Source organism: Aquarana catesbeiana, linkage group LG03, assembly GCF_042186555.1.
Source record: "Aquarana catesbeiana isolate 2022-GZ linkage group LG03, ASM4218655v1, whole genome shotgun sequence".
Lineage (NCBI taxonomy): Eukaryota > Metazoa > Chordata > Amphibia > Anura > Ranidae > Aquarana > Aquarana catesbeiana.
Window position 1 is genome coordinate 324,278,351 of NC_133326.1, and position 72,089 is coordinate 324,350,439.

The following is a 72,089-nucleotide window of genomic DNA, read 5'->3' on the forward strand; positions in this document are numbered from 1 at the left end:
CCTTTATCAGTGGGACACTTTTTAATCACATTTTGTTTACTCATTTGGACTCCATTTTATTTATGTTGAGAGACTCACGCTTCATTTATTTTATTGATGTTGTCATCATTTATTAATACACCCCCCTTTATTTGTGGGTTTTTACACAGTTTATGCGCTACATTCCTTTTCACAGTATTCTATGGTTTTTGTCATTCCGTATGTAGCTGCTTTATTTCCTTTTAGTATTCACCGTCCAGCTCAGTGTTTACTCACCTTAACCACTAAAAAAGAAAAGCCCACTGGATAACCTAGGAGCCAGCTAAAATAAACACGAGCAGTAAATCAAAGTAAATATTATTTAGGTTTAAATAAAAAATGTATTTTTAACATGTTTCTTAAACATTGTCTGGCATATCAATGGCCCCCCTACTCGCAAAGTACTCTAGATACTTTTCACGAACTTCACGGGCTTTGGTGAATTCATCCATAAATATGACCACAAAAGAGGTAAGTATAGTGTATATGGGTTAGGCAAAGTCAGCAAATAGAGGATTGGTATCGGTTGACTTGACTTAAGGACACAAATAACATTTGTACACATTTTAGGGTGTGTTTAGGTTAAAGCAGTACTATGGTGCTGACAAAATACATTGTTAAGTGACTAGGCTAGGTGTGTATGGGCCCAGGATAGCATGCTGGGGAGGTTAGTGAAGTCAAATATGCATGAAGGACAACAAAGGAACTTTAAAAGCTTCCAGCATGCATGAGGATAAAGGGGACATTCACAGCATATTACAATCATGGTAATTAGGGAATTATGAAAGAAATACAATACATTAGCAAACATTAAATACATTAAAAGAGCGATGTTAAAGGAGAAATCTTACCCTAATATAGTCCTTCTGCAAGACTTAAATGATGGCAGAACAGGTCTCTGGAATAATGATCCCCAGAGCCTGGGGGGAGATGCCTGTCGATAAATTTGATGTCCTGCAGACTTCTCCCTGTCGCCAAGTACTACAAGGTGGCAACGAGCCTCTGTTCGGGCGTGATGGCTTGCCGCATTCAGGTGTCCTGCCTGCTAATATAAGGGGACAGCAAAGCCAACAGACGGTGAAAAACGGGGTCCGTCATCCGGAGATAATTCCTGAAATCATCAGGATTATTCTCACGGATCTCCCGCAACAAAGGCATGTGAGAGAATTGGTCACGCTGGAGCAACCAATTCTTCGTCCATGAACTCCTCCCCACCCTGTTCATGGAGTGGGCTTGGGTCAAAGTAAGAACCCCAACACCAAGCCCCTGCATAGCACAAACTCTACGACAAGTATGTAACCGCAACATGGCTTCAAAATGGTCTGCTGGTCAGAACGAACTAACAGAAAGCACTGAAAAACAGAAAGGCCTGAGAAAAGCGAGCTGAAAATCAGAAACGAGCATACAAGAACGCACTGTGAATCAAATACGTACTATAATAATAATAGTACGCACTGACAAACAAATGTGAACTGACTACACGCACTGAAGAACAGATACGAACCCACAAGCACAAACTGAAGAGCAGTAACGATCTGAAAAGCACGAGTCTGAAAGGCACGAGTCTGAAAAGCGTGAATCGTCTCTCACCAAACTTCTACTAACACGAGATTAGCAGAAGGAGCCCAGAGGGTGGCGCACTTGGTATTGAACTTCCCTTTTCTAGTGCCGTTGCACGTGTTGTACTTCACTGCTTTCTTGATGTTCGCAATTTCTGACCAACTTTGTGTGACCGTGTGTATGTGAGACAAGTTTGAGCCAACATCCGTCAGAAAAAAAACATGGATTTTGTTATCGGAATGTGCGATTATGTGTACAGGGCATAAGTCTATTAACTTGCTGCACATTTTCACTAGCAATTTGTACACCTGAAGTGCACTTGAAGCACAAGTTCTAGTTGACACTTTTCCAATTAGTAGCAAATTTGCGTGGTAAGTCCCTAGCAAGAGCAAAGTTGCAGTGGTGAGTCTATAGCAAGAGCTCTGCAAGTCACAGTGACCCCTGTGGTGGGATGACTATTATACAACATAACTGAACCAGAACTTGCAGCAGAATTGCAGAATGTTTGCAAAGAAAGTTGGTCTGGAGTCATGCAATGTGGACTTGCTGCAATTGTGCAACAAACTTGTGAAGCCTGGCAAGTCTAGCAATAGCTTAGCAGGTCATTTTCAAACTTGCAGCTCAATCGCCATCTGAGTTACTTTCTTTCTAAGCACTACATATCCAATGGTACCTTGCTGTCCGTAAACAATAATTCCTGTACTCACTCCGCCTCCAGAAACTCCTCCTCTCAGCACCTCTCTAGTTCAGGAGGCAGGCTCTGCGAAATGTGCGACACAGCAGTGCCTACTCAGAGGGCATATTGACTATGGTGTCACAGAATTCAAGGAAGTAAATGTGTGGGGATCTTGACAAATAAATGTACAAACTTCAAAATGGTTTAGATTAAAGGGGTTGTAAACCCCTTTTTTTAAAAAACAAAAACAAACATATCATACTTGCCTCCACTGTGCAGTTTGTTTTGCACAGAGTGGCCCAGGTCCTCCGCTTCTGGGGTCCCTGGTGGCTCCTCTCCACATTGAGTGTCCACGTTGGAGAAGAGCTCTCCTTGATGGACACCTGTGCGGGCGCGATCCCGAGTCCCGCATCGGTATCCATTCACACAAAATGCAGGACTCGGCCCTACCCCCCCCCCCGGCGTCGCGTCATTGGATTTGATTGACAGGAGTGGGAGCCAATGGCTGCGCTGCAATCAATCTATCCAATCAGGACACGAGACACCAGGTAGAGCTGGTGTGCACGTTCCCAGCCGAAGAAAGATTAGGTTCAGGTTTACAACCCCTTTAATAGGAGTAGGATAAAAATAATTGAAATACAATGTGTAAATAAATATATGATCTTACACTTTGACCATGGATGCGTTTTAAGTTGTTCCTTTTATTAACTAACAACATTTCCAAACAAGCATACATGATAAAGTGATTACTTACCTTTCCCACATCCCGCACTGCCAGAATGCTGCTCTTTTACTAGAAATCATCCTCTAATGTTCTCTTGGGGAGGTGGTACTTTTGAGAGTGTCCATCTCCTTGGTCCCCAGCAGCATGCAACCTTTACATCACTACTGAATTCGGTCTGACAGGCAACAGGAAAGGTAACTCTTTTTCATGTATGTCTGCTTAGGGATGCTTTTCGTTAATGACACGGTCACTTAACTAATGGTAAAGGCTTTATTTAGCAAACTGCATTATTACATATACATGCACAAAATGCCATATCAAGAAATAACAACACATGATAAATTATTGCTTCATTCATTAACTGCTTGCCGATCAGCCACCGTCATTATACTGTGGTAGATTGGCACGGCTGCACAAACCGCCATAGGTGTATGTTTTAAGAGCTATAGGGGGTCCGCTACTTCCCTGACCCACGATCGCTCCTGAGAGAGCCAGAACGGGGATCATTCAATGTGAACAGACAGATCCCCGTTCTGTCAGGGAAGTAGAGAGTGATCTGCTGTTCCTAGTGATCAGGAACAGCGATCTCTCTCTACTCCCTGTTAGTACACTCCCCCCACAGTTAAAAACACCTCCCTAGGGAACACTTAACCTCTTGTGTTAACCCCTTTCCTGCCAATGACATTTATACAGTAATCCGTGGCTATTTATGGCATTGATCACTGTATAAATGTCAATGGTCCCAAAAAAAGTGTCCAAAGTGTCTGATCTCTCCGCCACAATGCCGCAGTCCCACTAAAAATCGCCGATCACCTCCATTACTAGTAAAAAAAAATTAATAATAAAAATGGCATAACTCTATCCCCTATTTTATAGACACTATAACTTTAGTTCAAACCAATCAATATATGCTTATTGCAATTTTTTTTTACCAAAAATTTGTAGAATACATATTGGCCTAAACTAATAAGGAAATTTGTTTTGTTTTTTATAGTTTTTTGGATATTTATTGGAGCAAAACGTAAACAATATATATATTTTTTTTTTTCAAAATTGTCGTTTTTTTTGTTTATAGCGCAAAAAAACGCAGAAGTGATCAAATACAACCAAATGAAAGCTCTATTTGTGGGGAAAAAAGCACATCAATTTTGTGTACAACATCACATGACCAAGCAATTATCAGTTATAGCGACGCACTGCTGTATTGCAAAAAATGGCCTGGTCAGGAAGGGGGTAAATCCTTCCGGGTCTGAAGTGGTTAAAGAACATTTTTAGGTATTATTAACACCTATAAATGTTTCCTGTGTGATTTTAACACCTTATTCACAAAACATTTTTATTAAAAGCAGTTGTTAAAATCTATTTAGCTTTTTACTTGTTAGAAGCACTTACAAAACTACTGTCACATGATCTGGCATTATTCTTATCATGATACAGGACTTTTTATTTTTTCAAACAGTTAAGCTATATTCAAAAACTACGCTTTATGTGCGGTACTATGGGCATTGGTTACAGGGAGATAATTTAAAATGACACCCAATGGACTCGTTTACATTAGTCTTGCCTTCTGAAAAGTGATCTGTAGTGGATCACTTTTACGAAGGCATTTGACAGGAGACTGGGAGGTGTTACATCATCCCCTTACTGCCTATTTTAACCCTCAACGCCCATACAACTTTACCTGAATGGGTTTGCGTTTGGTGAGCAGAAGTAACGGCCAAACAGGGTGGGGGTATAATTCTTTCCGAGCTGCTAAGCAGAGCATCCCAGTAAAACCAAGTATACAACCTGTCCAGCTGCTTTTTTTTTTGCAAGTTAAGGGGCAGTGGAGAGTGACTCAACTGCAAGTGTAAGCATAGCACCTGCAGCACAGTGCAACAAAATGCACATATCATTTATATGTTTTTGTAGTGATGTGATAATTTCTTTGCCCATTTACCAAGTGTATGCTCTTGTTATGCAGTGTTTTTTGCCCTTTTCCAATATGGCTGCTGTGCTCTCTTTCACCAAGGATGAGATTATCAAGAAGAGCAGAGGTTTTGTGGGTAAGTGGGTGGAGAGAGGGACATGTGGGAGAAGGAGAAGAGTGAATTTCCGCTAAGAGAGAACAGATCGTGTAAGTCCTGCAGCTTCGCCTCACTGAGACATACATAGAGACTGTTAATGATTTCATGTTCCTGTTTGGAAAATACCTTATGTTGGATGGTTCACTGAATGTTATTTCTTCAATACATGGACTATCAAATACAATGCTGTGTGGATTACGGTCTATGTGAAGATATATTTCTCAATTGGGATTTCACTTGCTATTCACAAGCCCCAATTAAGTGGAGGCACTGCGCTTGTTATGCCGCGTACACACGACCGGACTTTACGGCATACTTTGCCCGGCGGACTTTTCGACGGACTTTGCGACGGACTTTCCAAATGAACTGACTTGCCTATACACGATCAACCAAAGTCCGATGGATTCGTATGTGATGAAGTACGACCGGACTAAAACAAGGAAGTTCATAGCCAGTAGCCAATAGCTGCCCTAGCGTCGGTTTTTGTCCGTCGGACTAGCATACAGACGAGCAGACTTTTCAACCGGACTCGAGTCCGTCGGATAGATTTGAAACATGTTTCAAATCTAAGTCCGTCAAACTTTTGAGAAAACAAAGTCCGCTGGAGCCCACACACGATCGAATTGTCCGCCGAAATCCGGTACGCCAGACAAAGTATGCCGTAAAGTCTGATCGTGTGTACACAGCATTAGAGATCCTGTCCTGATCACACTAATTATGAAGATTCTGCTCTTTAATAATATACAGGTGACGTCATCATACCTCAGTAGCCGCAGAGAGAGAAAAGAATAGCGCTACACATGTTTTAGCAGTCGGGGACCTAGTGTAGAGTATGCAGTACGTATTTCAGTATGCAGTACGTATTCAGAAGTATTCCTAAACATTTAAAAGGAATCTGAAGCCATTTTATGTTTTGGATAGAGCAGGGAATGGGTAAAACTATTGTCGGATTTATTTATTTCTTTTCATTGTCTGTAGTACATCAGGGAGATTTCCCTTTGCTTTCTTTTATAAAGGTACAACAAGGGGAAATACCTCTGACACAATTATCACCATAAAAGATGTCCCCATTTGAATATTTGACCTTACCTCCTGATTCGTTGTCAACCGCAAAGTCTTTGATTTCCCATCACTTGTTACAGTGACAATGGGTCCCAGGACAAATTGAGAGGGGGACTCTAACTAGTGGGGACATAGACAGAAAAATAAAAACTGACAAAAGTTCTAAGCTTTTCACACTATCAAAACTAAGAAAAGATTTGATTAGAAATACACTTTAAATTACTTAAGGCTCCCTGACCCAAATACAATATTATATTCATCCATAGTACATGGATGCACAGTAAATAACACTTGCAGGTATTTATTACTTTTTACACTGATAAAATAATCCTGCTGATAATATCTTCATCTAGTGGTGTAGAGAAAAAAAGAGAAGGATGCAAGCTGGGAAGCTAAAGTATGCACACTGATAATGTAATGGTGTGTTAGAGCTAAAAAAAGCTTGTTGTTGAGAAACCCAATAGCTCAAGCTTAAACTTATACAGAGTAGTCAGAGCAGTGACTCATCCCTCTTTTTATTCCTCCTTGCTCTGTTCAAACAGAACCTAAAAAAGTCTAAATGACAGTAAGAGATAGAGGGCGTGGGGGACAGTTTCAGCGGTGCCCCCTATATACAGGGTAAAAAGGCATATTACTGTGAATGTCATAGCACCTATTATACTTTGACATCAACTACTATAATGAACTTTCAAACCCTTCTCGCAACAACTAAAAGTTAACTGACAACCTAAAATTAAATCATAACCTTTACCTTAAATCAGTAGTAAACATTAAATAAGTAAAAAAAAAAAAAAACTTTCTCCCTGCAACGCAACGGTATAATGTGCTAGTATGCATCACATATTAGCACATTATGAAAGACTTACCTAGAAACAAAGCCCTCCAACGGCGCACTGTCATGGCTGCAGAGGCTTCCACCCTCACCCTGTCTTTCTTCTGGGTTCGTGGGCTGCGGCCACTTGGATGGCTGAGCCACAATGACATCACTCCCTTGCATGCATGGGGAAGTCATGGCCATGGCACGGAGCTCTGAAAGAACAGAACGGGAACAGCAACTAGGGTGACGTCACTAGCTGCTGCTTACTAGAATATCTCCTAAACGGTGCATTTACCCTACAGGTAAGATTTATTATAAGCTTGCCTGTAGGTTAGAATACAAATGAAGAGTTTAAAATCTAAACCATATTCTCTTATTTCTGACCCTAACACTATCGAATTCTTAACACTAAATAACCTCTTCTTCTGCATACTAAACTTGCCCTGCAATGGGAGCTTCTGTGCCACATCCCCAAAGTGCAGTCACACAAATCTTATAGCATTATTATCATTCTATTGAAGAGTACTGCTTCTCAACTGCTTATTTTTATATAAAGCTCAATTATTGTTCACTTGGTAAAGTAAGATTTGGTACAGCATGAGCTATTGAAGCTTCGTAGAATAAATTGTCCACATTTTAAAGGTAAGAAATAACATGCATTGTTAGCTCAACTTTTTGGGCCAAATCATTAATGGCTTTTCTGAATTACTGCAGACAGCGGTATGTTTGACCTTGTCAATGGTAAAGTTGGAGTGAACAATGACTTGTTTGCATATGTATACAATTTTAGAAGCCTGTTAATAATCTAATCCTGATGGGATAAAATTTTTACAATTGTGAAATCAATATACAACGTTTTAGGTATTCTTTACTGTTGAATTGCCTTGCTAGAAGCAAGTTAAATGAATTCATCATTCTTACACAACATAATAACAGTAATCAATTATTAACTCAGTGGGAATGCACATCGACATATTTAAAGCTGCTGCTTTGATAAGTAACTGCTGATCAAATCCATAACCCGTAAGAATGGGCACGATATGCAGTGCTGGGAGGAATCCACCCACTGCGCTGTCTTGTTGAGTTTTGCAGTAAAATTAAAGAGCCTAACCATAGGTCAACACTTCCACTATTAATCATTGACAGTCATAATAATTCATATTGAACAGGTCTAGGGGGTGTCCTTGCTTTTACTGGATAGCCCTTCCTTTAATGTATTTTTAGATAAATGTCACAGTTTTAAAATAATACATAAAATGAAAAATACCCCAAAGAAATAAATGAATGTGAAGCCAGAGAATTTAAATGGTTTTGTTTGTTTTTCTCCACGCACAGAATCAATTTATAAACCGCGGGACCTGTTTAGAAAAAAAAAAAATCTATTGACTGAATATAAGAAAATAAATTAAAACTGCGGCTCTTAAAAGGCGCCTGTCCAATAATTCGATTTTTCTCCCTCCCTTCTCTCTTTTAAAGGCCGCGGCGACCTAATCAATTCTGCCCCCCGGGTCCTGATTACAGCTTTTTCTTAAGTGAAAAAAGCAGAATGATCCCAGCCCTCCCCCCTTGTCCCTGAGAGCTCCAATCACTTGTCACAGCGAGGGACGCTGGTGTAGAGCGAAAAGAGAGGGACGCAAGCTGGGAAGCTAAAGAATGCACACTGGTAATGTAATGGTGTGTGTTTGTATATGTAGGGACAATTTTGAAACAACTGATCATTTGAGGGCTGTGCAACCCAGGGTGACCATCTGGCTCTGCATAACCAGTGAGAGGCTTAGCCGGTTCTAGTTTATATGCATCTACTCGCTCAAAAGATTCCATGAGCTACACAGGGAAGGATTTAAGGTGAGAGGATTTCTGTCTCTCTTGCTATATGCTCACTCCATTATAATCTTCTCTGATTTGCTCTAACCTAAAATAAGCAAGGGGAAGTTTAAGAGATATTGACACATTTTCTTATTATTTCCAAAATCTGTTTTTTTATATGCATGCTGTAATCCATTTTATTGTGCAACTCACTATGACCCCACCTGTAATATAAATAATTGTATTAATGTCATGCAATGTTACTTTCCAGTAGGAAAGAAAGATGATAATATAATAAAGATTGAAGCTTAGGCATAGGCCTATGTGAGTTTTCCACAAAACTGCCCTTTGCTTGTTATGAAAATGCTAAGAAAAATATTAAAAATGAACTCCAGGCATAAATACATTTCACAATGGCCTCAAAGGATTTACAGTGCCTTGAAAAAGTATTCACACCCCTTGAAATTTTCCACATTTTGTCACGTTACGACCAAAAACGTAAAAGTATTTTATTGGGATTTCATGTGATAAACCAACACAAAGTGGCACATAATTGTGAAGTGGAAGGAAAATTATAAATGGTTTTCAATTTTTTTTTACAAATAAATATGTTAAAAATGTGGCGTGCATTTGTATTCAGCCCCCTTTACTCTGATATCCCTAACTAAACTCTAGTGGAACCAATTGCCTTCAGAAGTCACCTAATTAGTAAATAGAGTCCACCTGTGTGTAATTTAATCTCAGTATAAATACAGCTGTTCTGTGAAGCCCTCAAAGGTTTGTTAGAGAACCTTAGTGAACAAATAGCATAATGAAGGCCAAGGAACACATCAGGTCAGGGATAAAGTTGTGGAGAAGTTTAAAGCAGGGTTGGGTTATAAAACAAATCTCAAGCTTTGAACATCTCACGGAGCACTGTTCAATCCATCATCCAAAAATTGAAAGAGTATGGCATAACTGCTAACCTACCAAGACATGGCCGTCCACCTAAACTGACAGGCTGGGCAAGGAGAGCATTAATCAGAGAAGCAGCCAAGAGCCCATGGTAACTTTGGAGGAGCTGCAGAGATCCACAGCTCAGGTGGGAGAATCTGTCCACAGGACAACTATTAGTCGTGCACTCCACAAATCTGGCCTTTATGGAAGAGTGGTAAGAAGAAAGCCATTGTTGAAAGAAAGCCATAAAAAGTCCCATTTCCAGTTTGCAAGAAGCCATGTGGGGGACACAGCAAACATGTGGAAGAAGCTGCCCTGGTCAGATGAGAACAAAATTCAACTTTTTGGCCTAAAAGCAAATTGCTGTGTGTGGCGGAAACCTAACACTGCACATCACCCAAAACACACCATCCCCACTGTGAAACATGGTGGTGGCAGCATCATGTTGTGGGGACGCTTTTTTTCAGCAGGGACAGGGAAGCTGGTCAGAGTTGATGGGAAGATAGATCGAGCCAAATACAGGGCAATTTTAGAAGAAAACCTGTTAGAGTCTGCAAAAGACTTGAGACTGGGATGGAGGTTCGCCTTTCAGCAGGACAACAATCCTAAACATATAGCCAGAGCTACAATGGAATGGTTTAGATCAAAGCATATTCATGTGTTAGAAAGGCTCAGTCAAAGACCAGATCTCAAGCCAATTGAGAATCTGTGGCAAGACTTGAAAATTGCTGTTCACAAACACTCTCTATCCAATCTGACAGAACTATTTTGCAAAGAATAATGGCCAAAAAGACTTGCAATTGTAATTGCAGCGAAAGGTGGTTCTACAAAGTATTGACTCAGGGGGGCTGAATACAAATGCACGCCACACTTTTCACATATTTATTTGTAAAAAAAATTGAAAACCATTTATCATTTTCCTTCAACTTCACAATTATGTGCCACTTTGTGTTGGTCTATCACATAAAATCCCAATATAATACATTTAGGTTTTTGGTTGTAACATGACAAAATGTGGAAAATTTCAAGGGGTATGATTACCTTTTCAAGGCACTGTACATCTTTTCTGTGCAGAAATCTACAGGGGACAGATACAAGACCTGTCACCATGCAGAAGGAGAGAAAGCAGCAGTGGCCGGTCTTTATTACCGATAACTTCTGCAAAGAGGCAAAGTACAGAAGTTGTTTCATGCTGGATTACTGCACAAATCTGAAGGGAATATACAGATTACTCCAAGATTAAAAGAGAAGTATGCTTTTTTTTTTCCTGAGAAACATACTTACCTAGGTGGATATAGAATGGGCTGCAGAGGGGACAGGAGCGGCCATCTCAAGTTCTCAGTGGATTACTGAGAAGCTAAGCCGGGTGCCGGTCTAGGCATGTGGACGAATCCCGACGATATGGTCATGATCTTGCCTGAGCCTGGACCGGCTCTGTGATGTCAGCCGACAGTAGACTTCAGCCCTCTGTCTGCTGAAAATGGATCACAGGAGTGCAGAACGAACTGCACTTCTGTTATCCACGGGAGAAGTACAGCCAAATTAGTTTTGGCTTTACTTCTCCTTTAAATCCAAACTACTGTACAGTTAAAACCTTTTTTTCCATTTTTGAATAGGGGGTGTGTTAGAAGTTCTGTCATGTTATTGTTGCAGTCTGTGATCCTGTTGGAAACATTTTACCTCAGTTTCTGTCCTGGGAAAACCATGAAAAGGAATTAGCTAAATGGATGTAACTAGAACTAAGGCCAGGTTCACATATGTACGAATTGGATGCGGTTTTCCCCGCACCCAGTTCGCATGACATGCGAGTGTTCCCGGCTCACAATGGAGGCGGTTCACACATGTCCGGGATGGCCGTAGTCTGCATTCCAAAAGGGTGCTGTGCGTCTTTGGGTCCAGTTTAGGTTCCAATTCAGGCAAAAATTCGGACCTGAATTGCACTGGACCCCATGCTGGGAACTGTGGCTGCACATATGTGAACCCAACCTTAAAGACATAGACAGTAATAAAAACCTGACTGATTCTATCCATTCATTGTACTAGTAAGAAAAAATGTTTTTGGTTGGTTTATCTGACCCTACTGGAAGACTTTGACAAAGCACATGCACGCAAAACGCATTGTCACAGCAACAGTTCAGTTTGCGGTCCACGATGGTCCCTGAGTTCCTTCCGCACTGCAGTCTTGGCCAGCTTGGTACGTCTTCCATATGAGCCCACTCCGGCAACCTCCAGTATATTATGAAAAATTATATAAAACATTGCATGCTATTTCCAGAGTTTGCAGTTTAACTGAAACATTGTACAAGCTCTGACTTCCCACAATGGAGGGCATCTTAAAAGTGACTTCATCAATGCTACATATAAAAGCACAGATCAAAGCAATGGCATATTGGTGTCAGATCAGGCCCTCAAAAACTGATTATAAAACGTTGGGCATTTTTGCGGTGCTTTTGTGGCATTAGCGCTTTTTTAAGGTCACGTGACAATGTGGGCTTTAACACAAAAGAAAAAAAGAGCCATTTTGCAGAGCTTTTGAAGCGCTTTCATTTCCATTCATTTCAATGGACAGGGGCATTGTTGAGGTGCTTTTTAAAGCTCTCCAAACATGCCCCAAAGATGTTGCTTGCATTAAAATGAATGGGAAGCAGTTTTCAGACCCTTTTCAGGCGCTATGTTTAGCGCAAAAGCACCTCAGTGTGAAAGGGGTCTTACTGAGGGAAATGCAGAGGTTGTCATCAAAGACAATGCTAGATGCCTAGCTAGCTCTGGCTTCAATACTCTCTCAGTATACTCTCTCATAACCGAACAACTAATTCAGAGGAAACAAACATTTTGATGCATACTGACTCCTGGTCAGAAAACCTTCATACCTTTGAATGACAAAAGGGGTATTACAGTTCATCGATGAAGGTATAATGAATAATTAAGTCATTGTTTTATCTCAGACAACAGTCCTGAAACATGGAAGCTGCCATTGCTGACATCTCATTCTGCAAATGCCTGACCCACTGGATGACAAACCCAAAGCAAGTATCTGTAAATAATTATTTTTCTCCAGCTTTCTTTGTCTTCATACTTGTCCCTAGACATGACTCAAAAAGCATTGAAGCCAGAAGTCAACATAGCAGCTAATCAATCAGCATTTTCAAAAAAGGTATTCAATGGCAGCTCCCATAGATATCTTAGGAAGGGTTTACATGAATATACAGACAGTACAGCATTACAGAAGAGGTATTGTATGCTTGAGGACAGCACTATTAGCTGCACAGTAAGCATCTCTGAGAATACCAGACACAATTTTATAGAAACAGTGCATAACAACTCTTCCTAAGGCAACCTCCAGCATCAACTACTTTTTTTTTTTTTTTTTAATATATATATGTCCAGTCTCATTTTTTTTGTAAGGTGTTTGGGGAGTTGCTTTTTTGTGACAGTTTACTCTGCATATGTGTTATGTCCTATTCTTAAGACATATATATGGCGGAACCAACCACTTGGTGAGGAGTCAGATGTGTAAGCTGTACAATGAGGACCAGTGTACCATGTGATCCTCTCTTCTGGATGCATTGCCCTCCAATAGAACTTGTTTCTTTAGGGCATCCATGTGTGTGGACTTTTTAGCATGGGCCTCTTTAAAATAAAAAGGGTATGGGCAGCACCATTAGGGAAAGCATAGCCAAATCTATGCAAAACTAAACTCATACACAGTCAATTGAATGCAACGTATCATGATGTATGTGAAGATGATGTTCTGCACTGCAATGTCCTACTTCACATGTAAATTACATAACTGTTCAGTAAATGGAATTTTCATCTAAAAGATAAGTTGTCTGTGTCATTTACTGGGGAGAAGACACCAATGTGTTTATTAATGGCTAATTGTGGTGCATCACAAATAACTGGGAACTGGACATGAAACCACATTTAACCCTCTGGGATGTAAAAAAAGAGGGAGTTGTATAGTCATCTATGTACCCTAATAAACACGTGAGTGTGATCAGAAAGAGTAGCAGCCAGCTGACAGTGGAAGCGGTGACAGTGGCAGCCGGTGGCAGAGGTCCTGGTAGCAAGGGGGGCAGTTAATACTTTATGTACCCCACATAGTAGCAGGGTCTCTGTATTGGAGCCCTCTGCAATTCAGGGCTTGCCTAGGGAGCGAGTCATAGGTCATGGTGTGCAAGGTTATGCGAACTGAAGTTTGGTGGCTTCCCTGTATGCCCAAGGTTGAAACATCGTCAGTGGAGTTGATGGAGGTAAGTACTTGTCAGCAATATTTTCTAAGAAATGCTTCAGAGTCATATGTCAATACAGGTTGGAACAGAGCATGTCATCAGCTGGGAGAAGGAGGATACATTTTTCTGTATAAGAGTGCTGCTTGTAAGTACATTGTGGCCTGTGGCCTAAAGGTTTAATACCACCCAAAGCAAGCGTCATATGTGAGCTGATTTAGTTGTAGTACTCCCGAAGTGCTTCTAGGGGGTGACATCCTATCCACCTTCCAACAAGCATGCACGTAAGGGTGTCTACATGGGACCTAGGGCAAGGGAGACACCTGAGAACAGTAAATCGGGGGGCAGTGATCATGGGGTCACCAGGAAAAGCTAAAAAGCCAAGCTTGAAAAAAAGGAGAGGAAGCACACAAGGTAGGTAAAGACACAAATTAAGGGTTAAAAAAGGAGTTTAATAGCACTTTAAGCTTAAGCCATTTGCTCAAGAAAGTACATGAAAACCTTTAAAAAAATATGCAGGCTTATTTTATTAGAACGGGACAAGAAGCCAGCTGCAATATATAGAGCAACCACTCAGAATCTACCATACACTAGTTTGACTTCAGAACTTCAGTTCTTTTTCTGCACTATATATTGTATAAGTATGTTGGTAATTAAGTGACTTTTGAAATGGCAAGAAATCATTTTCAGCTCATGGCTGTAGAGGTGAATGTTCATAAGGCATTGACTGAAGCCAAGGAACAGTGTTGACAAGTATAGGCCGCATTATGCTGCCTTGTGTGTGGTGTGGGGGAGGATGGCATATGGATGCTGTGATGCAGGTGTACAGCCAGGACCCTGAGGTGTAATTGAATGAAAGCTGCATAAATCCCTCTCATAATTCTATTTCTCTTCCACAGGTCAGCTCTTATAAATCATCACTCCAAGTCCTGGGCGGGTATCAAATCAGTGGTTTCAGCTTGTGTACCACTTAATTCCCTCTGGAACAGCTTCACCCACACATACACTTAATCACCCCCCAAGCTTCACTATGACCTATCATTAGAGGGCATTTTATTTAGACTGCTCAGTTCCTGCTAATTTAAAAAAGAAAAATGTTCTGTGCATTGTAGGCAATTAACACACATATATTAACAAACTTTAGTATAGGAAAATAACATAGTAGGTATATAGTAAATACATAAATTAAAGTATATGGAAACCCATCTCTAAAAATCTCATGTACACTTTACCATGCTAATTTTCAATCTTTTTAAATCTACAGCTTTCTTAAAAAAACTTGGTGGTATATGTACTAATTAAGGTTTGTCATATTGTAGGTGGGGAATTTTGTGTTTAAAGTGCATTCCTTGCCATAAATATATTTACAAGATTTCTAAAGATCTTGATTAATGTGTGCATCTCCTAGCCACAGTGTTGCATCTCTGTACCAACTTTTTATGGTAATCCATAACCTTAAATATATACTGCTTGACCTCCCTGGGTCTGGGGGACTTTCCCGGGCCTCTGGCATGTGTGCTGAGAAGGTTAAAGGACCCTGTTGAAGCTCCCATTATTGGGCTGGAATGTCTCCAATATGGCCTTTAGGGGTCTCCCTGTTAAGCAGTATATAAATAGGGAAGTTGTCAGTGTGGAGTAGTGAAGCGAGACAGAAAGGACAGGCATTCCTGATTGGAAATCCAACAGCCTCGCCAGCAGAAAATAGACTTGTGCACAACGGAAAATTTCATTTAGTTTTGCTTCGTTGTCATTCGTAAAACACATGATTTCGTTCTGTTATATTCGTTATGTTACGTTAATACGTTTTCGGATAATTCGTTATTTCTGTAGAGTGTTGATATTCATTATACTGAATCTCGAATCATGTCGAATTCATTCGTTATATGCGCTATAATTTCATTCGTATTTGTTGAAATTTGATATTTATGTATGTATTTATATTCATGATAATGATTTGTAGTATGGAAAGCCATTTGTTTATTGAATCTTTTAACACACACAATGACAATATCTCTTCTCCTCTGCTCAAATACAATACAACACCCTTTTCACTCAGTTCTCAGGAATGCACTTTGTCAGTAATCTAACCTCCAGCACAAAATTAAAGTGGATGTAAACCTGAATTTTTTTTTTTATGTCATAATGTAGAGCAGGGATATGCAATTAGCGGACCTCCAGCTGTTGCAGAACTACAAGTCCCATGAGGCATAGCAAGACTCTGACAGCCACAAGCATGACACCCAGAGGCAGGGGAATGATGGGACTTGTAGTTTTGCAACAGCTGGAGGTCCGCTAATTGCATATCCCTGATGTAGAGTATAAGATTTCCTATCATTTGAGCCCAGTCTTGCCACAAAGAGTTAATCCAGCTCTGAGAAATCCTCTTTTATTGTTCAGTGAGATAAATCTTGACAAACAGAGAAAAACTTTGTCAAATCCTCCTCCTTGCTGTGAGTGACAGGTGATTTACATATCTCCTGTACTAGCCTAAGACATGCATTATTTTTTAATTCCCACCCCCCCACTCCTTTCTTCAGCAGCTCTGCAAGGATTGGCTGTTCCACACCTCAGCAAAATTCGGCCGAATTTAACGAATTGCACAAGCCTAGAAAATATCTAGTTTACTGTACCATGCCTTTCCCCTCTGGGGAACGCCAGAACTCTTCCTACCCCTGAGTGGGCAAGAACAGGGTAGCTGGAAGACTAATTGCTAAACTGCTGTGGCCAGGGGATGGTCCTTTGTATAACTAATATGTAGCTCAACTAAGTGATGCTGTGCCCTTTACATACCTATGAAGGGTTTCCTACAATTATGTTGTATTCTACAAGCTCCTGTTTAGTAAAGTAAACAAAAGAAGAAATTGGAGAGAGTTTTTTCCTTGCTAACTAAAGTGGGTGGCCTATAACCGGCAAAAATTTTGAGGAGAATGGCTCAGTGGGAGAAAGTGGTGCATTGGTGAATGGGGTCAGGCAGTATGTTGCAGGGATGGATCCTCTGTCTGCATCATGTAATCAGTAGCTAGGCAACCTGGTGGCCTGGAGGATGGCCTGACCCTCTAGACACCAGGATGGCAACCACAGGAGATGAGACCCTGATTACTATGTGGATCTAGTGAACCTGAGGAGTTGCCGGATAAGCCTAAGGGTTGCAGCTAGTAGCCAGTGCTGGGAAAGAGGTCTTGAATGTCCCCAGTCCCACATCCCCCTTGCTGGCAGAATACAATAGCGCTGCGCGAGGGATTCTCCGATCAAGACTGACTGTGTTGGTGGGGGAATCAAGTGATTTTCTTTTCTTCCCCCCATGGTGGAAGGAAATAAAATCGATCCATCTATGGCTTGCCTAATAAAATTCCTGTACATAGATCCTAGTTTGTGACATGGCTTTGCTGCTGCCATTAAGAAGGGGGGGCACTACAGAATAACCACATAATTGCTTTCGCAGGCACATGTGCCTAGGTAAAGGAGGGAGGAGCTTTATACTCTTTTTTGTCAAATGCAGCCAGCACACTCTAGTCTTCTTTTCACGTGTTTACCTGTATATCCTTATCTGGTTTGATCAAAGAAGCCCATTTTATACAGAGATCAGCAGCTCAAGTGAAAATTTACACACAGGGGAATTAGATCAGAGCTTCAACTCTTTGTCCTGACTCCTCTCCCTCTATATAGCTTCATATAAGCTTTCACTTATAGGTACAAAAGCAAACAGCTTCTGGTATGCTCGCTCTAAAGAAAATCCATAGTGCTTTAGGAATCCTTGACCAAGGTTTTTTAGCATGTTTTTGAACAATTACTTGAAAAGCAAAGTTTTTCTCTACATAATATAAACAGAAGTAAAACAATAGTTTAAAGCTGAAGAAACATAAAAAATAAATTAAATAAAACTGACCCAAAAACATTATAGTTTTTCTTTAAGGCAGTTATTCATAATTATAAAGTTGTAGCAGAGATAGGAGTGGGGATGGAGGCGTATTGCAGATCCTGGGCAATTCATTTAAAGGTGCAATTATCCTGCACAAAAAAAATATATAGTTTGTTGAAATTCCCTGCTGGAAATAGACTTTTCATTTTTAATTTTTTTTTACATTTCTGGGAATCTTTGTTTCTCCTTACAGAACCTTGTATATTTTGCAATGACTATCAAAGTCCTAGAAATCCTAGGCATATATCTATTGTTATGATGTCTAGAATTATGTATAACTCAAATTTTCATATCCCTTTCACTCACTGGTGTTCAGCATTATATGTAATTATATGTACAGTGCCTTTAAAAAGTATTTATACCCCTTGAAATTTTCCACATTTTGTCATGTTACAACCAAAAACATAAATGTATTTTATTGGGATTTTATGTGACAGACCAACACGAAGTGGTACATAATTGTGAAGTGGAAGGAAAATGATAAATGGTTTTCCAATTTTTTTACAAATAAATAACTGAAAAGTGTGGCATGCATTTGTATTCAGCCCCTTTATTCTGATACCCCTAACTAAAATCTAGTGAACTTTCAGAAGTCACCTAATTAGTAAATAGAGTCCACCTGTGTGTAATTTAATCTCAGTATAAATACAGCCGTTCTGTGAAGCCCTCAGATGTTAGTTAGGGAACCCTAGTGAACAAACATCATCATGAAAGCCAAGGGACACACTAGACAGGTCAGAGATAAAGTTGTTGAGAAGTTTAAAGCAGGGTTAGGTTATAAAAAATATCCCAAGCTTTGAACAGCTCATATGCCGTGTACACACGGGCGGACTTTTCGACCGGACTGGTCCGACAGAACAAATCCGTCGGACAATCTGACCGTGTGTGGGCTTCATTGGACCTTCAGCGGACTTTAACTGTCGAAAATCAGATAGACTTTAGATTTGGAACATGTTTCAAATCTTTCCAACAGACTCGAGTCCGGTCGAAAAATCAGTTCGTCTGTATGCTAAAAAAAAACAAAAAAGGATGCAAGGGCAGCTATTGGCTACTGGCTATGAACTTCCTCATTCTAGTCCCTTCATACATCATCACGTTCAGTCCAACGGACTTTCAAACGGACTTTAGTCGTGTGTGGGCAAGTCCGGTCGTCCGAAAGTCCGTCGTAACTCTGTCGAAAGTCCGTCGGAAAGACCGTCAGACGTTTGATGCTGAAAAGTCCACCCGTGTGTACACGGCTTTAGAGTACCGTTTAATCCATCACCTGATAATGGAAAGAGTATGGCACAAGTGCAAACCTACCAAAACATGGCTGTCCACCTGAACTGACAGGCTGGGCAAGGAGAGCATTAGTCAGAGAAGCAGCCAAGAAGCCCGTGTTAACTCTGGAGGAGCTGCAGAGATCCACAGCTCAGGTGAGAGAATCTGTTCACAGGACACTATTAATTGTTCACTCCACAAATCTGGCCTTTATGGAAGAGTGGCAAGTAGAATTCCATTGTTTAAAGAAAGCCATAAGAAGTCCAGTTTTCAGTTTGTGAGAAGCCATGTGGGGACACAGCAAACATGTGGAAGAAGGTGCTCTGGTCAGATGAGGCCAACATTGAACTTTTTACCCCAAAAGCAAAACACTATGTATGGTGAAAAACTAACACTGTACATCACCCTGAACATACCATCCCCGCCTTGAAACATGGTGATGGCAGCATCATGTTGCGGGGATGCTTTTCTTCAGCAGGGACAGGGAAGCTGGTCAGAGTTGATAGGAAGATAGATGGAGCCAAATATAGGGCAATCTCAGAAGAAAACCTGTTATGCCCCGTACACACGGTCAGACATTGATCGGACATTCCGACAACAAAATCCATGGATTTTTTCCGACGGATGTTGGCTCAAACTTGTCTTGCATACACACAGTCACACAAAGCTGTCGGAAAATCCGAACGCGCTGAACGCGGTGACGTAAAACACGTACGTCGGGACTATAAACGGGGCAGTAGCCAATAGCTTTCGTTTCTTAATTTATTCTGAGCATGCGTGGTACTTTGTGCGTCGGATTTGTGTACACACAATCAGAATTTCCGACAACGGATTTTGTTGTCGGAAAATTTTATAGCAAGCTCTCAAACTTTGTGTGTAGGAAATTCCTATGGAAAATGTCTAATGGAGCCTACACATGGTCGGAATTTTCGACAACAAGGTCCTATCACACATTTTCCATCGGAAAATCCTATCGTGTGTACAGGGCATTAGAGTCTGCAAAAGACTTGAGACTGGGGCAGAGGTTCACCTTCCAGCAGGACAACGACCCTAAACATACAGCCAGAGCTACAATGGAACAGCTTAGATCAAAGCATATTCATGTGTTAGAATGGCCCAATCAAAGTCCAGACCTGAATCCAATTGAGAATCTGTGCAAGACTTGAAAATTGCTGTTTACAGACTCTCTCCATCCAATCTGACAGCGTTTGAGCTATTTTGCAAAGAAGAATGGGCAACAATTTCACTCTCTAGATGTGCAAAGCTGGTGGAGACATCCCTAAAAAGACTTGCAGCTGTAATTGCAGTGAAAGGTGGTTCTACAAAGCATTGACTCAGAGGGGCTGAGCACAAATGCATGCCACACTTTTCACATATTTATTTGTAAAAAATTTAGAAAACCATTTATCATTTTCCTTTCACTTCACAATTATGTGCCACTTTGTGTTGGTCTATCACATAAAATCCCCCCAAAAAAACATTTACATTTTTGGTTGTATCATGACAACATGTGGAAAATTTCAAGGGGTGTGAATACTTTTTCAAGGCACCGTAATTATATGTAATAGCCTTCAAATCCTGATGCCCAACAATAGCAATAGTGCTCTGTCCCATATGTCTATAGATATGAAGCTTCCTTCCACTAAGGTGCTAAGGTTTAACACCCCTATAACAAAGCTGAGGTCAGGGCAGCTGTTAGAAATCATTGGGCCCCACACAGCCTAGCTGACAGGAACAATGAACCAAGTCTAATAGGGGGCTCCAGGCGCATGAACAAACCACTCATTCATGCAACCAGAATATCTATGGGAATGAACTCTATTATTTTTATTTTTTACAATTTATGTTTTTTTTGTTTTGTTTTTTTTTTTTACAATTGTTGGACAGCCCTGTGGGGGTTGGCGAAATATCAGGGATCTAAACAGACACCTAATGTCTCACTTTTGAGATAGAGAAAGAGATTAAGGACACAGATTCCACAATCCTTTCCACAGAGTGAATGAACAGGAAGTGCTCTATACAGAGGCATTTGTAAACACAGAGAGGGCCACAGAGGGATTACCAGTGTTAATTTCGTCAACGAAAATGTTTTCGTCATAATTTTCGTCAGAGGCTTTTTTACAGTGACGAAAACGAAACTAAAAGCACAGCACATTTTCATCAATTGACGAAAACTATGACGAAAATAGAATCCGTTTTCGTTAAGGAACAAAAACGGGATGTTATTGGCAAGGAGAGACGTTTAACCTCATGAATTTGCTGTATTTATCAGCGTATAACACAGTCTATATGCCGATATTTGTTTTTTACCAATAGGGGTGGGGATCGGGCGGTCCACCCCCGGGTGCCACACATTGGGGGTGGTCAAGCCAGCCACCCCGCCTCTCCTGGCCCTTAGACAGCACTGCCAACAAAGTCTATCATTAGGAAAAAATCATTGCCAGCCCCTTCTCCTATACTGCTCCTCCTCCTGTGTCACTCATTGTAAGCTGAAGCTTCTAACCTCAATACCTTTGTTCTTGTCTTGCCGCTCTCCTCCTCCTCCTCCTCCTCCGAGTGTTGCTTTAGATTGGAGGAGGAGAGCGGTCACATGACCATCCATGAATTTTCAGAGGATGGCAGTCATGTGACTGGGTCCATGCAAGAACGAAGCTATGAGGTAAATTTAGAGACTTTGATTTACAATGAGAGTGACACAGGAGGAGCTGTGTATGAGAAAGGGCTGACAGTGATTTATTCTTAACTTTAGAGTACGCTGGCAGTGCTGTCCCAGGAGACTTGGGGGATGCAAGGGGGGCTTTGTATTGTGCAGAGGGTGGGGGGGGCTGTGTTGTGTATTGTGGGGGGCTTTGTATTGTGCAGAGGGTGGGGGCTGTGCTGTGTACCGTGGGGGGCTTTGTATTGTGCAGAGGGTGGGGGGCTGTGCTGTGTACTGTGGGGGGCTTTGTATTGTGCAGAGGGTGGGGGCTGTGCTGTGTACTGTGGGTGGCTTTGTATTGAGCAGAGGGTGGGGCCTGTGTTTTGTGTACTGTGGGGGCTTTGTATTGTGCATAGGGTGGGGGGCTGTGTACTGCGAGGGTCTGTGTGCTGTGGGGGGCTGTGTATTGTGCAGAGGGTGGGGGCTGTGTACTGTGCACATTCAGTTTTAGTTGACTAAAATGATTATATTAGACTAAAATGTACTGGAGATTTTAGTCGACTAAATTGGGACTAAAACTAAAATGACATTTTAGTCAAAGACTAATGCTGCGTACACACGCTCGGAATTTCCGACAACAAATGTTCAATGGGAGCTTGTTGTCGGAAATTCCGACCGCGTGTAGGCTCCATTGGACATTTTCCGTCGTAATTTCCGACAAACAAAATTTGGGATTTGGATCTCAAATTTTCCGACAACAAGATCCGTTGTGGGAAATCCTGATAGTGTGTACACAATTCCGACAAACAAAATTCCATGCATGCTCGGAATTAAGCAGAAGAGCCGGACTGGCAATTGAACTTAATTTTTCTTGGCTTGTCGTACGTGTTGTACGTCACCGCGTTCTTGACGTTCTGAATTTCCGACAACATTTGTGTGACCGTGTGTATACAAGACAAGTTTGAGCCAACATCTGTCGGAAAAAAAACATGGATTTTGTTGTCGGATTGTGCGATTTTTTCGGATTTGTTGTCGGATTGTGCGATGGCGTGTACGCGGCATAAGACTAAAACTAAAACACTTTCAGAAGACAAAAATGGGATTAAAACTAAAATGCCATTTTAGTCCTAAGATTAATGCCGTGTACACACGATCGGAATTTTCATCGGAAAAGCCTTGGATGGTTTTTCGGATGGAATTCCGCTCAAGCTTGTCTTGCATACCCATGGTCAGTGGTCACACCAAATTCCGACCGTCAAGAACGTGGTGACGTAAAACACGTACGATGGGACTAGAAAACTGAAGTTCAATACCCAGTGCACCACCCTTTGGGCTCCTTCTGCTAATCTCCTGTTTATCTCGTGTTAGTAGAAGTTTGGCGAGAGACGATTCGCGCTTTTCAGCCTCGTGCTTTTCAGTCCGTTACTGCTCTTCAGTTTGTGCTTGTGGGTTTGTATCTGGTTTTCACTGCGTATAGTCAGTTCGTATCTGTTTGTCAGTGTTTTCTTGTCCTCTCGTTTCTGATTTTCAGCTCGCTCTTCACAGGCCTTTCTGTTCTTCAGTGCAATCTGTTAGTTCGTTCTGACCAGCCGACTGTTTTGAAGCCATGTTGTATGTGCTCATCGTAGAGTTCGTGCTATGCGGGGGCTTGGTGTTGGGGTTCTTGCTTTGACCCAAGCCCAGTCCATGAACAGGGTGGGGAGGAGTTCATGGACCAAGAATTGGTTACTCCAGCATGACCAATTCTGTCATATGCCTTTGCTGCAGGAGATCCAGGAGAATAACCCTGATGATTTCAGGAATTTTCTCCCGGATGACGGATCCCGTTTTTCACCGTCTGTTGGCTTTGCTGTCCCCTTATATTATGAATTATTATTATATTATGAAGCAGGACACCTGCATGCGGCAAGCCATCACTTGCAGAGGCCAGTCGCCACGTTGCAGTACTTGGCGATGGGGAGAAGTCTCCAGGACCTCAAGTTCTCTACAGACATCTCCCTCCAGGCTCTGGGGGTCATTATTCCAGAGACCTGCCATCATACAGGTCCTGTAGAAGGACTATATTAGGGTAAGTTTTCTCCTTTAACATCACATTCTATGTATTTAATGTATGCTAATGTTTTGTATTTCTTTCATCATTCCCTAATTACCATGATTGTAATATGCTGTAAATGCCCTCTTTGTCTTCATGCATGTTGTAAGCTTTTAATGCTCCTTTTTTGTCCTTCATGCATATTTGCCTTCACTAACTTCCCCAGCATGCTATCCTGGGCTTATATACACCTAGCCTAGTCACTTAACCACTTGCTTCCTGGGCACTTAAACCCCCCTCCTATCCAGACCAATTTTTAGCTTTCAGTGCTCTCACACTTTTAATGACAATTACTCAGTCATGCAACACTGTACCCAAATTATTTTTTTGTCCTTTTTTCATACAAATAGAGCTTTCTTTTGGTGGTATTTGATCACCTCTGGGTTTTTTATTTTTTGCGCTATAAATGAAAAAAGACCTAACATTTTGAAAAAAAACAAATTTTTCTTAATTTCTGTAATAAAATTTTGCAAATTAGTAATCTTTCTTCATAAATTTTGGCCACAATTTATAATGCTACATATCTTTGGTAAAAATAACCAAAAAATAGTGTAAATTATTTGGTCTGTGTGAAAGTTTTAGCGTCTACAAGCTATGGTGCAAATCATAAAAAAATTATCATGCCAGGAAAGTACAAATGCCCCCCAAATAACCCATTTTTGGAAAGTAGACATTTCAAGGTATTTAGTTAGAGGCATGGTGAGTTATTTGAAGTTGTAATTTTTTCCCACAATTCTTTGCAAAATTGAGATTTTTTTTTCCCCCCCCACAAAATTTTCATTGTAATAGCTTATTTCTCTTACATGGCATGTGTATACCACAAATGACACCCCAAAATACATTCTGCTACTCCTCCTGAGTATAGCGATACCACATGTGTGGGACTTTTTCACTGCCTGGCCACATACAGAGGCCCAACATGCAGGGAGCACCATCAGGTGTTCTAGGTGCATAAATTACACATCACAGTTGTCAACCACCTATTACACTTTTGAAGGCCCTGGAGCACCAGGACAATGGAAACACCCACAAAATGACCCCATTTTGGAAAGCTAACACCCCGACGTATAATCTATGAGGCATAATGAGTCTTTTGAATGGTTCATTTTTTTCCAGAAGTTTTTGGAAAATGTGGAAAAAAAAATGAAAACGCATTTTTTTTACACAAAGTTTTCTGTTTATAAGATATTTCCAACACATAGCATTTAGATAGCAAAAATGACACCTCAAAATACATTCTGCTACTCCTCCTGAGTGTTACGATACCACATGTGTGAGACTTTTTCACTGCCTGGCCACATACAGAGGCCCAACATGCAGGGAGCACCATCAGGTGTTCTAGGAGCATAAATTACACATCACATTTCTCAACCACCTATTACACTTTTGAAGGCCCTGGAGCACCAGGACAATGGAAACACCCACAAATGACCCCATTTTGGAAAGCTAACACCCCTACGTATAATCTATGAGGCATAATGAGTCTTTTAAACGGTTAATTTTTTTCCAGACGTTTTTGGAAAATGTGGGAAAAAAATGAAACCGCATTTTTTTTACACAAAGTTGTCCATTTATAAGATATCTCCAACACATAGCATTTAGATAGCAAAATTGACACCCCAAAATACATTCTGCTACTCCTCCTGAGTATGGCAATACCACATGTGAGACTTCTACACAGCCTGGCTACGTACAGAGATCCAACAATCAAGGAACACCATCAGGTGTTCCACGGACACATATCATGCACATACCAAGAATTACACCTCAAAATACATTATGCTGAGCAAAGCGTAAACAAAAGATTACCTGTGGTTGTAATAGCGCAGTTGTACACAGGAGGATAGCACTGGTCCAGGCAGCAGGCAGGGACTTGGTCAGCAACGGCGAACACAATTGTCCAGGCAGCAGGCAGGGTTACTGTCCATATAAAGTCCAGGGTCAGTGCAGGCAGAGATATTGTCAGCAGTGCCAAAAATATTGGTCCTGGTAGTAGGCAGGTCCATGTGGTGTGGTCAGTGCGACAGGCAGAGGCATGACGGCAGTAAGTCCTACAGGCAGAAGTAGGGCCTCGTTCAGGACAGAATGGGGACAGGGGTAGAGGCTTCTCCCACCCAAATCTCTTTGAAGCCTCCGAGTTTCCAGACCCTAATCTAGGATTGAGAAAATGAAAAAAAATGATTTCTTCATCCAGAAAAACAATTCTAAAGCCCCTCACATATGTGAGACCCCTGTGTTGAATCCCACTAGTCCAGTAGCAGGGTACAAGATCAGTCCATGAGGCAGGCAAAAAACATGGTCAAACAGTCCAAGGTCAGTTCCAGATCAGGCAGAGGTATGTGCAGAATCGTTAGGCAGAAGCATGGTCGAATAACAGTCCAGGGTCAGTTCCAGATCAGGCAGAGGTATGTACAGAATCGGCAGACAGAAGCATGGTCGAATAACAAGCCAGGGTCAGTTACAGAGCAGGCAGTGGCATAAGGGGTGTGAGGGTAAATTGCAGGAACTGAGGCTTACGTTTACCATACTTCACTAATAATTTACTGAAGTATGGTAACGGCGAAAACATTCACCTATGCAGAGGCCTGGTTCGGAAGGACATTGTGCACAATAAAAAGATGTGTCTCTTCTGAATCCTGCTCTGGCACACACTTTACATTTTTTTGCCGTCGTTGGCCTGTTGGTTTCGGAGGGATTTTATCGGGAAAGTGGTGTTCGGAGAGTCGACTTAAAACATCTGATTGGATATTTTCTGGTGGGCCATTCGGGAAAATAATCGCAGTGAAAACTTCCTCCTGGTAGCCAAGGAAGCGTTTGGGGTTTTGGGTGGAGTTACGATAAATTACATATGAATTGTATATGGCCAATTGAAAAAAATAAATTGTGACTTTTTTATACCAATGGTATGTCCGTCTTGTTGCAAGGTATGGTTCCAGCATTTGGTCATTGAAGTCGACTCCCCCCCATAAACAAATTATAATCATAGATGCATTTAGGTTTTTGTATGGGGCCATTCCTTCTGGGGATTTCAACGAAGGTATCATTGTGGATTGAAGACAACATGTAGACATCTCTTTTGTCCCTCCACTTCACTGCCAAAATCTCGTTGTTTCGTAGACTTGCCATTTCTCCTTTTCTCAATCTCTTATTGACAAGACTTTGAGGAAAGCCCTTCCGGTTCTTTTTTATGGTGCCACATGCTGGTGTCTTCTTCCGGTGAAGGTTGTGGAACAGGGGCAGAGATGTGTAGAAGTTGTCTACGTATAAATTGTAGCCTTTTTCCAGTAGGGGGTATATGAGGTCCCAAACAATTTTCCCGCTTGATCCCAAGTAGTCTGGGCAATTAGGGGGTTGCAGCTGGGTGTCCTTCCCTTTGTACACTTTGAAGGCATATATGTACCCTGTGACTCGGTCACATAATTTGTATACTTTCACCCCATAGCAGACCCTTTTACTGGGAATAAATTGTTTTATTTTAAGCCTGCCACTAAATTTAACAAGGGACTCATCCACACATATGTTTTGGTCCGGGGTAAACAGCTGGGGGAATACTTCAGAAATATAATTTAGAAGCGGCCGAATTTTGAAAAGCCTGTCATAATTTGGGTCATTTCGGGGAGGGCACTGGGTATTGTCATTGAAATGAAGGAACCTCATTATCATGAGGTATCTGTTTCTGGGCATCTGTTTCTGTGGTGGATGGGGTGGGTTGACCAATAGGACATCAAAGTGTTTTTTTTGGTTAGTCCCATATTAAATGTGAGGCCTAAAAAAACCTTCAACTCCTCTACCGTTAGGTCTCTCCACTCGTAGGGATGGGCATAGTAGGACTTTGGATTATTTAAAATAAATTGCTGTGCTTAAAGGTTGCACTGGGCCACAATATTTGATAGCATGTCCTCGGTAAAAATTAAATCAAAAAAATTTATTGGGGAAAAATTCTCTGTGTCCACCTGGACTCCTGGCTGGGCAGTGAAAGGGGGAATGTTGGCTTCTCCTGAATTAGGAGGAAGCCACAAGGGGTTCTGCAGGGCATAGGGAAGGCTGGCATGGGTCCTTGGCCTTTCTTGCCTAGGTACTGCGGTGCTGGTGGATGGTACTGCTGTGCTGGTGGATGGCACTGCGGTGCTGGTGGATGGCACTGCGGTGCTGGTGGATGCCACTGCCTCCTCACCAGAACGCCTTCGTTTGGCAGGCTGAATATCTTCCTCCTCTGAGTCATTCAGTGTTCCACTACTGAGGACTGGCTCATAATTTATGTCCGACTCAGAATCGGAGTCTGAAAGGGAATCTGAAAAAGAGAGCTCCCCGTTGCTCTCGTCGGCCTGGGAAAGTATTTGGAACTCCTCCTCGGCGGAAAAGCATCTTTTGGACATGGTTGCTGGTGGTGATGCGACTACACAGGTGTGTGCTAAGCCTGCACCGATGGGCACTGATAAGGCGGCACTGATGAGCACAGATGGGCACTGAGGTGGCACAGAGGGGCACTGATGAGGTGGAACAGATGTGCACTGATGAGGTGGAAGAGATGTGCACTGATGAGGTGGAACAGATGTGCACTGATGAGGCGGCACAGGTGGGCACTGATAAGGCGGAATAGATGTGCACTGATGAGGTGGAACAGATGTGCACTGATGAGGTGGCACAGATGGGCACTGATTGGCACAGGTGGGCACTGATGAGAAGGCACAGGTGGGCACTGATGAGGTGGAACAGATGTGCACTGATTGGCACAGGTGGGCACTGATGAGGTGGCACAGGTGCTCACTGATGAGGTGGCACAGGTGGGCATTGATGAGGTGGCACAGGTGGGCACTGAGGCGGAACAGATGTGCACTGAGATGGCACAGATGTGCACTGATGAGGTGGCACAGATGAGGTGGCACAGCTGGGCACAGATGAGGTGGCACAGATGGGGCGGCACAGATGGAATGGCACAGATGGGCACTGATAAGGTGGCACAGATGGGCACGGATGAGGCGGCACAGATGTGCATTGATTGATTGCACAGATGTGCACTGAGGCAGCACAGATGGGCACTGATTGGCACAGGTGGGCACTGATGAGGTGGAACAGGTGGGCACTGATTGTGAAGATGTGCAAATGGACACTGATCACCGATGGCAGACAGGTGGGCATCGATTGGCACAGGTGAGCACTGTACTCATGGGGCACTGTACTGATGGGCACTGTACTGATGGGGCAGTGTACTGATTGGCACTGTAGACACAGTTAAAAGGTTTTTGTAACTCACAGATCGCTGACAGATTCTCTCTCTCCTCACACGCTGTCTCTGTGTGAGGGCAGAGAGCCGGCAATGAGAGATGATCTCATATGTTTACATTTGAGATCATCGCTCATTGGCCATCGCGATCGCGTTGTAAATGGCCGCTGTGATTGGCCATTTACAGCGACCTGTGATTGGCCGTGTGCCAAGGGACACGGCCAACACAGAATTTCCCCGATGCGCACTCGTGAGCACGCTCGGGGAGCGAGGAAAGGGGAGGCCGTCATATGACGGCCTCCCGGGAATTGACATCCGCGCTGTAGCCGTCATTTGGCTATGGCTGGATGTCAAGTGGTTAATGTATTTTGTCAGCTCCATTGTAGTGTTTTACCCTAAACACCCCCTAAAATGTGTCCAAATGTTATTGTTGTCCTTAAATTCTGGCAGAGTGCCAGAGGTTTTTTTTGGGGGTCCAAAACTAATTTAACCCCCTCCCCTAAAATGTTTCCAATGGGCCATCAGAGGGGGTGAGGAATCTGATAAGTGGACCTTATATTTTTGTCTAAATTTGTTAAAATAAATGTTATACTGATGTTGGCCAAGAATGTTTGTGTCAATCTGCTTGCAATGTTATGTGCAAAATTACTAATATTTTTTTTCTTTTTTGACTCCACAGTTTCCTTCAGTGCCACAGGAATGGCAGACTGTGGCTTCCCAATTTGCTCTGCATTGGGACTTTCCTAACTGTGGAGGGGAAATGGGATGGGAATGAGAAACATGGCCACATCGTCCCACCACCCCACTCGGGGTCATACTATTTTAATTAGAAGGGTTTCAATAGTATTGTGTTGATGGCGGTGGTGTCAGCGACATACGAGTTTCTCTATGTGGACGTGGGGAAGAATGGCCGGAAGTCGGATGGTGAAATCTTTGCCCAGACCGAGTTCTACTGACTTCTCCAGAGTGGTGGCTTGGGATTGCCACCTGCGGAAGAGAGCATTGAAGGGCTCCCATTTTTTTTATCGCTGATGAAGCATTTGGTCTCGGCGATCACCTGATGAGGCCATTCCCCCAGAGGACCCTCACTCCGGAGAAGAGGGTTTTTAATTACCGGCTGGCCAGAGCTAAAAGAGTCGTGGAGAATGCCTTTGGGATAATGGCCAGCCGGTTCCACCTATTTCTTATGGCAATAAATATGGCGGAGTACAAACTGAACCACATAGTTCTAGCATGCTGCATACATCACAACTTTTTAAAGAGAAATGCTCCAAATTATGTTGCCTCAGTTGGGCCTGAGGCTGGACTTCCAGAAAGTACAATGACAGCACTGGAAGCTGGCCGTCCTGGCTTGCCCCCCCAAAGCGCCCGTGAAGTGTGTCAAAATATGTAGTTATTTTACAGGTAGGGGGGCCATTACTATGCCAGCAAATTTGTAAATATTTTCAATATTAAAAAAAAATGTATCTGATAAAATCTTGATTTTGATTTACTGCTTGTGTTTCTTTTAGCTGTCTCCTAGGTTCTCCTAGTGCACTTGTAGTGCCAAGTGTTTTTTCCATTATTAAATAACACCCATTGTCACTGTAAACACCAACTTAATACAAAAACTGGTATTGAGCATTGAAAGAAGAAGCCACACATTGTTGAGTATAAAACTTTTTACTCTGTGCACATTCACGTGTGCATTGTAAAACATTTTGCGTTGTAAAACATTTTTTGGTAAAAAAAAAAAAATCTTGGTTTTATAAAGTTTTACCTTGAAAATATTTTTTTAGTACGTAAACAGGCATGTTTCAAAACATAACATACACTCAACTCAGGAACTTATAAAGCTCAACATTGAAAAACTGAAGGCAATATCAGACATTATAGAATGTGTTGATATTGCCTTCATCAGATGGGGTGATGTCACCCCTGTAAAAGCCAAATTTTGAAGATGGAAGGGGTTGCACCCACAAAACACGTACATTGATATCCCCTGATGGCAGATAGCACATGTTGACATACTGTTCAAAATCTGGCTTTTGAAAATTAAAAAAAAAAAACAGGTCACAAAAAATATAAAATGGTGTCATTTTGTTGTTATTTAGATTCTTCCTAGTACATCAATCATGTTCTTCAGTTTTTGTTCAACCTCATTTGTTTTTTGCTTTATGATGTCTAAATCCCGACTACAAAACATTATGTCCTGGATTAGCCTTTGTGCACTGTCACTGGTGAAATGAGGAGATTGTTCTTCCACAACATGCACATCACCTAAAAGAAAAAATACACACCTTGTATTATAAATATGCAGGCATACATCTATTACCTGAAACTGTGGTCTCAGACACTCACCTGTTGTGGTGACAATTTCAACCACCTCTCCTTCCTCCACATCCTCTGATTGTGGTGTCCTCTGATCCCCTTCTTCAGGAAAAGGGGGGTTCCTGGTGTCCTCAGATGTCCGGAGTCTTTTCTCCCCTGTGAGAATGAAACAAAAGGTATACATAGCACACCGATATTTGAGGCCAGAAATAGGAATATGAAACATTGCTTGGAAGTGGGGTACAATTGTCTGTTGGCAGAGTTCCAAGCTGAAGACATGATTTTTTCCCTTACCAAAGCTGGAAAACTTACCTTTTTTTGGGCAAGTTTCACACATGGAGACACCCCAAGTATCCACTGGAGTACCTGTGTGGGACACCCTAAAAAGTTTGTTCTTGTGTCCCACACTAGTGCTCCTGAGTCCAGATGTGTAAACAGCTGCTGAGTGTCCTCTCCTTACATTACACTGAATCAAGTTCGCAATTCTTTCTAGTTTCAAACACATCTAGACAACAATGTCCTAAACTTCTTTTAATACAAATTAGCATGACCAAATGTAGCTAACCCTGTATCTGGCAAAAACATCGTATTTAGTTGGCAAACGAACAATGTTTACTGCGACCAATTACTGTGCCCACGAATATGAAAGTAGCCATTTTAAACTCTACAACAGTAAAGAAAAGCACATGGGGCAGCATGCAAGTAATAATAATAATAGGAACACACGACAAGTACTTACTTTTTACAAGCACTTTCTTGATTCTTCTCTACTGATCCTGCTCCCTCAATTTCAGGTCTGACCAGTGTTTCTTCAATTGCTGCTTGGATCGTCGTACCCCAAAATTCCTGTGCAGACTCTTCACAACATTAGACATGATCTTGGCCATTTGGGTGTAGGTAAGGTCCATACTTCCCATCATAGTTGGCCATCTTAAAGATGTCCACCATCTCTACAAAGGCCATATTTGAGGCATTAAATCTCCTGGATCATGACGTTTCTGGCTCAGGGCTTTCCTCCTCGTTACTGCTATTACGCACCTGCTGTGTCTCCGCCATGTTCCTCTCCCACTGCAGCGAAAGAGAAGGAGCGGGGAATATTCTAGAAAGAACTTCAGGGGCGAGCGACGTGGGTGGAGTTTCACGCATGCGAAGTGAATATAAAGCTAACACGTGTGTGTCGTACATCCTCTGTGAGTGGAGGAAGTGTCGATCATGAGAAAGAAGGTAACATTTAACTTGGGTCATAAGTGGCCTATACTGATTCGAGATTGAGGCCTATATTAGGATTAGATTAGGAGAGTTTAGCCTGATATTATTGTTTTTGTCTTGTGTTTTGTCTTGCAGCAAATATGAAACAATTCAAAGACCCGGAATTCATGGGCCAGTTCATAGACAGATACAGGGATATGAGAAATTTGTGGGAGGTTAAAAACCCCTTATATCGAAATAAACCAGCTAGGAAGGCATCGCTGGAGAAACTGCTGGAATTTGTGAAGACATGGGTCCCCGACGCAGACATCGAGTTTGTGGATAAGAAAATTGGTAGCTTGAGAAGCACGTATAGGAAGGAGCTTAATAAGGTCCAGGCTTCCATGAAATCAGGAGCAGCAGCAAAGGATGTGTATGTACCCAGGTGCATATATAGTGTAGCGCTAATTAAAACCAATAAGTTTTGAATTGAAATATTGCATACACAAGAAACAATAACAAAAATGACTGCATATATCCCAAATGTTGGTGTGAGACACCCTAGCAGGTATCTATTGAGTATTAAAAAAGGTTTTGAAAAAAGTTTATAGTCCCATAGAGATGATAGTGTTGTTCACCACGTGGATAGCTGGTAAGGAAGTGACATAGATATGATGGATCCCCCGCGTAAAAGCAATGCAGGCTTACCAGAACGGTTGGACTCATATAAACATATGTCTCATGAGTCAGTAAAGCTTGTATTGCCAACAGACAATGAAGTAAGGTCTCTCAGCCAAACGATATGAGGTCCAAATTGCATCAAGGACTCTAGACAGAGCTCTTCTACATGTGACTTGGTCTTACTGTCCTATATCAATGATTCCTATGATGTGTATGTACCTAGTTTGTGGTACTACAACAGGATGTGGTTTCTGGAAGACCAGATTAAAGCCATGGAATCACTTTCTACACTTCCATCCACCCTTCCCTCAACCCTTCCCTCAACCCCAGCTGAGGTTTCCGAGCACCAACCTGGGCCTTCCATCCTGGAAGAAGTTGAGGAGCCCAGCTGGAGCCAGGTATAGTATTTTTGAACATATTTATTGTCCGAAAATTAGTGTTGTTAACTAGATGTTATTATTGATAACAAATGAATGGTTGAACAAAAAGTGTTTTACATACCAATAGACAGTAGGGGCCAAAAATGATTGGGTCAAGAATGAAAAATGCTAGCCTCAGAATTATAGTCTTTTCTATTTATTAACATTCAATTTGCAACAGTCATGAGCTGAAAATTGTGTGTGATTGATGAACTGAAAACTAAAACTATGTCCCTTTTTCATACACAGGAAGACCTCAGCCAGGACGAGGCTCTGGAATGTGGCAGACAGGAGGAGGCAGGGGTAAGTGTCAGCCAGGAGGTGGCCAGGCCCAGTAGCCTCACCCTATCCCAGGTGCATCCCCTCCGCCGTTTAACAATAAGGGCCAGGAAGGGGAGTAACGTGGAGTCAGCACTGGGCCTCATTAAAGACGTTAATACGGCCCTGAAAACACCCCCGACACTGAAGAGGCCCATGGCTGCTATGTAGCTGCAAAATTGCAGCAAATGGAGGAGGACCAACGCCTCATGTGTGAGAATATTATTTTTCAGGCCCTTCAAAAAGGGTTGAGGAGCCAAATGAGTGATAACATGCACTTATGTGCGCTTGCCCATCCTCCTTCTCCTCCTGCCACAAGTTCACCTCCAGAGCCACAGCCTCCAAGGAAGGCTGCAGGGAAGCGTGGAGGGAAGGCTTCAAGGAAGACATGAAAGTGATGGCCTGGGTTCAGTCTGGTCTGACAGAAGACGCAGGCTGTTGTAGTACCACAGCCTGGGGACATATACGTCATTTGCTGCTGTTCCTGATCTCTGGGAGTCCTGGACCAGATTGTGCTCCCTATTATATGAACTTCTCAGGCTACCAATTTTTATTTACAAAAAGTTGATGTATGCCCTGGGGTACAAAGGCTTCGCAAATTCAAGCAGTTTCTCCAGCATTGCCTTCCTCTTTATTTTGTTATGAGCCAGAATAAATGGAGATTTTTTTATATGAAAATACTTGCCTATGTGTTTTTATTCAAAAAGAACAGTTTGTTTGTGAGTAGGCAGGTACTTTTCAAAAATACAATTTCAAATTAACAAGGGACAACAACCAACCTCCTTGAGCTTTACAAATACAAGATAATAATGTTGTTGTGGAAACTTGACACACAAAAAAAATAAATTATGGAGATCACTAGAAAAAAATATAAGAAATATCAAAAAAACAGGAGATCTTGACTAAAAAAAAATAAAAAAACGATGACTATAAAAAATAATTCTAAACATTATTATGGAGATCTGGCTTTAAAAACAAAAAAGATTATTCAGAAGATCACGAGAAATAATAAAGAAATACGTTTGTCAGAACTCTGTGTGAATATCAGCAGCAAAACAAATTCACTATTCTAGCATTATAAAGAACAAAAGAATGCGCTGCATTAAAAGATCCAAAAATTTCCAGCGTGATGAATGTGCTATCTCCATTACGAGCGATAGTTTTACCAGACCGAGCGCTTCTGTCTCGTACTTGATTCTGAGCATGCGTGATTTTTTGCGCGTCTGTATTGCATACAGACGAACGCATTTTCAGATAGGAACTTTTTCCGATCGAAAAATAAAGAACATGCTCTCAATCATTTGCTGGCTGGAATTCCGCCAGCAAAAGTCCAATGGAGCATACACACGGTCGCAATTTCCGACCAAAAGCTCTCATCAGAATTTTGCTGGTGGAATTTCCGCTCGTGTGTACGGGGCATGAGACTAAAACTAAATTGAAATTTGTTGCCAAAAGTAACACTGGGGATTACATAGTTATAAAGGTGTCCGTTTATAAAACGGAGATTAGCCGTGATCCTCAGGATCACGGCTGATCTCTGGGGTGTACCAGTTTATATAGCTGAGATAAGGAGCAGAGAACATGTTCTCCGCTTCTCATCACAGTACATGACCGTTCTGTCACAAATGGTCAGTTTATAAAAGTGAGATCTTAAGATCTCACAGCCGTTACACTGAAATATCTCCCTTCCAGATTCACCAGCTCAGAGGTGGAGAATCTGGGAAAGAAGCTGGTGTGATAAGAGGAAGAAGGCTTCTTTCTTCATAATATCAGCACCAGTGAGTTAAAAATTAATATGTATATGTGTGTGTATATATATATATATATATATATATATATATATATATATATATATATTCACTTGTAGAGGAGAACCACACTCTGCTTACAGTTAGTGCCAGCAATCAGGTCTTCCCACCGACCTTATATATAGAAAAAAAGTCCAAGAGGTTGCTGCACTTAAAAACTTCTTTGCTTTATTTCACAATATCTTCAGGAGTGATTTACAAAGCAAGTATAATCCTTTCAAGCTATATCAAAAAGCAACAAATGCTTACACAGTTTCAGACATGAGTAGATTCAGATATGGATGGATGGATCGATTACGTTTCGGGCTAGTCAGCTTACGCCCTTCCTGAGATCCATTGAAGCACATGCTTCAATGGATCTCAGGAAGGGCGTAATCTAGTTCAACCATAAAAATAAATAAATAAAAAATAAAATCAAACAATCCCATATACTCAAGCCTATACCCACAATTGATCCAGAGGAAGACGAAAACTGCCCCCACTACTGCTGCTCTGGCCCCCTGTTGAATGTATGGGGCCTGGGCCCCGTACAGGAAGGCAGGTGCTACCCCCTTATCAATGGCCCTAGCTGAGGTAATGACATGAAATTAAAGAGAACTTGTCTGGAAGGAGAAATGCCATTGACAACTTCTTGTCATCCTTATCCCTACTTCAGTAGCTAGTGAAAAATAAACCTGGTAAAAATTCTGCATCTAGTTAAAGGGGTTGTAAACCCTCAAGGTTTTTCACCTTAATGCATTCTATGTATTAAGGTGAAAAACCTCCTGTGATGCAGCAGCCCCCCAAAGCTCCCCTTTTACTTACCTGACTCCGGCCTTTCCAGTGACAGGGACAAGCACACCAGCTTCAGACTGTGTCTTGGGTCCTGATCGGATAGATTGATAGCAGCGCAGCCATTGGCTCCTCTTGCTGTTAATCAAATCCAATGGCACGGGAGCAGGGGGTGGGGCCAAGTCCTGCTGTCTTTGTCAATGGACGCACGAGTGCCCCCAGGGAGAGCGGCTCTCCAATGGGGAACTCGAGAAGAGGAAGAACCAGGCGCGCCGCTAAGGGGCCTCAGAAGAGGAAGATCAGGGCCACTCTGTGGAAAACCAAGTGCACAGAGGAGGTAAGTATGACATGTTTGTTTTTTTGTTTTGTTTTTTTAAAACAAACCTTTAGGGTCGGTTCATACTGGGGCAACACGACTTACAGCATGACTTAGCAAGGCGACTTGGAGGTGACTTCAATGCAACTTCAACGTGACTTTGAGCGACCTACAACACAACTTCAAGTCACCCCCAGGACAGGCAACTTTGCCTGTGGCCAATCAGAGCTAATCAGTTGTGACATACAGTACCTGCCCGCGAGAATTTGTTTCCAGCGAGATCCCATCGCGCTGGTTCTCGGCGACAGGGTACTGTACATCTTGCGCTCGCTGCAATAGGAGCGAGAGAAAGAGCGCGAGAAAGAATTCCCCTCCAGGAACATACCAGGCTCTTAGGTCTGGTATGGACATTAAGGGGAACCCCCTACGCCGAAAAAATGGCGTGGGGGTCCCCACCAAAATCCATACCAGACCCTTATCCGAGCACGCAGCCCAGCCAGTCAGGAAAGGGGGTGGGGACGAGCGAGCGCGCCCCCTCCTGAACCATACCAGGCCGCATGCCCTCAACATGGGGGGGTGGGTGCTTTGGGGAAAGGGGGGCGCCCTGCGGCCCCCCACCCCAAAGCACCTTGTCCCCATGTTGATGAGGACAAGGGCCTCTTCCCGACTACCCTGGCCGTTGGTTGTTGGGGTCTGCGGCCTTATCGGAATCCAGGAGCCCTCTTAAATAAGAGGGCCCCCAGATGCCGGCTCCCCACCCTATGTGAATGAGTATGGGGTACATCGTACCCCTACCCATTCACCTGGGGGAAAAAAGTGTCAATAAAAAAACACACTACACAGGTTTTTAAAGTAATTTATTAGGCAGCTCCGGGGGTCTTCTTCTGACTTCGGGGGTCTCTTCCAACTTCTCCGCTCTCTCCGGCCTCTTCTCTGCTCTCTCCGGCCTCTTCTCCCGCTCTCCGGCCTCTTCTCCCGCTCTCCGGTTCTTCTCCCGCTCTCCTCCGCCATCTTCTGCTCTTTTGCTGCTCTCTTGCTAGCGTTGGCCCGGTCTTCTCCGTCATCTTCTTCCCTCTTCTCTTCTTCCGATGTTGACACGACGCTCTCTCCCACTGTAATACCGTGTGCGCGGTGCGCAATGACTTATATAGGCATGGGGCGTGGTCACCGGGTGATGTCCCATCATGCCCCGGGTCTGTGACGTCATAAGGGGCGGGGACACCGGGTGTCGCATTGATATTGATTCCTTCCCCGATGAGCGAGCCAGCTCTGCACTGGCATATCGCGGTCACTCTTCCTAGGTAAATTCTTTTCTTTTTCCTGTAAAGTCGCTTCACTATAGATGAGGATCCAACTTGAAGGCGACTTCCATTGAATTCTATGGGTACAGGTCGCCTAAAGTTGCCTATAAGTCGCCCTGAAGTAGAACAGGAACCTTTTCTGAAGTCAGAGCGACTTTAGTAGTGTACATTAAGACGGCTCTCATTGACTATAATGTATTTCCCAATGTCAAACGACTTGGGGCGACTTGAGGACTGACAAGTCGTATCCCAAGACGCCGCAGTGTGAACCAACACTTACATATACTTTCACTCAGGACTTCTGGGCTGCAAACGTCTTCTGAATCTTTTGAATAGTATTAGCTAGTCAGCAGGACACCTGAGCATCCTTTATGTTCTTATCATATACTAAGCACTGTAACTGGAGATTAGTGTGAAAGAATTGGAAAAGACTGATCTGTATAGACAGACTGCCTCTATACACTTCTATCCATTCACATATGCAGGGCAAATTCAAGATTGTGAAAGATGCCTATATTTGGGAAAGTTGGCTTTCTCACCTGTGCCATCACTGTTATACTTGCATTCTTGCTGGCACTGAAATATATCAGGAAAGACTAAAAATAACAGAATTAAAACATGAATTACATATCATGGAGCAGATACCCCAAATACCCTACTGCACCCCCATTTATACTTTCTTTTAATGAGTACTTCTACTGCTGTATATGCATCAGGCAACTAAAGCATTTACAAAATAAAGTTCTTTCTTGTATCTAACTGAACAATAAAAAACAACTTCCCGCTCTTGTCACCCTGTTCTATTTCTAGCGCTTTTTCAAACTGAATTGAAATGTTCATGTCGCAGTTTGCATGTGACACCCTAGTGTTAAGAGCTAGCACACAGCAGGGGACGTCCGCAGTACCAGTGACACCTAACCTGCAGATCACTTGTAAATGTTTTGCAGTGATTACTGCCTGAACTTTCTGTCATCACTTTGTCTGGACCCCTGCAATGTTACAGATTCCAGCAGTGTTAGATCCTGTGAATATTGCATTTATCAAGTGTACAACTTTTGCCATACACATACATTACTGCATCACGAAAACTAGTCTTAGAAAAAGCAAAAGACACAAAATTAACTTAAAAGTGACTCTTCACTTTAACAAGAAAAGAAAAAAGGCTATTGGCAGGTATATAGCGCAGGCACAAAAAAATTGCCTTCAGATTCCTACAATGGCTTTCAGTCCCCCTCTGGTTTGGTAGTTCAGTAGGTTTGCAGGTTCCCTTCTGCCTCTTACACATTCTTCTTTCAATACATTTTTATTGTATTTAGCAAAAAATACCTAGCAACATTTGGTACAATAAAAACATTATTAAAATGACCGATAAAGGCACTTGACAACAAGAGTGATGAGATGAGAATCACATTGGAAGAATCCATTCACTAAACAATATTCTGAGTGTTGAAGGCCCACGTAGAGGAACAACTGGTAGGAGGAGTTACTGTTGTCAAAAGTCATGTTCTCTATGCAGGTAATTGCGATAAAAGGCCAGCTAAGCAGATTAATTGATTCTGTACTTATAGTATAACATGAGTATTGAGACAGTCTGCAATAACGATTCTCAGTACAGTTGAGCTACAGTCATATTTCAGATCTCACACGTCAGGATAAGAAAGGTGGTAAGAGAATAGTGAAGAAAGAGGAAAAAAAGAGACGAGAAAAGAGTAGATACAGGTTCACCAGCCCCCCAGACAAACCTCCCATCTCTTTAAGGATTCACAATTCCTGGAATCAAAGATATACCTATGTGGCGGGCCCAGGGTTCACAAATTGCCTCAAACTTTTTTACTGAAACTTGCAAGGTGCTAACTATTTTTTCTTGAGTCATTATCCAAGAGATCTTTTTTTTTTTGGTTGCTGCAATGGAGACTCTTGGTTCTTTCCATGCTCTAGCTATAGTTGTTTTGGCTCCCAGGAAAATGAATTGAATCAGCATCTGATTGTGGTTGGGTAATTTCGGGATGGGGAAATCGAGCAGGGCTGTGGATGAAGATTTAGGTATTTGGTAGCCATTAACTTTACGAATGAGGTAAAAAATCTTGTTCCAGAACTCTCTGATTTTTGGGCATTCCCAACATAAATGTAACATTAAGCCCATCAGATGGCATCCCCTGAAGCACTGGGGAGAGGAGGAAGGAAACATGGTTGCAAGTCTAGTTGGGACTAGGTACTATCTTGCGAGAACCTTGAGATTTGCTTCGATCAGGGACGTGTTACCGATACCTTTAAATGATCTAGAGCAGGGATATGCAATTAGCGGACCTCCAGCTGTTGCAAAACTACAAGTCCCATCATGCCTCTGCCTCTGGGTGTCATGCTTGTGACTGTCAGAGTCTTGCTATGCCTCATGGGATTTGTAGTTCTGCAACAGCTGGAGGTCCGCTAATTGCATATCCCTGATCTAGAGGAATATCTGTTGCCTCTTACACATTCTTATTGGCCAGTAAAGCTGTCTGTCATAGTGATGGGCCAGTAGAAAAGTATCAGAGCATGCTCCAACTATATGGGAAAGTGTCTGAGGCCTAAGCACTTCTCATGCAGAGCAACGCAGTGCTAAAGTTAAAGAATTACTATACCTTGTTGACAGAAGTGACAAAGCTTTGACAATTCTTGGTAGTGGTTCAGCTTGCTTCTCTTGCCCCTCATGAATTCCTTTTGAAAAGCCAGTGTATACTAGAGAGGGATAATATTAGGCAAATTGCAAAGTATCAGAGGTAAGAAGGTTAACCTCCCCTGGCGCTATGATTATTTCAGATTTTTGATGCTCAAAGCGATACAATGTTTTGCATAGAATTTGGCATTTTATATTGTCGGCCTGTAATTCTAATGCCCCGTACACACGGTCGGATTTTCCAATGGACAATGTCCGATCGGAGCGTGTTGTTGGAAATTCCGACCGTGTGTGGGCGCCATCGGACATTTTCCATCGGATTTTCCGACACACAAAGTTGGACAGCAGGAGATAAAATTTTCCGACAACAAAATCCGATCGCGTCAATTCCGACCGTGTGTGGCCTGTTCCGACGCACAAAGTGCCACGCATGCTCAGAAGAAATTCCAACACGGGACAGCTCGTTCTGGTAAACTTAGCGTTCGCAATGGATACAGCACTTTCGTCACGCTGCAATGTTAAAAATGGTTTAATACAGCGCACTCTCTTCTTCTTTATAATGTGACAAGAATTAAGTCGTTTTGCTGCTCGTATTCACACACACTTCTCACAAACTTTTATTTGTGTTTTTTTAGTGGGATTCCCTGAATATATTGTTATTAGTTGTCACATCTGACAGTTTGATATTTTTTAATTTTTTTATATTTTGGATTTTAAGCCTTTTTTTTTATTTAATGTTTGTATTTTTTCCAAGGCTGATCTTTGTTCAATGTTATTTTTATTTTTACTCCAGAATATTTTTGGGTGTGTTTTGTGTGTCAAGTTACCCCAACACCATTGATATCTTTTATTATTTAATCTCAAGGAGATTGTTTGTTGTTGGTGTCCCTTGTTCATTTCACATTGTATATTTGAAATGTACCTGAATCCTCACAAACAAACTGTCCTTTTTGAAGTAAAACACATAGGAGAGTATAATTCAAAACAAAAATCCTTTATTAAGGGATCAGAACCAAACAAAGAGGAAGGCAACACTGGATCAACAAGAGAAATTAGCAAAGCCTGGGACCCCCACGGCAGACATCAATTCTTGAACATCAAAATTGGTGGCCTGAGGAGTCCATATGTAAGGGAGGGCAGTCTGGTCCGGGATTCACAGAGACTTGGATAGCAGCAGATGACATCTGTGTCCGCAGGCTGTGGTACCATAAGAGGCTGCATTTTTTTGCCCAACAGACTGGATCCAGGGTCCTCACTGTCTGGTCTTCCTTTCACGCTTCATTCCCGGCTGTGGCTGTGCAGTTGGAGATGTGGCAGCAGGAGGAGTAGGACCTGGAGGAGGAGTAGGACCTGCAGGAGGAGGAGGAGGACCATCCCAAAGCTGTGTGTGAGGTGTAATTTGGCCCCTCATACCTTTCGCCAGAGCCTCCGATATGAGGGCCTCACACATGGCTTTTTGGCCCTCCTCCATCCTCTGCATTTTATAGGCTATGAATGCAGCAATGTTCTCCTGCCTGGTGTGTGGTGCTCCCAGGACCTCTGTAGCCCTCCAAAAGAATCTGATAGCCGCCTCCTCTAGGCCACTCGTCCTACTGCCACTTTCTGTTTTCAGGGGGGGGTGGAGGGACCTTGATATCAGCCAGCCGGCTCGGCCCGGCCACCTCCTGGCTGAGACTTCCCTGTGTATGAAAAAGGGACATAGTTGTAATGTTTTGCATCATCAATCACAATCCTTAATTAGTACTCCCAACTAACATATAGTTCACATCATTGATTGGACAAGCAGAAATATTTAGAGGAATGCTATACCTGGCTCAATCTGGGCTCCTCCACATGCGGCCTGGAAGGCCCAGGTTGGGTGTCCGAAGCCTCAGCCGGGGGGGAAGGAAGTGTGGAAGGAAGACTGGAAAAGGATGGCCTGGGTTCAGTCTGGCCTGCCAGAAAGTGCAGCCTGTCGTAGTACAACATCCTGGGGACATAGATGTCACCTGCTGCTCCGGATCTCTGCGAATCCAGGACTTTATTGGGCTCCCTCAGGTATGTGCTCCTCAGGCCACCAATGAAAATCTTTAAATAAGTGATGTCTGCCGTGGGGATCACCTGCTTCACAATTTCACACAATTGCTCCAGTGCTGCCTTCCTCTTTGCTTGGTTCTTGTAATGGGGGTGTTTAATCTCCCACAGACAGGACAGCTCCCTTAGAGTCTCTATGAATACTGAAATGAAGTCCTTATCTTTGAGTACCATATCCATGTTCACTGCAAGACACAACGCAAGACAAAGCCTAATGTCACACTAAACTCTCCTAATCTTGTTACAATATAGGCCTCAATCTAGAAGCAGTATAGGCACAAGTTTGTCTCTTACCTTCGTTCTTACGATCGGCGCGTCCAATGCTCCTACCTCCGCTCACAGATCAAACGTAATACGCACGCGTGTTACGCTTTATATACACTGCGCATGCGTGTAACTCCGCCCGTCCCTGACGTTCTTTCTAGTGTATTCCCCACCCCTTTTCGTTCAGCGCAGTGGGGGAAGAGCATGATGGCGGACATACAGCAGGTGCGGGCTAATTGTAGCAACGAGGAGGAGGAGGAGGAAAGGGCGGATCCAGGCACGTCCCGATCCAGAAGGAGACGTTTTAAGGCCACAAATATGTCGTTTGGGGAGAAGTTGGAGATGGTCGACATCATGAGGAAGTCCGACTATGACGGAAAATATGGGCCTTACCCCAACCCGAACATCCGAAAGGCCATGATCATGGCGAAAGTGGTCAGGAGTCTAGAGCGGAATTTCGGGGTACGAAGGTTAAAGATCAGCTCAGGAAGCGGTGGTCGGACCTGAAGTTGAGAGAGCCAGAGCAGTACCGAAAGATCCGGAGAGTGCTGCAAAAAAGTAAGTAGTTGTGCTGTGTTCCTATTCTTTCTGTCTTTATTACGTTCATTCTGCTCCATATGCTTTTATTAGTTGTAACGTTTCAAAAGGTCAACTTTAATGTTCATGGGCACATTATTCGTTCGTATCAAACATTTTTCTTTCGGCCTCTAGAACACCATTGTTTAGGCCATATGCATTTTCACACATTTTTGGGGGCCTACTTGGATGCCAAATATTTGTTTGTGTAGATGGGTTTGTTACTAGAATGAAATGCAAACTAGATTGTGTGTAAGGAGAGGACACTGAGCAGCTGTTTTCACATCTGGACACTGGAGCACTAGTGTGGGACCCCAGAACACCATTTTTATTAGGGGGCCACACAGGTGCTCCAGTGTATACTATAGGGGGGGCTACATCTGTGAAGCTTGTACCAAACAGGTAAAGTATTGCAGCTTGACAAAGGGCAATAAAAAATATACATCTTGGAACTCTGCTAAAATAGACAATTGTACCCCACTTCCGAGCAATGTTTCCTATTTCTAGTTCTGCCATCAAATATCTGTGTGCTAAGTATACCATTTTTGTTTTACATAGGGGAGAAAAGACTCGGACACCCCTCATCCCAGGAGACCAGAGACCCCCCCCCCTCTGGAAGAAGGGGAAATACCAACACAAGAAGAAGATCAGGAGGAAGAAGAAGACGTGGTGGAGATTGGCACCACAACAGGTGAGTGTCTGCGACCACAGGCTCAGGTAAAAGAGATGGATGGTGGCAGATTTTTGAGACCTTTTTTTTTGTTCTTTATCTCTTTTTAGGTGATCGTGATCCAGAACGCTTTACATCTGAAAGTGCCCAGATACTGATCGGGGAGATCATGGGGTGTAATCTCCAATTGCAAAACATCCAGCAACAAATCAGTGATGTTATTAAAAAAAATAATAACATCATTGATGTTTTGGGGCGAATTTAAACCCCACAAAATCACCTGTTTTATCGTACCAAAATTTTTTCAATGTTTAGAAAAGCCAAATTTGGAGGATGCACACAGTGTGCCAACATGTGCTATCTGCCATCACGGGAGATCAATGGACGCGTTTTGGGGGTGCAACCCCTTCCTCAATTATAAAGTAGCGTTGAGGAAGGGCTTGCTCCCCCAAAACACGTCCCTTGATCCCCCCTGATGGCAGATAGCACATGTTGACATTCGTAAATTGGTGTGCATCTTCCAAATTTGGCTTTTCCAGGGGTGATTTCCCCCCATCTGAACGCTATATCAAACACAGTTCATAAATACTCATGTCTGATATAGCCTTCAGGTTTTACAATATGTGAACTTTGTAAGTTCAAGTTTTTTGGCTTTCTTGTTGGTTTTACACAGGCCTGTTTTATCTGAAATGCATATTTCGATTTTTGAGAATGCTACTGCAAACATTGTTATACAACAAACATGTTGGTTTGTTTTAAAAACCTTTGGGAAATGCACATGTGATTGTGCAGGTATAAAAAAGTGCCTTACTCAAGAACGTGTGGATTATTGTCTCAACACTACAACACTTTTGGGGTGATGTAATTGCTGTTTTATGCAAAAATGGGGGTTATTTCCTAAGGGCAAATCCTCTTTGCGCTACAAGTGCAGGTTCAGTGCAGTAGCAAGTGCACTTGTAGTGAAATGTGTTTTTGCATTTAGGAAGTACCAGCCAACACTGTTTTTTATAAGGTTACCCAATCACGACATTTTCTGCACTCAACACATTTCTGTCAGGGTCAGCTAAAACAAACACAAGCAGTAAATGTCCACCAAGAATTTCTTTTGGTTGTTTTTTATTTGAAAAAGGTGTCACAGATTGTCTGGCATATTGATAGCCCCCCTACCCACAAAGAACTCCAGGTAGCGTAACCGGACATCACGGGCATTCAGGGAGGGCAAGCCAGGACGGCCACTTTCAAGCGCCGTCAGTGTTGATGGATTAGGGATTCCGGCCTCAGGCCCAACTGAGCCAGCATAGTTGGCTGAATGTTTTCTTAAAAAATTATGGAGAACACAGCAGGCAAGTATTATATGGTTCAGTTTATACTCCACCATATGGATGGGTGTCAGAAATAATCGGAACCGGCTGGCCAGGATTCCAAATGTGTTCTCCACCACTCTTCGGGCTCTGGCCAGCCGGTAATTAAAAACCCTCTGTTCCGGGGTGAGGGTCCTCATCGGGAATGGCCGCATCAGGTGGTCCCCCAGCGCAAATGCTTCATCAACAACAAACACAAATGGGAGACCTTCAACATTGTCCTCTGGAGGTGGCAAGTCCAAGCTGCCATTCTAGAGACGCCTGTAGAACTCCGTCTGGGCGATCACTCCACCATCGGACATCCGGCCATTCTTCCCCACGTCCACATACAAGAACTCGTAATTAGCCGACACCACCGCCAACATCACTATACTATTAAACCCCTTGTAATTATAATAGTACGACCCCGAGTTGGGTGGTGGGACGATGTGGATGGGTTTCCCATCAATTGCCCCTCCACAGTTAGGAAAGTCCCACCGCTGGGCAAAGTGGGAGGCCACAGTCTGCCATTCCTGTGGCGTTGAAGGAAACTGTTGAGGAAAAAAAAAATAAACATTACTATTTTTTCACAGAAACATGGCAAGCAGATTATACACAAACATTATGGGGCAACCTCCAGATAGCATTTACTAAGGGGAATTTAACAACAACAAAGTATAAGGTACACCTATCATATTCCCCCTCCCCCCCTCTCATGGGCCATTTCTAACATTATAGGGGGGGGGAACTCTTGGACAGGTAACCCTCTTCACTTCATTGAGAGATGAATGCCTAAATACAGGGTATTACTTAGAACAGCCCCTCCTTAGTTACACTATTGGCAGACCACTGGACAGGTAAGAAGTGTCATAATACAAAGATATAAATACACACTGTACACATTTGAGGACATTTGAACATTCTGCTATTACCTATCAAGATAATAATAGGATACAAAAACTTTAAACAGTACCATTGGAAAGTATACAGGCAGGCCCTTGCACTACATGCTTTGGGGAATTCATCCATAAATCTGACCAGTAAAGAGATGGGTATAGTGTGTATGGGTTTGGCAAAGTCAGCAGATAGATGATTGAGGATAGAGAATTGGGATCAGCTGACTTAGCAGTTGGGGGGGGAAGGTTAAAAAAAATTTGGGGACACCACAAAAAAAAGCCTCTGGCACTCTGCCTGAATTTAAATCAAAAATAACATTTCCAAACATTTTAGGGGGTGTTTGGGGTAAAGCACTACTATGGAGCTGATAAAATACATTGTTAAGTGACTACATGAGGTGAATATAGGGCAGGAGACACCATGCTGGAGAAGTTATTGAAATGCAAATATGTATGAAGGACATAAAATAATAATTACCTAAAAATCCAGCATGCATGAGAACAAAGGGGACATTCACAGCATATTACAATCATGGTAATTAGGGAATGAGGGAAGAAATACAATATATTATCAAACATTCAATACAATAAAATGTGATATAAAAGGATAAAAATCTTACCTTCATATACTCCTTCTGCAGGACCTGGATGATGGCAGAACAGGTCTCTGGGATAATGATCCCCAGAGCCTGGGGGGAGATGCCTGTCGAGAACTTCAAGTCCTGCAGACTTCTCCCTGTGGCCAAATACCGCAAGGTAGCGACCAACCTCTGCTCCGGAGTGATGGCTTGCCTCATGCAGGTATCCTGCCTGCTAATATAGGGGGTCAGCGAAGCCAACAAACGGTGAAACACGGGGTCCGTCATCCTGAGAAAGTTCCTGAAATCATCAGGATTATTCTCACGGATCTCACGGAGCAAAGGCATATGACAGAATTGGTCACGCTGAAGCAACCAATTCTTGGTCCATGAACTCCTCCCCACCCTGTTCATGGACTGGACTTGTGTCAAGGTCAGGACCCCAACACCAAGCCCCCGCACAGCACGAACTCTACGAGGAGTACGCATACGAAACATGGCTAGAAAACGGTCGGCTGCTCAGAACGAAGTAACAGAACGCACTGAAGAACAGCAAGGCCTGTGAAGAGCGACCTGAAAAACAGCAACGAGCGGGCAAGATCGCACAGAAAACTCCGATACGAACTGACTGCACGCACTGAAGAGCAGATACAAACCCACAAGCACAAACTGAACGTCAGAAAACGATCTGAAAGCCACGAGCCTGAAAAAGCGCGAATCGTCTCTCACCAAACTTTTACTAACACGAGATTAGCAAAAGGAGCCCAAAGGGTGCCGCGCTTGGTTCTGAACCGGCCTTTTCTAGTCTCGTCGTACGTGGTGTACGTCACCGCGTTCTTGGCGATCGGAAATTCCGACAACTTTGTGCGACCGTGTGTACGCAAAACAAGTTTGAGCCAACATCCGTCGGAAAAAAATCCTAGGATTTTGTTGTCGGAATGTCCGAACAAAGTCCGACCGTTTGTACGGGGCATTAGGAATAACACACTTAAATCTGTCTGAACAAGAGTCTAGTAGACATTCCGGGTATGATAACGTTTGACACATGAAATCATAAATTATAATATAATAAATAACTATAAATAATTATAACAAATAATAATATGATAATAATAAAAATGATTCAATAATGTAATGAAATCAAAATTACTGAAATTTGCTCAGTTGCAGAATTGTCGCTGTCATTACTGTTAGTGTTTGATGATGCATCTCCCCACAAATCACTATCGCTCAATACTGCAAGTGATTCTAATTTATTATTGCTGTTTTCTAGCTGGTCTGAAACCACTTTTGATGTAAAGGGACACTTTTTGGTTGCTATGGACAATCTCCAGTTTCCAGGCAGAAAGAACATATACTGTATAATATAAAACTGCATGCAGGGCACTGGACAAACCACTAGGGACAAAAGGGATGTGAAATAATTTGATACAGTAATGTAATCTGTAAGATTACAGTGTACTTTATGTGTAATGTGTTTTTTACTTTTTAAATTTAGTGCCAGGCTCTGTCCCCGTGTGTCGCAGCGCTTGCAGGGAACGGAGCTCGGCACTGTGATAGATCCGGCGGAGGACACAGCCTTGCACACACAGCGGGAGGATATCGCAGGATCCTGGGGACAAGGTAATTAACTTTGCCTGGATCCTGCGATGCGATCCCGAGTGTGGCTGGCTCGGGGTTATCACTTTTGGTACTAAAAATTCACCCTGAGCCACACTCAGGATTACCGCTAAGGAGGTTAAAGGGTTACTCCACCTTCATGGAAAAAAATAGCAAAAAAATAATAATAATAATAAAAACACAGTGTTTCTCAACCCCAGTCCTCAAGGCGCCCCAACAGGTCATGTTTTCAGGCTGTCCATTATTTTGCACAGGTGATTTGATCAGTTTCACTGCCCTAGTAATTACCACAGCTGTTTCATCTGAGGGAAATCCTGAAAACATGCCCTGTTTGGGGGCCTTGAGAACTAGAGTTGAGAAACACTGATATAACACACGCAATTGCTAAAAAAAAGCCATATTGTAATATAATGTTATTAAAATTACCTTTTCTTTTTAGTCTGCAGTCGCTGGAATTTTCTGTCAAATTCAAAGCAAAATGACATCCTGGAGGCATTCTGTAATTTCCCCCAGAAATGTAATTTGCTGCTTCTGTGATTGGCTCATTGATTTTCCTGGAGACCTGTGTTAAGATACAAGTCATATTGGTGAGATATCCCTCAAGGGTTAAATACTTCTAAAAGGATGCAGGACCCTGAAACTTTTTTCATCAAAACACATAGACAGTACCGGCTGATTATAATGAACCAGTCCCTCCCATTCAGAGTCAGTCTGCAAAGAACATGGTGATACAAACAGCTATTTCTTCAGAGCAACAAAAGCTAGAAATCTACTACAAAGCTGGTAAAAATACCCACAATGTACACTGATCATCAAGAAGGGATTGTTTTTTTCCTCTTAACAAAAATGGAGTTACTCTCTAATCTGTAGGGTCTATAAATACAATTACTGATAGAACTATAATTCTGCATATGTAGTTATCAGATAATCTTTGTCTTGTTTCTAAACCAATTACAAAAACATAATATATTGCAGTCTGTAGTGGCTACATTTGTTTTCAATTTCTCAGGCTTTGTTCCCTTTATTTTCACCTGTAAATCCTGTCAGTGACACACTTACTGGCCTAGGGTAACAATGCACACTCAACATATTGAGGTTGATTTACCAAAACTGGAGAGTTCAGCTGTGCATGGTAGCCAATCAGCTTCTAACTTCACCTGTTCTCTCTGTATTGCTTCCTTTGTGTAAAATACCTAGTGTTCCTGCCAGTCCCTCTGCTTTTCTAGCTAAAATTGACCACACTAAGCAGGAGAACACACCATGGTCAGTTCTCTAGCTGTGCTGGGAACTCAGCCTACTCTCCTCCAATGATCAGACTTGCCCTAACACCCCCCCCCCTTTCACAGTCTTTCACTGGGAAGCTCAGTATGCTGCTGCTTGTCCTCCCCCATCTATTATGCAGCTGAGAACCGAGATTATGTGATCACTTAAAAAAAAAAGCGAAAATGTATTTAAAATTATATATATATATATATATATATATATATATATATATATATATATATATATATATATATATGGTGTGGGGTTGTGTTTTCATGGGTTGGGCTTGGCCTCTTAGTTCCAGTGAAATGTACTCTTAAGGCTTCAGCATATCAAGACATTTTGGACAATTTCATGCTCTCAACTTTGTGGGAACAGTTTAGGGATGGCCCCTTCCTGTTTCAACATGACTGTGCACTAGTGCACAAAGCAAGATCCATAAAGACATGGGTGAGTGAGTTTGGGGTGGAGGAACTTGACTGGCCTGCACAGAGTCCTGACCTTAACCCAATAAAACACCTTTGGGATGAATTAGAGTGCAGACTGCAAGCCAGACCTTCTCGTCCAACATCAGTGCCTGGCCTCACAAATGCGCTTCTGGTAGAATGGTCAAACATTCCCATAGACACACTCCTAAACCTTGTGGACAGCCTTCCCAGAATAATTGAAAATGTTATAGAAAACCTATTATAGCTGCAAAGGGTGGGCCAACGCAATATTGAACCTTACGAACTAAGACTGGGATTCCATTAAAGTTCATGTCTGTATAAAGGCAGGCGTCCCAATACTTTTGACAATATAGTGTTTATAAAGACATTGAAATGTCTTGCCTTTCATTTCTATTTTAAATGAAATGTGTTGTTTTACAGGGTGATTGTTCACAATCACTTTAAGCTTTGACAAAATAACTGGAAGCTGAGGTTTTTTTCATGCAGAGCTACACCAGATTTTGCATTCTCCAGTTTTAGTGAATCAACCCCATAGTGTCTATGTATGAGAATAGACAAATAAGTAAATACTAAGCGCCAATAAATAATGATCAAAATAAAATTACACAAATAAATTGAATAATTCCACCAGCTGCAGTAAAAATCTTGCTAAATGCAAATAATGATAAAGGGAACAATCCACCGTGCTAGGTGTAAACAATATATAAAATCTTAACAGTCCCAATATGGTAATGTAGAAAGTGCTCGTGCTCATTAGTAATTTCATGTTCCAATGTGGTCAGACTGAGTGCCCTAGATAGATGTACACTCACCCCTAGGAGTTGACCAACTATCTCTAGTATGGTCGTTCAGGCATGTGGGGAGACCCTTGGAGAGATCCGTGTTGGCACCTCTTGCAGTAAGTTGCCTCATATATATGAATGGGCATGATAAAAAAGACGTCTTTATTTAATTTAATTTTAAAATTATTTTAAAATCATTATTATTATTTTTTAATATCTGCTATTCCTCTATTCGTCCTAAGGACTTAGTAGCAGATAGTAGAAGAATCACTCTCATCAAGGTGCTTGACCTGCTCAATAACATATAGTATGCAGGACGGGAGGCAGTGGGACAATGATAGGCAGTAAATTAAGTCTCATGGTAGTCACAAGTCACAATTTCTGTTTTTTTTTTAATACTCAGTATTAAAAAATTCAGTACCTGATACCACCTCCAGATGCATACCTCCATGATCTACTTCTCTACAAAAGGAATAGTGCTGCCACACTAATGGACGTGTCATATGTTTGTATAGTTTTGCAAACCTGTTATACTTTTTTTTTTTAATTCTTTAATCTCTTGCCACTCTAGGGGTTAATTATAACTTACACAATACCAGTGAATTTGATATTGGTATTAGTAGCACAATGCACATCAATCATAACATATATACTATTTATACCGATGCTAAAAGCCTAGCTGTGCTGTATTTACTGTGCCTGCAGGCACCTAATTACTACTCAGGCCCTTAAAGTTCATAAGCCGGCCAGGTTGAAACAGAGTCTGATATGGATATTTGAATTCTTGACATGCTAACTCTTATCCTGTGAGAGGCACTATGGTTTTAAAGCTGAGGATGATCGAAAATAACAAGGGACTATTTGGGCATACTGTACTATAATCCCTATTTAGAGAAAACGATAATGAGCAAATCTTGTGCCTCATAGGGTGGTAATGTTGTCTTAATTAATACTAAGGAAAAATACATGAAATTCAAACGTATGTGCTGTTTCTCACTACCAACTAACAATATGTTGGATCAGCTTTAGTTGTACTTTCATAATCAATTGCATACTTCATACTAAGCGTTCTTTTTATATCAAACTTTTTAAATTTAGACTTTTATAATATTTTATAAGTATCTTTTTAAGTACTAGTAGTGGGCAAACCAGCATGCCTGCTTTTGCTATTAATAGAGATGTTTACAGGTGTCATTAGTTGCAATGTGGATCAAACAATTTTTTTCTGCCCAAACTGCAAGCTTTTTCTTTCAGGAAAGGGGACTAAAGCACACCTTTCTCCCCTTTACTGAAAATCTAGCCCTGCATGCTAGTATGAAACCATTTTGCGTTAGGTTACTTTAACAATTTTTGCTTTAACTTACAATTACTGTTTCTTCATGGTTGAATAAAGCACTGGAAATGAAACCTTGGCTTTGCATCTGTATTCTGGGAAAGGTTCAGAGAGCATACCCAGGGTTCCAGGTAAGCTTCTATGAAGTTAAAAAAGATGGATTCATTGGGGGGAAAATAATGAAAAGCCTGCAATTATCTATAAGTATGGCTAATTTCACACTGAGGCGCTTTACAGGCGCTACAGCACTAAAAATAGCGCCTGTATAGCTCCTGTAAAGCGCTTCTCTAGCGGCTCTCCTGTGTCTCCAGTGTAAAAGCCAGAGGGCTTTCACACTCTAGCCCGAGGGCTTTCACACTGGAGCGGTGTGCTTGCAGGACAGTCAAGCAGCGCTATAGGAGCAGTGTATTCACCGTTCCTAAAGCGACCCTTTCCATTGAAAACAATGGGGCAGCGCCGTGAACCTGTCGGCAAAGCGCCGCTTTGCAGGCGGTTTTAACCCTTTTTCAGCCGCTAGTGGGGGTTAAAACTGCCCTGCTGGCGGCCGAGTAGCGCTGCTTAATCGATGGTAAAGCGGCACTAAATTTAGTGCCGCTTTACCGCCGACGCCCTCAACACCCCAGTCGGAAAGTAGCCTGTTTGTAGATTGCCACTACTATACATTTCTAAAGGTACCTTTGTTGTAACTTTTATGATAAGGGTGCTATTCCTCTTTAAGTCCTACTTCATCTTAAAAAAGAAACAAAGGAACCACGCTCTTTTATCATCAATTACATATCATAAATCACCATAGTGAATAAACAAATAAATCTTCATTTAAATTAATAAAAGTGAGGGCCCCTGAAGATGTCAGACACAAGCTGACGAAACGGCATTGGGTAGTGTTTGAGAGACGTCATTTCCGGTCAGCTGGAACGCAGGTGGAGCGCTAACCGTCAATTCTTATACAATACATGCTGATCCTTGTTTTCTTTGATGTAAGTGCAATACAACCTTTTAAAAAAAAAATGATTAAAAATACTGCACCATAAGAGCGTTCTTTCCTCTCCCTTTCTATATGGCAACACTGGATCTTTGAATACGCTATCCATATATTTACTGAACAGATGACAGCAGCGGTTTGGATTCACTCCTGTGACCTCATGTATGACATCCTGGATTTTTCCATATGCGCAATTTGACTCCCTGTAATAGGTGTCAATTAAGCCTGGTGAGTGCATTGTGTGTCTGCATGTGGGTGGAGAGGAACCTTTCCTACACTCACTGAGCACATTTATTAACATGTGGGATCTATACATGGACTTCACAATTTTTATGTATTTTTATAATTTAACCACTTAAGCTCTGGACCATTTGGCTGGCCAAAGACCAGAACACTTTTTGCGATATGGCACTGCGTCGTTTTAACTGACAATTGCGCGGTCGTGCGACGTGGCTCCCAAACAAAATTGACGCCCTTTTTTTCCCACAAATAGAGCTTTCTTTTGGTGGTATTTGATCACCTCTGCATTTTTTATTTTTTGCGCTATAAACAAAAATAGAGCGTCAATTTTGAAAAAAAATGCATTATTTTTTACTTTTTGCTATAAATATCCCCAAAAAATATAGAAAAAATGTTTTTTCCTCAGTTTAGGCCGATACGTATTCTACATATTTTTATGGCATTTTCATTAATAATTTTTTTTTTACTAGTAATGGTGGTGATCTGCGATTTTTATCATGAATGCGACATTATGGTGGACACATCGGACAATTTTGACACATTTTTGGGACCATTGTCATTTTTACAGGGATCAGTGCTATAAAATTGCACTGATTACTGTAAAAATGACACTGGCAGTGAAGGGGTTAACCACTAGCTGGCTAGGAAGGGGTTAAGTGTGTCTAAGGAGTGATTCTAACTGTTAGGGGGCGTGGCTATGAATGACACATCACTGATCACCGCGCCCAATCACAGGGAGCAATGATCAGTGACAGTGCCACTAGGCAGAACGGGGAGATGCTTGTTTACATTAGCATCTCCCCGTTCTTCAGCTCCGTGATATGATTGCGGGTACCCCCTCAGACTTCGAGTCCGCGGGACCCGCAATCCTATTCACGGAGCTCGCGGCAGGGTCGCGCGCTCCGACGGGGGTGCGCACGCAACCACACGGTGGCAAATTCAAAGGGATGTACAGGTACTGTTCATTACTGATTTTCAGGTCGCTCTTCACAGGCCTTGCTGTTCTTCAGTGCGTTCTGTTACTTCGTTCTGAGCAGCCGACCGTTTTCTAGCCATGTTGCGTGTACGTACTTATCGTAGAGTTCGTGCTGTGCGGGGGCTTGGTGTTGGGGTTCTTACTTTGACACAAGCCCAGTCAAACAGGGCGAGGAGGAGTTCATGGCCTAAGAATTGGTTGCTCCAGCGTGACCAATTCTGTCACATGCCTTTGCTCTGTGAGATCCGTGAGAATAATCCTGACGATTTCAAGAACTTTCTCTGGATGTTGGCCAAGAATGTTTGTGTCTAATCTGCTTTCCATGTTAATGTGCAAAATGATTAATTTATTTTTCTTGTTTGACTCCACAGTTTCCTTCTAACCCACAGGAATGGCAGACTCTGGCCTCCCACTTTGCCCAGCGGTGGGACTTTCCTAACTGCGGAGGGGCAATTGATGGGAAACACGTCCACATTGTCCCACCACACAACTCGGGGTCATACTATTACAACTACAAGGGGTTCAATAGTATTGTGATGTTGGCAGTGGTGTCGGCTACTTACGAGTTCCTGTATGTGGACGTGGGGAAGAATGGCCGGATGTCAGGTGGAGTCATCCCCCACACAGAGTTCTACAGGCGTCTCCAGAATGTCAGCTTGGGCTTGCCACCTCCAGAAGACAATGCGGAAGGACTCCCATTCGTCTTCGTTGCGGATGAAGTGTTTGCGCTGGGGGACCATCTTATGCGGCCATTCCCTATGAGGACCCTCACCCCGGACCAGAGGTTTTTTAATTACCGGCTGGCCAGAGCCAGAAGAGTGGTGGAGAACACGTTTGGAATGATGGCCAGCCGGTTCCGCCTATTTCTTACACCGATACACATGGCGGAATATAAACTCAATCACATCATCCTGGCTTGCTGTGTTCTCCACAACTTTTTAAGGAGAAATTCTGTGAACTATGCTGGCTCAGAATTAATATAAATGAAGCAAACCTGATGGCGCTTGAAGCTGGCTGTCCTGGCTTGCCCCCCCCAGAGTGCCCGCGAGGTCCGGCTAAGATACATGGAATGCTTTGCGAGTAGGGGGGCCATCAATATGCCAGACAATGTCTGAGACATTTTTTAAATAAAAATATATTTTAAACTGAACAAATATTTGCTTACATTTACTGCTTGGCTTTCTTTAAGCTGACCATGACCGAAATTTGGGGAGTCCTGAAAATGGCATTAGAAAGCACTGTTGGGTGTTATTTACTAAAGGAAAATCCACTTTGCACTACAAGTGCAGTTGAGACTGCACTTGTAGTGCAAAGTGGATTTGCCTTTAGTAAATAACCCCCATTGTCACTGAAAACACCAACTTTACAACAAAAAAATGCATTTGAGCATTGAAAGAAGAAGCCACACATTGTTGATTATCAATCTTTTTAATCAAAGCACAATCACATGTGCATTTATAAAAGGTTTTTAAAACAAACCAACATGTTTGTTGTATAACAATTTTTTAGGTCACATTAAAAAGTCGAAATTGCCTTTTAAGGTAAAACAGGCATGTTTAAAACCAACAAGAAATACACAACTCTGGAACTTACAAAGTTCAACTTTTGTAGAAATTGAAGGCAATATCAGACATGAGTATTTATAAACTGTGTTTGATATTGAGTTCAGCAGATGGGGTGAAGTCACGACTGGAAAAGCCAAATTTTGAAGACGCACACAAATTGTCGAATGTCAACATGTGCTAGCTGCCATCATGGGGTATCAAGGGACGTGTTTTGTAGGTGCAACCCCTTTCTCTCAGCTACTTTATTATTGAGGAAGTCGCGTACATTGATCTCCCATGATGGCAGATAGCACATGTTGACACAGTGTGTGCATCTTCAAAATTTGGCTTTTCTATAATAGGTCACAAAATGTTCAAAAATCTGTCAGAAAAACAAAGCAGAAATAAGTTAGGGATTTCTAGGGGTTTTAAATTCTCCCTAAAACATCAATGATGTTCTTAATTTTGTTTTGAACATCATTGATGTTTTGCTTGATGTTTTCCAAGTCCATATTACACCCCATTATCTCCCCGATCAGGATCTGGGCACTTTCACTGGTGAAATGACCTTCATCCACAACATCACGATCACCTAAAAATATATATATAAAAAAAAAAAACACCATGTATTATAAATATGCAGGCATCCATCCCTTACCTGAGCCTGTGGTCGCAGACACTCACCTGTTGTGGTGACTATTTCCACAATGTCTCCCTCCTCCTCCTCTATTTGTGTTTGTGGGATTTCCACTTCTTCCTGAGGTGGGGGGTCTGTTGTCTCCTCTGATGGTGTCCTCCGAGTTTTTTCTCCCCTATGTAAAAAAAAAATAGGTATACTTAGCACACAGATATTTGATGGCAGAAATAGGAATATGAAACATTGCTTGGAAGTGGGGTACAATTGTCTGTTTTGGCAGAGTTGCAAGATGAAGAAATTTTTTTTTCCTTTGTCAAGCTTGAATACTTACCTGTTTTGGACAAGCTTCACAGATGGAGACACCCCTATAGTATCCACTGGAGCACCTGTGTGGGCCCCCTAATAAAAAGGGTGTTCTGGTGTCCCACACTAGTGCTCCAGCGTCCAGATGTGTAAACAGCTGCTGAGTGTCCTCTCCTTACACAGAATCTATTTTGCATTTCATTCTAGTTACAAACCCATCTAGACAACAAACTTATTTTAAGAGAAGTAGGCCAGAAAAAATTTATTGAAATACATCTGGACAAAACATGGTGTTTTTTTGGCCGAACGAACAATGTTTCCTACGAACGAATATTGTGTCCATGAACATGAAAGTTGCCATTTTAAACTGTACAACAGTATAAAGCACATGAAGCAGCACAAACGTAATAAAAATAAAGAATAGGAACAGAGGACAACTTCTTACTTTTTTGCAGCACTCTCCTGATCCTTCTATACTGATCGTGCTCCCTTAATTTGAGGTCTGACCACCGCTTCCTGAGTTGATCCTTGGATCGCCATACCCCAAAATTCTTCTGCAAACTCTTTACAACTTTCGCCATGATCTTGGCCTTTCTGACATTGGGGTTGGGGTAAGGTCCATACTTCCCGTCATAGTCGGCCCTCTTCAATGTGTCGACCATCTCCACCATCTCAACAAAGGACATATTTGATGCCTTAAATCTTCTCCTCCGCGATCGTGACGTTTCTGGCTCTGGGTTTTCCTCCTCCTCCTCGTTGCTGTAATTAGCACGCACCTGCTCTGTCTCTGCCATGTGCTCTTCCCCACTGCGCTGAACGAGAAGGGGCGGGGAATAGACTAGAAAGAACAGCAGGGGTGAGTGGAGTTTCACGCATGCGCAGTGTATATAAAGCGTAACACGCGTGCATTGTACGTATGATCTGTGAGTGGAGGAAGGAGTATAGGAAGCGCCGATCGTGATAACGAAGGTAACATTTAAACTTGGGCCTATACTGCTTAGAGATTGAGGCCTATATTGGGACTAGGATTAGAAGATTTTAGCCTGACATTAAGATTTGTCTTGTGTTGTGTCTTGCAGAGAAAATGGATATATTGAATGATCAGGACTTTATACCCATATTCATTGATATGTACAGGGATATGTACAGGGAGCTGCCCACATTATGAGAATCAAACAAAGAGGAAGGCAGCACTGGATAAATTGCTGGAATTTGTGAAGCCAGTGATCCCCACGGCAGACATCCCTTATTTGAAGGCCCCAATTGGTGGCATGAGGAGCACTTATCTAAGGGAGCACAAGAAGGTCCAGGATTCCCTGAGATCAGCTGCAGCAGATGACATTTATGTACCCAGGCTGTGGTACTATGACAGACTGCATTTTCTGGCAGGTCAGACTAAACCCAGGCCAGCACTCTCCAGTCTATCTTCAACGCTTCCTTCCACCCCAGCTGAGGCTTCAGACGCCCAACCTGGGCCTTCCAGGCAGCAACATGTGGAGGAGCCCAGCTTGAGCCAGGTATAGCATTCTTCTAAATATTTCTGTTGGTCAAATCAATGATGTTAAATCTATGTTAGTTTGGATTAATAATTTATGATTGTGACTGATGAACCAAAAACTAAAATGATGTCCCTTTTTCATACACAGGAAAGTCTCAGCCAGAAGGGGGCCGGGCCCAGTAGCCTGCCCGATACCCAGGTCCCTCCCCTCTGCCTTCAAACAAAAAGTGTCAGGAAGAGGAGTAACCTGGAGGAGGCAGCAATTGGCCTTTTTGGAAGGCTACTGCGGCCCTCAGAACCCCCCACAGTGTTCAAGAGGACTTTGCATACATAACAGCCTGCAAAATGCAGGAAATGGAGGAGGGCCCACGCCTAATATGTGAGTATCTCATCTTCCAAGCACTAAATAAGGGGTTGAGGGGCCTACTCACAAGTCAAAGCCACGTTTGTGAGCTCAACCATGGTCCTCCTCCTCCTCCTCCAGGTCCTCCTCCTCCTCCTCCCCCTGCCACACCTCCAACACCAGAGCCACAGCCTGGAAGGAAGCGTCTAAGGAAAACCAGAGAGTGATGGCCCTGGCTTCAGTCTAGTCTGAGAAAAGATGCAGGCTCTTGTATGACCACAGCCTGGGGACAATACATGTCATCTGCTGCTGTTCATGATCTCTTGGACTTCTGGACCAGATTGTACTCCCTTATATATGGACTCCTCAGGCCACTAATTTTGCATTAAAATAGTTGATGTGTGCCCTGGGGGCCAAAGGTTTCGCCAATTTCTGCTGTTTATCCTGCATTGCCTCCCTCTTTGTTTGGTTATGACCCCTTAATAAAAGTATTTTTGTTTCTATTATACTCGCCTATGTGTTTTCATTCAAAAAACAGTTTGTTTGTGAGGAGGCAGGTACATTTCAAAAATACAATGTGTAATTAACAAGCGACACCAACACCAAGCAATCTCCTTGAGATTAAATAGTACAAGATAATAATGGTTTTGTGGTAACCTGACACACAAAACACACCCAAAACTATTCTGGAGTTAAAAAAAAAAAAGATCAGGATTTTAAAAAATCCAACAAAAAAAAATTTAAATCTAAAAACGTCAAAAAAAACATTTTTTTCAGTAGATGTGACAAATAAAAATATTATATTGATTAAATCACAAAAAATAATAAAGAAAGAAGTTTGTGAGAAGTCTGTGTGAATATGAGCAGCAAAACAACTTCATTCTTCTAGCATTATAAAGAAGAAGAGATTGCGCTGCATTAAACAATTTAAAACATTGCAGTGTGACGAAAGTGCTATATCCATTCTGTGCTTATCCAATAATTTTACCAGAGCAAGCACTTCCATCTCGGAATTTATTCTGAGCATGCGTGGCACCTTGTGCGTCGGAATTGGTCACACAAACGGTCGGAATTAACGCGATCGGATTTTGTTGTCGGAAAATTTTATAGCCTGCTCTCAAACTTTGTGTGTCGGAAATTCCGATGTAAAAAGTCCAACGGAGTCCACACACGGTCGGAATTTCCGACAACAAGCTCCGAACGCACATTTTCTGTCGGAAAATCCGACCGTGTGTACAGGGCATTAGTTTTGCCTGTAAAGTGGAGCATTTTTCCCATGTTTAGAACAGTACCGCAGCAAATTTACATTTCTAAAGGAAAAAATGTAATTTAAAATTGCTCACGGCTGTAATGTATTGCGAGATCCCGGCAATATACATAATAAATGTATGATGAAAAATGTATGTGTCAGAGAACCATTACAAATGCTCGTTTCCGTGCGCCAGCTAGACGTGCGGCACGAACGAGTGAGCCCCGGACCAGGCACGCATGTTAGCACTTTCATACGAACGAGTGCACGTCAGCGTGGGCACGTCCGCACGCCAACAGATCACGGCACAGGGCGCCCTATTTAAAGGATCAGCATACTAGTATCAGTGCTGGATTGTCTCAGCTAGTTCTTGTATCCTTGTTGCTGTTTTGATTGAACCTTGATCCTGAAACCTTGGCTTTCCTGACTACTCTTTTGGATTTTTCCTGCAACTCTGCTTACCTCTGCTTCCTGTACCAAACCCGGCTTGAACTCCTGACCACGGCTCTGTCTTCCGATCTTGTACCTCTCTGCCAGCTCGTTGCCAACCTCCGCCAGCCCCTGACTACGAACCTGCCTATCGATTGTGTACCTTCCTGCCAGCACGTTGCCGACTCCTGCCTGTCCCCGACCTTGCAAGTACTCCTGTTGGACTTTCCTGAACCAATCCAGGATCGACATCACACCAGCTCCTCTAAGGCTCCGGTGTTCCTGATCCTGCCAACAGGCACCTGCGCCCTTCTGTTGCCCTAGCAGCCCTGTCTCCATCTCCAGGGGTGCTAGGACCAGAACCGTGCAAGAGGCCACCCTCGTCATTTCAGGCTCCGCTGTAAGGTACATGACAGTACAATATTAAGGGAAACTCCACGCCAATTTTTTTTTAAAAAATGGCGTGGGTGTCCCCCCCAAAATCCATACCAGACACAAAGGGCCTGGTATGGACGGGGGAACCCATGCCATTTTTTTCTTAATTCTGTCATAGGTCTCCCCTTAACCACTTCAATACACCATATTATATATTGTACACTGCACCATATACCCTGCTGCCATGTACCTAGTGCACAAGCCCGATCTGCAGTGGATGGCCTCTCTTGCAGCTCCGACACGAGGCCCCTGGTAGGATGAACAAAAGGCAAAGGTACAGCAAACACTGTATAGAAGGACCTCAGACAGGAGATGGACAGCAGGCTGGAAGCTGGAGCCAGGATACTGGAACTGGACTACAGATTGGAGTTGGACAGCAGGCTGGAAGCTGGAACCAGGATACTGGAACTGGACCACAGACTGGAGCTGGACTGCAGGCTGGAAGGTGAAACCAGAATACTGGAACTGGACCGCAGACTGGTGCTGGACAGCAGGCTAGAAGCTGGAACCAGGATACTGAAACTGGAGGGTCAAACAAGCCTGTTCCATAATCAGGCAGACGGTAAAGGTACCGGAGGAGCAGGCAGAAGAGAAGTCAGACAAGCCAGGGTCGGATTCAGGCGGATGACAGGGATGATCGGAAACAAAGCCAAGTAACACACATAAAGCTGTAGAGCAGACAGCAAAGTCCCAATGTGATAGTCTGGTTTAAATAGCCCGTCTGGTGTTAATGGGTGCACAACAGCAAGTTCAGGACGCCTGTTTCTGGCAGGATCTTCCTGACATTGCCCCCCCCCAATGGGCAGCCTCCGGATGTCCAACCGGGCCCATTTTTCAGGATGAGATCTTTTAAAGGATTGCATTAAGTTTTTAGCATGAGTGTTCTCTTCAGGCTCCCACGAGTTCTCTTCAGGCCCATATCCTTTCCATTTAATCAGAAATTGGATTTGATTATTCCTCTTCCTGCAGTCCAAGATGGCTTCTATTTCAAATTCTTCCTCCCCGTCCACTATTACACGATCAGGAGGATCCAAATTTCGGTCAGGAAAAGGGTTGGAGACAGAAGGTTTCAACAGGGAAACATGAAAGACAGGATGAATCCTGAGTGAGTCCGGGAGTTCCAGTTCATAGCTACCTCGTTGATCTTCCTCTTTACGTGGAAAGGACCCATGAATTTAGGTCCCGATTTCTTAGAGGGGCAAGCCAATTTTATATTTACAGTGGATAGCCATACAAGACTACCAGGTTCAAGTACCAACTCTCCTTGTTTCTTATTGTTGAAGGCTTGTTTGTTGTTCTCCTGAGTTTTTGTCATGGTGCCCTGTAATAATTGGTTATTAGAGACAAAAAAATTCATTGTTTTCTGGACCGCTGGTACAGAGCATTCAGGAATGGAATTAGGCAAAAGAGATGGGTGAAAACCGTAGTTAGCAAAAAACTGACTTTATTTCGTGGCTGAGTGGATGGAATTATTGTAGAAAAAAATCGGCAAACAAAAGCAGGGCAAACCAGTCATCCTGAGAAAAGGAAGAAAAGCAGCGTAGATATTGCTTGAGGGTCATATTAGTCCTCTCAGTTTGGCCGTTCGTCTGAGGGTGATAGGTGGTGGAGAATGACAGCTCAATTCCTAGGGCTTTACACAGATATCTCCAGAATTGGGAATTAAATTGTACTCCCCGATCAGAAACGATATTGGCTGGTATTCCATGAAGTTTGATTACTTCTCTGATGAACATTTGCACTGTTTCAGGAGCCGAGGGAGTACCTTTCATCGGGATAAAGTGAGCCATTTTAGATAACTGGTCCACCACCACAAAGATGGCAGTGTGGCCCTCTGCCAGAGGCAACGTGACAATAAAGTCTATGGATAACATCTTCCATGGCCTGTCTGGAACAGGCAAGGGTTTCAACAGTCCCCAGGCCCTGGTTCTACTGGTCTTGTTCCGAACACAGGTGGTGCAGGACTTATCTTTTGCAGTCTTTAAGTACCTGAGGCCATCAGAAGGTGCGTTGGACAAGATCCGCAGTCTTGGTGACACCAAAATGTCCCGTCAGTGCATGGTCATGGAAAAGTCCCAGAATTGTGACCCATAGGCCTTCAGGTACAAAAATGTTGCTCCCGAACCAGAACAGTCCATCTTTTGCTTGTAATTCTGTTCCTATGGCAGGTGCCGACCCTACTGAGGTTTGCTTGATCCGCGAAAGCAGGTCTTCTTGTATTAGAAAGAAATTTCCAGGGGAAAGAATGGTGTCTGGGGGAGAGGTTTCTTTAGACTTATGGAACATCCTAGACAGGGCATCAGGTTTTATGTTCTTAGAAAACCTGGAAAAGAATAGGGCCCACCTGGCTTGTCGTGGTCTCAACCTTTTTGCAGACCTCAGGTATTCCAGGTTTTTATGATCTGTGTAGATCAGGATTGGATGAGCAGATCCATCCAAAAGGTATCACCATTCTTTAAGAGCGGATTATATGGCCAATAGCTCCTGGTCACCCATGTCATAATTTCTTTCTGCAGTTGATAGTTTGCGAGAAAGGAAAGCTACTGGGTGTAACAAGGCTTTGCTCCCTTGTCGTTGGGAGAGAATTGCTCCAACAGCGATTTCGGAGGCGTCTACTTCCATGACAAACGGTAGGGTGGAGTCAGGATGTTTCAGGACAGAAGAGGAGGTAAACAGTCTTTTGAGGTACTCAAAGGCGGTTTGGGCCTCTGGGGACCAATGAAAGCGGACTCCTTGTTTGGTTAACTGGGTGATAGGGCAAATGATGACTGGAAGAGGAGAAGTCTTCTGTATGACTGGCCCAGATTTTATCGCAGAACCATCAGCCAGGTGAATAGAAAGTCCTTGGGCCTTGTATAGCAGAGGAATCTGGTGTTTGGCTGCAAAGGATGAATCCATAAAGCAACTACAGGCCCCAGAATCAATAATAGCGGGAATTTGTAGAGTCCTTCCTGGGAGCTTCAACAAGATAGAGAGAGCAAGGTGAGAGGTAGTCTTGAGCCAAGTAGTCGCATAATCAGAAGAGACAGACAGGCACTTACTAGGCATGTGCGATTAGTTTCGTACCAATTTCCGTAAATTCGTACATTCGGGAGGATCCGAAATATGAACTGCTATGCTTCCGAATTTTGTATGAAATATGAAATTTCGTTTACAAAATTCGGATGCAAATACCTAACGAACATTCGTAATTGTTACGAAAAGTTAACGAACCTAAAAGTTAAAAACACAGGAAGTCAGCACAGCACAGGGATGGTGGGAGCCCCTCATAATGATAAATTCATCATAACAAACATTCGTAATTGTTACAAAAAGTTAACGAACCTAACGAAAATTCGTATTTTGTACGAAAGTTCATACACAAATTACGAAATACAAATTTTCTAACACGAAACGAAACAGAACAAAACAGGGTCTGGGGAATTCCTACTTGAGCCAGTTCATCTTTTAAGGGGTCGGAGAGTCCCATGCGGAACTGGTAACGGAGGGCAGCATCATTCCAGTCAGTATCTGCACTCCATCGCCGGAATTCGAAGACATAGTCCTCTACTGCCCTACGCCCTTGTTGAAGGGTATGCAGGGCAGCCTCTGCAGTTGCGGAGAGCTGCGGGTCCTCGTAGAGTTGGGCCATGGTATCAAACAAGGTAGTCAAGTTGGTTAATATCTCGGCTTTCTGTTCCAGAAGGCGGTGGGCCCACGTTTGGGGTTCACCCAGAAGTAAGGAAACCACAAAGCCCACTTTAGTGCCTTCTAGGGAAAAGGTGCGGGGTTGCAGGGCAAAGTATAGTTCACATGAGTTCCAGAATGCCCTAAATTTGCTTCCTTCCCCGGAGAACTTTTCAGTAGTGGGAACTCTTGGTTCAGGTGGCAGCATAACCACTGTGGGAGAGGCAGAGCTGGCTGAAGGAGTAGCAGTGGGGGAAGAAAGTACTTGGACCCATTCTTCCAGACGTGTATATCCTTCCTGTGGACTCTTAACGGCCTGGGTAAGGCCTGCCAGGTGCATACAAAGTTCCTCCATAGGAGAGGCTCCCTGCTTGGGCTCGGTCATGACTGTCTGCTACTGTCATGTACCTAGTGGACGAGCCTGATCTGCAGGGGATGGCTTCTCTTGCGGCTCCGAATCGAGGCCCCTGGTAGGATGAACAGGAGGCACAGGAGTCAAGAGTGGCACGAGTGCCTGGCAGGATCAATAGCAGAAGGTTAGTCTGGAGTTCAGGAAACACTGTATAGAAGGACCTCAGACAGGAGCTGGTCAGCAGGCTGGAAGCTGGAACCAGGATACTGGAACTGGACCAGTAATCAGGCAAACGGTAAAGGTACCAGAGGAGCAGGCAGAAGAGAAGCCGGGGTTGAATGCAGGCGGATGACAGGGATGGTCAGAAGCAAGCCGGGTAAAGTACTGGAACAGGTTTTTAGGAATCAAGACACAGGTAATGCTGTAGAGCAGACAGCAAAGTCCCAGTCTGGTTTAAATAGCCCGCCTGGTGTTAATGGGCGTGCGTGATCGTGCAACGGCAAGTTCAGGACACCTGCATTGTATTATATATACTACACTGATCGCACTATATACTCTGACCTGCAGTATATACTACTGCACTATATACTCTGAACTGCAGTATATATACTATATGGACTGCACTATATACTCTGCTGAAAAATTGGGCATTAGGTGTTGGTGGTGGCAGAACACGGTAACCCCCTAACAGTTACTGTTGTTGGGTGCAGGAACGGTCCCTGCTGTTAAATATTATGTCAAAAATTTCAGTTACATTTCAAACATTTTAATTACATGCCCCTGTTAAACAGGGGCAGAAACATTGATCCTTAGGTGTTGGTGGTGCCAGAACACTGTAACCCCTCACAGTTACTCTTGTTGGGTGCAGGAACAGTCCCTGCTGTTAAATATTATTTAAAAAATTGTTATTACATACCCCCTGTTAAACAGAGGCAGAAACATTGGCCTTAGGTGGTGGTGGTGCTCTAGAAAATTCAATCAGTTACATCAGCATCAGGTACTTGATAGCTGCTGATCCAGGACTAATTCATTTTTATAAATGTGAGCCTATCAATGGAGTCTGTGGACAGGCGCATTCTTTGATCCGTTACAAACCCTCTAACAGCACTGAATGTGCATTCAGAAAGCACGCTGGATGCAGGACAGGCCAGTAGCTCAATTGCATATTGAGCAAGTTCTGGCCAGTGGTCCAACCTCAAGACCCAGTAACTCAGTGGATGCTCTGTTGGAAAGGTCTCCAAGTCTGCTCTTGCCCCTAGATATTCCTGCACCATATAATGCAGACGCTGGTGATGGTTGCTTGAACTGATCAGACCTTGGCGCTGAGGACTGAAAAATTGTTTAAATGCATCGATCATCTGGCCACCTTCTCCACCGCTCTTCCTCTGACCGAACGAAGCCTCAGAAACATGTTGTGCAGCACCACTAAATGGTAACCTCCCGGGGTCTGAAAATGCATTACACAAACTTTTCTTCAAGGCCTCCTGAAGCTGTTTCATCCTCTGCTCCCTCTGTGAAGGCAGGATGAGTTCTGCAACCTTACCCTTGTAACGTGGATCAAGAAGTGTTGCCAGCCAGTAATGATCTCTCTCCTTAATACCACAAATCCTAGGGTCCTTTTGCAGGGAGCATAAATTGGCAGAGGCCTTCGATTCTGAGTCCTCTGGGTCACTAAGGATCACATTATCCGTAACAACCTCCTCCCAGCCATGTACAACTCCTTGGGTTTCTGGGGACTGAAAACCATCCCTTGAAGACTGATGCATGTTATCCCCGAGATCCATGCTGACACAATCATTCTCTTCCTCCTCCTCTTCTTCCTGTGTGTTTGGCGGACCCGCAGGAATGCTATCTGGATAAAGGGGGCCTTGAGAGGAAAGGAAGTCCTCCTCTTCCTCATGCTGTTCTGCCTCAAGTGCCCTGTCCATGATTCCACGAAGTGTGTGCTCCAGCAGGAAGACTAGAGGGACAGTGTCACTTATGCATGCATTGTCGCTGCTCTTCATCCTTGTAGCCTCCTCAAATGGTGGCAGGACTGTGCATGCATTCTTGATTAGTTGCCACTGGCGTGGCAAACAGAACCAAGCTCCCCTGACCCTGTCCTGGTGCTATATTCGCACAGGTACTCATTGATGACCCTCTGCTGTGTGTGCAGCTGCTGCAGCATTGCCAACATTGAGTTCCACCTGGTGGGCATGTCACAAATAAGGCGGTTGATGGGCAGATTGCATTCCCTTTGAATGTCAGCCAGCTGAGCACTGACATTGTATGACCGGCGGAAATGACTTTTCTGGCCTGTCTCAGGAGATCTTGTAAGCCTGGGTACCTGGTCAAGAAATGTTGCACCACCAAATTCAGGACATGTGCCAAACATGGAAGATGGGTCAAGTGTCCCTGTTGGAGGGCGGAGAGAAGGTTGGTGCCATTGTCGCATACAACCATTCCTGACTGAAGCTGGCGTGGCATTAACCACCTCTGAGACTACCCATGCAGAGCTGAAAGCATCTCTGCCCCAGTGTGGCTCCTGTCCTCTAGGCAGACCAACTCAAGCACCTCATGACATCTTTTTGCCTGACTGCTTGTGTAGCCCCTTGAGCATTTAGGGAGCACTGCTGGTTCAGAGGACAATTCTGCAGAAGAGGTTAAAAAATAATACTGCGCTAACACAATAAGAAAAGCTGCGACTAAAGGTAGTAAACCGTGAATCTAATGTAATTAAAAAAGTCGCGCTAAAAAAGATTATTTGAGAATAGCAACAAACTAGTGCCTAAAGTAATAAAAAGTGAATATAAATAAAAAAATATAATTGAAACAATACCCAATATATATAAACTCCACAATGAGATGGAATAAATAATATAAATTAAATGATGTACAAAAAAAACTAATTAAATGTGAACGGCAAAAATTAATTTCCAGAAACACTATTACCACGTGCAACAAAATAAAGAAATATTGTGAAAATACTGAGCATATACCCTGTGAAAAGCACAAAATATAACAGTAAAAATTATGACCAAACTAAAAAAGTCCATAAAAAATCAAAGTCCAGAAAAACAGCATTAATAAAGTTCTTGTATGTTGTGGAAAACAGACAAGTAGATATCCCCCAGTGCTAGGAGAAGTGCAGAGACAGACTTGCTGAAGTGACACAGGTGCATGGGCAGACCTCCACCGTTTAAAACAACTGCCTCTTACCAAATAGAGTTGGTCTCTAGACTATAGGAGACCTATGGGAACGGATGGCTACAACCCCAGCCAGGGATCTAGAACAGCAGACACTTGTTGTCATCCGGGACCCGGAACTCACTCCGTCACACACAGCGAATAGAATAAGATGACTCCCCATAAAAGAAACAAAAGCTCCACATAGCATAAAAACCACGACTTTTTATTAAATAAAGAGTAAGATTGCACTTACACAATGTTTGTAAAAAACGAGCATCAAAAACGCCGGCCGGCTAATAAATTCCCCGTGTCTTCCGGGTGTACAGAACGCGGTGTTGTCGGGACGTAGCTCCTCCTCCCTACGCCGTTTCGTCACAACAGGACGTGGTCACGGGACCACGTCCTGTTGTGACGAAACGGCGTAGGGAGGAGGAGCTACGTCCCGACAACACCGCGTTCTGTACACCCGGAAGACACGGGGAATTTATTAGCCGGCCGGCGTTTTTGATGCTCGTTTTTTACAAACATTGTGTAAGTGCAATCTTACTCTTTATTTAATAAAAAGTCGTGGTTTTTATGCTATGTGGAGCTTTTGTTTCTTTTATGGGGAGTCATCTTATTCTATTCGCTGTGTGTGACGGAGTGAGTTCCGGGTCCCGGATGACAACAAGTGTCTGCTGTTCTAGATCCCTGGCTGGGGTTGTAGCCATCCGTTCCCATAGGTCTCCTATAGTCTAGAGACCAACTCTATTTGGTAAGAGGCAGTTGTTTTAAACGGTGGAGGTCTGCCCATGCACCTGTGTCACTTCAGCAAGTCTGTCTCTGCACTTCTCCTAGCACTGGGGGATATCTACTTGTCTGTTTTCCACAACATACAAGAACTTTATTAATGCTGTTTTTCTGGACTTTGATTTTTTATGGACTTTTTTAGTTTGGTCATAATTTTTACTGTTATATTTTGTGCTTTTCACAGGGTATATGCTCAGTATTTTCACAATATTTCTTTATTTTGTTGCACGTGGTAATAGTGTTTCTGGAAATTAATTTTTGCCGTTCACATTTAATTAGTTTTTTTTGTACATCATTTAATTTATATTATTTATTCCATCTCATTGTGGAGTTTATATATATTGGGTATTGTTTCAATTATATTTTTTTTATTTATATTCACTTTTTATTACTTTAGGCACTAGTTTGTTGCTATTCTCAAATAATTCTGCAGAAGAGGCCATAGAGGAACAAGAAGAGGAGGGAGGGGAGTATACAGATGTTTTTGCAGAATCACCACTAGTTTTTTGGAGGCGTGGTGGCAGAACAAGCTCCAACACTGAACCCTTTCCTGCATCATTCCCAGCTGCCAGCAGAGTTACCCAGTGCGCCGTGAAGGAAAGGTAACGTCCCTGCCCATGCTTGCTGGTCCATGAGTCAGTGGTAATATGAACCTTACTGCTGACCGCCCAGTCCAACAAGGCCAAAACATTGCCTTCCACATGGCAGTAGAGAGCCGGAATGGCCTTACGTGAAAAGTAATGGCTTTTTGGAACCTGCCACTGTGGTACAGCACATTCCACAAATTCATGAAAGGGGGCTGAATCTACCACCTGAAAAAGCAGCAGTTGCAGTGCTAGCAATTGGGCCAAGCTAGCATTTTATTTTTATGATTTTTACAAAAACATATACCACTGATCGAGAGGCACCTCGAACCGTATACATACTATTATAACATCTTTACAATGTTGTGTATAAATTTACACTTAAATAACCTTCAATACATTATTATACACCCTTTGTATTTACTTCCTTTAAAAAGGGAAAAAAGAACATTTAAAAGACACACAACTACTACCAGTATCTCAACTCCCTCTCCTCTGTGGTTCTCTAATCTTTTGTGACCCCTCTTCTCTCTCATAATCTCCCTTATGACAAAGTGCACACTGTCCCTTCCATACACTGTGTCTATTTAAATAACAGAAAAATTATGTGTTCTTATTTCTCTCTTCTCACTCTTATTTGCCGCTTCCCTTCGTCCTCTCCACTCCCCCATATATTTCTGGTAATATCCACCTAATCTTTGATTATGATCTCCTCTCCCTAATTATTCCCTGGGCATCCCATTTTATCTAACCAGGGCTTCCACATCATTAAGAATTTGTCCAGGTTCCTCCGTCTAACAAATACCACTTTTTCCCTCCATACTGTAGCATCCATCACTTTGGTCCATTCTTCTGATGTGGGGGGTCTTACTGATTGCCAGTTCTGAGCTATTATCTTTCAAGCTTGGAATAAACATCTTATTACTGCAATTTTACTATTTTTGGGCACAGTATTTTCCTCTATTTTTCCCAACAGACATATAGCACCATTCAGGGCCATCTTAAGCCCAAAGGTACAATTAATATCCTCCAATATCTCTGTCCAGTACCTGAATAGTTTTGGGCACCTCCACATCACGTGAATCAAGTCACCTATTCCTTGACACCTTGGGCATTTGTCGTCAGCTCTATATCTGTACCGAAAAAGCTTCTTTGGAGTGTAGTAAACTCTATGTAGCAAAAGTAATTGCGATATTTTCTGTGAAGGGGAAACTGACACCTGGGAGCTCAGGTCCAATATCCTTCTCCACTGTTCTCTTGTTATTTTTTCCCCCAGGTCCTCTTCCCATCCCTTCTTATTTTTAGTCAGTCTTTCCCGTTAATGGTTTTACTACATATCTGTTCTTATATCTCTGATATTAAGCCCATAGAGGATCCTGTCATAGCTATTTTTTGTATAAGAGGTACTTTACACTATTTCACCCTTTGTGTTTTAAAGTGGGCATTCAATGTGAGTCTAATTTGAAGATACCGGTAGAATGATTGGTTTGGGATACCGTACTCACCCCTCAACTCCTCAAATTATTTCAATGTACTCCCTTCATATAGTTGCACAAGTTTTCTGATACCACAAACCCCCACTCATTTATTTTACCCATGGGGATCAAATCTAGACATGTGCACACTGAAATATTTCGTTTTGGAATTTCGTTTTCGTCTGCAAAATAAATTTATTTAGTTACTCCCGAAATTCGTTTTTATTTATTTAGTTTTTCGTTAAAAATTACATTAGTCAGAAAATCCAAATTGAGGTAGAATCTGTCATTGAAGGCTTATGGTGTCTGTCGAATGTTCAAAGAGGATTCGACAGAGCAGCAAAACTGTACGATGCCGTATAGTGTACCTGCTCCGTCGAATCTTCTTAGAACTTTCAACAGACACCATAAGCCAAAGTACGTGTGTACTTAGTTCTAGCTATTTTACTGCTCCTCCTATTTGGTTGCAATCAGCCAATAACATTCATCATCATCATTATTTTTATTTGGCTTTTCTCCCCTACGTTGAATCTTTTCTCCCCTACGTCAAATCTTTTCTCCCCTACGTCAAATCTTTCCTCTCTGTGTTGAATCTTTTCTCTCTATGTAGAATAATCTTGGACTAATAGAGTTAAGGTTAGGCACATTCGACCACAGGTTTGATGGACACAGATTGTTATTGGTAAAAAAATTCCGCGCTAGAAGAAACTATATAACATAAGCAGCAGTAAACAGTGCGACAACACTAAATAGAAATAAAGAATATTATTAAACCGCGCT